The sequence below is a fragment of the Orbicella franksi genome, chromosome 6 (genome assembly GCF_964199315.1).
Source record: "Orbicella franksi chromosome 6, jaOrbFran1.1, whole genome shotgun sequence".
Taxonomy (NCBI): Eukaryota; Metazoa; Cnidaria; class Anthozoa; order Scleractinia; family Merulinidae; genus Orbicella; species Orbicella franksi.
The window spans coordinates 19,847,833-19,915,352 of record NC_138150.1 but is presented as its reverse complement, the minus strand read 5'-3'; the positions used below and the strand labels follow the sequence as shown (position 1 = coordinate 19,915,352).

Here is a 67,520-nt window from a genome sequence, read left to right as displayed (position 1 = left end):
AATGGTCCTGTCACTACCAGTGACGGATTTAACATCTTTGCTTGTTTACTGCAAACGTCACCTCAATACTCTTAAAACGAATATAGGTCAAATTAACCTGAATATTCTTTACATTCTCCATAATCTAAACTACTTTCGAAGTGCGCCGCACAAACATGTCTAGATAATTGCAACGGTCTGACACATCAAAACAACTCAGCATTGTTCAAACAAATTTCCAAATACTGCATGTGTTCAGTTGTGCACGTTACTATCGAAAAACTCGAAAAAAAGCTTAGAACTGGATGTTGGTGTGTTTTAATTTGCAACGGACGCTCTTCTCAATGCAACTACAGAAAAGAGTCGACCCAATTCAATATGAGAGTCAAAGAAAGTTATCAAATTTTTGTGTAATTTTCTGAATTCTCGTAATTGACGGTCTTCTGCCACTTTCTTGACTTTCCTTAGCTTACTACAAAGTGCATAAGGTCTCTCTTGGAGAATGTGAAAAATCATCACGAGAAATAGATATGACATTCATTACTGAACATGGTTAAATGAGCATGCATTTCTTGGGCATTACAAATTTATACACATTTTCCAACGGGCTATATCAGTGTTACAAAAGTCCGAAATAATAGATCTCTGCTAAAGACTTGCATGTGAGCGTTTTAACCAGCCAGGCTCGATATAAGAACACAAGAACACAAGATCCACAGAATGCTTCTTTTAACAATGTATTATAATTATGAGAAAATCAAAAGTGAAAGTGCTTCGGTTGACGTTAAACCTTACAACCCATGCTATCCGCCTGATAAAGTAAATTGAGAACCTTCCAAATTTTCCAGTTTTCTAGCTTTGTGAATTCGAATTTTGCTTCTCCTCGAATTCATGACGACTTTTGAACAACTGGCAAAGTCTCTATAATATCAGTAATAGCAATCATTCCACAATAGACGCATTCCACAATAAGTGTTGGTCTATTAATTATGAGAAGTCACAAGTCTTTTTCAAGTTCATTGTCACTCAACTTGATCAAAGTATTAAACTGCATATGATAACCACAGAGAATTCGACAACATACATTTACAGCAAGATGATAAAGAACGCAAGCATTGAAAACAGACCGTAAACATTAGATTGTTCAATGATCAGTTGATTAACTCCTCATCTCTTAAACAAGGTGTAAACATAAAGAAACCCTGCAAAAGTACAATTGCCTGTTGATTTACCTCAAAGAGACATCAACTGAGCGACATGCAGTACCTTGATCGACTTGATCGGCTCCTGGCGAAAACTCTGCCGCTAGATTTTAATTCGGAATCTCCTTCTCTTCAAGGCACTGCCAAAACTGGAGACGTTTGAATGGAATTCATTGGCCGTGGAAAGCATTCCTAAACCTGCATTACGCAGTATTAGTTGATTATGAAGTTCCATTCTTTTTCATGTTGTCTCTAAATTTGATCAAATTGTTAAACAAGATACGATAACTACAAAGGAGTCAGTACGTGTATCTACGGATTGGAAGAACGCCAACAAGTGTAAAGAGTAGTTGTTTATTGATCACTTGATTAACTCCGAACCTCTTAACCATGGTGTAAATTAACGTCAAGAAAGTCGGGAAAAAGAGCAATTTACCGCTAATTTGTCTTTATGAGACATCAAATGAGAGATATACGGTACCTTAATCCACTCCAGGTCAAACCTGCGCACCCAATTCACGATAAAACTACATGACTTGACGGAATCTATGGAAAGCAGATTGTACGTCGTGCATAACGAATGGAACAAACCCGGGGGGGGGGGGGCACTGCCATATACGGGCTATATAGGTATGTGCCGCTGTGAAGGGAATGGTTTTCAAGCAGTTTACTCCAGGATAGGGTATATAAATCAGGGCGTTTGGGTCTAGAATAGGGTATCATTTTTCACAAAACTGACTAGTTGGTTGAAGATTTTATCTAGACTAAGGAAACCAGGAATTGCCACTCAAAAATATAAAAAAAAAAAATCAAATCAGCAAGTTTAAATTTACGCAAATCAGCCTCAACAGTGTCGATAGATGGGGGATTTGGGGAATTTACTCTAGTATAGTGTAGCAAAATTCAGCTGAACTAGCTCTGGTATAGGTTAAGGGTTCCATGGTCCCAGCGGCACATCCCCACCCAGAAATTCCCAAAGTACCTCCCCCGGGGGAACAAACTGATTACGAGTAACGCCTTCAGGCATCCTGCATAAAACCTAAAACTAAAGTCGCACTCGGACCAGGCTGGTCCACATTGCCAGTACTAATCGCAGTTTCCGTATCATTCAGAGACTGAAAGCATTGCTACTCACTCTCGAAGGGATGTTTGTTCGGCACGTCGGGATACCTTGCAACACTTATGTCCATCGAAACAATGCACCTCCATAAGCTACATGCATGGCTAGATAATTACATTGGTCTGTCACCAGACAGCTCATTGTTGCTTAAGTGAAACGACTCGAAATCGAAATTGTTGAGTCGATTTTCAATCGTGACTATAATTCCAAAAATCTGAACTTGGCGGTCTTCTAAATGTACCCAGTGAAAAAAAGTCGATCCAACTCAATATGTGAGTCAGAGAAGTTGTCAAATTCTCGAGTAATTTTCTGATGTCTGGCTGCCTAACACGTTTTGCATCAGCGAGGCTCGATACAAGAACGCAAGAACACAAGACCCACAGAACGCTTTTGTTAACAATGTATTATGACTATGTAAGATCAAAAGTGAAAGTACTTCGGTAGGCGGAACTTACTATCTGCTCGATAAAACTGATAGAACGTGAGACTTTCATATAAATTCATCCTTTTGAACTAAACATTTGCCCAGTTTTCCCATTCTTTTTCGCTTCAGCACAAATGCAAAACTGGCTAAGTCTTTTGCTAGAAGTGGAAAGCATTTTTGAACCCGCGTTTCGCAGCCTTTTTTGATTATGAAGTTACTAGTCTTTTTCAAGTTGCCACTTACCTTGACATAAGAATTGAACTACATACAATAACTTCAGAGAATTCGTAACATACATTGACAATAACGTTGATAAATTATACTGCCTGGCAAGAACGCCAACATCAGAATGTAAGCAGTCACAGTTTAAAATTTATCAGTTGATTAACTCCGAATCTCCGAAACATGCTATGAACGTCAAGAAAGTACAACTGACTGCTAGTTTAGCTTAATGAGACATCAACTGAGGGACACACAGTACCTTATAATCGGCTCCAGGTGAAATTTGCGCACTCAATGGAGGATAACACTGGATGAATTAACGGGAATCTATGCTTCAGTGTCCGTGTATTCCAAGAAGCGGTACACAAAGAATTAAACTGATCACGCGTAATGCCTTCAGGCATCCTGCGTAAAACTTAGACAGGCTCTTAGTGAGACATCGTCTCCAAATTCGTCAACACGAGAAATTGGGAATATTTTAGCCCAATTACAGGCATGCAAGAGAAGGCACGCAATGTGTGCGAAAGTCAGCGACTTTCCAGACTAAATTTCTCTTTGTAACGCTAGTAAACGCAAGTTAAAAAGAAGCAGAGGGAGTTGCGAATAAATGCTTCCAGCTTTAGTGATGAAGCTTTTAAATGAATTTGTACCAGATTAAAAGTGTAAAAAGTTAACGTTTAAAAATGGCACATCTTAAATATTTAGTAGTACTAAAGTATCATCCTTGTTCTTACGATGTGATCAGTTGTGATGTTATAGCGATGTTTCGAATGCGCGCTGCTAGTCTTCATCAGGCGATTGGGTCATTGGTGACAGCATCGTGAGACAGACGACATTTCATTGTACACTGCAGTATTTGTCACTTTAATTATGATGGTATATTTGTATGTGTGTAGGTTAGGCGGAGGCAAGGAAAAGTGATCTAAAGTCACACTACCATATAGACAAGTATGGATGTTAATCAAAGGTACACGCACAGCAGTTGGTTGAGAATTAAAGGACTGAGTAGCCTACGAAGAGGCTCGGTAAGGACGGAATATCGGATATGTAGACATGATTGATCATCGCAGTTATACACACAATTTAAGCAGTTGTGAAATTAAATAAAGCCTGATGATCAATCATGTCTTCATAACATTCTCCGCAGTCCAAATATGTGAATTTCATATATTCATTTGTATTCTTCAATATCTACGGGTATATTACAAACTCACAATGTGGCCAGTTCCCAATTGGCTTGATATATAGCTCAGTTGGTAGAGCACTGCACCGATATGGCAGAGGCCATGGATTCAAATCCCGTTCTGGTCTGAATTTTTTTCAGGCTTTAATTTCACAACTGCTTAAGTTGTGCGTATAACTGAGATGATCAATCACGTCTTCATACAAACAACGCCGTGAAAGCACTTTTAAAAACAATGAACACGCACAATTGGTTTAAAATTGCCCATGATGATTTCTTATTTGTCAGTTGCACTATCTGCCTGGAACCTTAAGCCATGTGTCTTCTTGTAAAATAAAACAACAAAATTTGCTAATTTTTTTCTGGGTCTGCGCAGCATGGCCTCAGTAGTGTGCCATCGATCGATAAACCCCAGCAGTTTTGCAGTGGACTTCCGGTGCATCCAAATTCCTGCGGACGTTTAATTTAACGTCAACTGTGGCCTTTCTGGCAAGGAAAACTTTCGTCGCTGGTGACGATTATGAAATCGTCGAAGAAGGTTACAAGACGGGACATGGCCACTATTACATGTACGTATTCAAAATGAAGAAAGTCATCGGAGTCTGTCCGTGGGGTTATCCCACGGACGAGATTTGCGTTTATTTCTCATGGAAGGAATCGTACGGCGACAAATTCCGCGTCATTACGGCGTATCCGTTCTCCAGAGCTTATCACGTCTTCTTGAAGCAGAGAAAGCAAGGTATGGCCACCTTTTAAAATCCTACAGACTTTATGTAGGTAAGAACCAAACGGCTCTTTTAGGAGCCACCACATTAATAAAAGTCAATGGTCCAACATGCTTTCCCCAGTTCTTTTAATTTTGTGCTCGAGCACGTGGAGACGTGCACTTATTATTCACAAAATCGATTATCGATTATCAAAACTGCAGCGTCATAAAATTCAGTTTGACAGCGTCCTCAAAATCAACAATGAATTTGATTGATGAACCACTCTTGGCGGCTGTTCGTTCTATTGAGAACGCGGACCAAGACAACGATTCTCAAGAGGTGATAAATATAACTTGAAATTGGAGTACATGTCGGGCGAATACAAATCCGTACCGTTATTTTGAAATGGGTCGTTGAAATTGAATGGAAAAGATAACTTCATACTTTAACTTACATGATTTAATCAGACCTAAAATTTGAAGACGGCTAAGGACTTTGAAAAGAAATTATTTTGATTTTGAATTAGGTCACTGAAATTGAATGGAAAGGATAAGCCTTTGTGCTTTTCAATACCACTACATGTTTTAATCACAACCTGGAATTTCAAGGAGGGTATGAGCATTCAATAGAAGTTCTTTTGATTTTGAATAGTCACTGATAATGAATGGAAACGATAATGAACCTTTGTGTTTTTTATATCAATACGTGATTCAATCAGACCTGGAGGTTGTAGGCGGTTACGGTTTTTGAAAAGAAGTTCTTTTGATTTTGAATAGCTCGCTGTAATCCTTTATATCGGGCCTGGAATTTGAAGGCGGTTACGGTTTTTGAAAAGATGTTCTTTTGATTTTGAATACCTCGGTGTAATCCTTTATATCAGGTCTGGAATTTGAAGGCGGTTACGGTTTTTGAAAAGATGTTCTTTTGATTTTGAATAGCTCGCTGTAATCCTTTATATCAGGTCTGGAATTCGAAGGCGGTTACGGTTTTTGAAATGAAGTTCTTTTGATTTTGAATACCTCGGTGTAATCCTTTATATCAGGTCTGGAATTTGAAGGCGGTTACGGTTTTTGAAAAGATGTTCTTTTGATTTTGAATAGCTCGCTGTAATCCTTTATATCAGGTCTGGAATTCGAAGGCGGTTACGGTTTTTGAAATGAAGTTCTTTTGATTTTGAATACCTCGGTGTAATCCTTTATATCAGGTCTGGAATTTGAAGGCGGTTACGGTTTTTGAAAAGATGTTCTTTTGATTTTGAATAGCTCGCTGTAATCCTTTATATCAGGTCTGGAATTCGAAGGCGGTTACGGTTTTTGAAATGAAGTTCTTTTGATTTTGAATACCTCGGTGTAATCCTTTATATCAGGTCTGGAATTTGAAGGCGGTTACGGTTTTTGAAAAGATGTTCTTTTGATTTTGAATAGCTCGCTGTAATCCTTTATATCAGGTCTGGAATTTGGAGGCGGTTACGGTTTTTGAAAAGATGTTCTTTTGATTTGGAATAGCTCGCTGTAATCCTTTATATCAGGTCTGGAATTTGAAGGCGGTTACGGTTTTTGAAATGAAGTTCTTTTGATTTTGAATAGCTCGCTGACGGACTTGGAAACGTTCTACCAGTATAACACAAGTAACACTGGACGGATTTAGGATAAGCAAAGCTATAGCGTTCGTCCGATCGTATTTTATAAACCTTAAAGTTACAATGGAACCGTTACTGCTAAATTTAAGTTTAGCCCGCGATGCAAATAATTTGTCCCATTGGCCGCGGGGATAACGAAATTTGCATACGAGTTGAAAACTTAACGCAAGAATGTGACAATGGACTATTATCTTAAACGTTGAATGATTAGACTCTGTTAGCTTAACTGAATAGGCTATTATCTTTTAAGGCGAATTGAACGGACGCTAAAAGACTAATGAAGGCATTTGTTTTCATGCGAGTTGTGTAATTGTTATTCATTTACAGGAAAATTAAATTAACAAACTAAGTAAACTTTTCGGGTGGTCTGCGTGTGTGAATGTAATTATGATAGATCAATAACGTCATATGTTACTTGATTGGTGGTTGAAAATATGATGTCGTTTCTGTGCAATATGATTGGATGTTGGAAATGTGCTGACATTTCCTGTAATATGATTAGTTAACGACACCAATAAAGTTGGGCCTCGCTAGATAGAAATCATTTGCAAATGGTGGACTGTTGACTAAACTTTTGTTTCTCTGGATAAGATTTTCGCCCCATGTCAAGCCACTTTGAGGATATAAGCGATGAAGAATTGTTGGAGGCCATTATTGCTATTGAGAATGGACCAGAAAACAGTTATTTCCAACAGGTAAATTAAATATGTTGTAACAAAAATACATTTCGTGTACTTAATGTGTGATGAACCGGTTTATTTATTTTATTTTATATTTTCTCTTAGATTCTTGAGGACTCTATCGATGATACGATTTTGTCAAATGTCGCCGAGGCTACAGAACGTCAACTGACTAATCAAGAACAAATGGGGGGAAGTCTTGCTATCACAGAACCTGGACGCTTCGAATTTGTACTCAACCCGTACATAGATAGTCACAGCAAAAAAAATGGGCGTTAGAGAGCGTCACTACACCTCCAACATTCGTCAGGTGGGACAATTTATACCTCAACATAACTTGGCAGCAGCAATTGCTGATGGATTACATAGAACAATCCAAAGTTTGATTCTCCGAGACAGGATACCAGCCGCTGATCGTGTCTACTTCAATTTAGCCAGCAATCGCTTAGTCAACAGCTATGCTTATCGAGCGTTACTGGCGGGGGAATGGTTAAATGGTAGCGATCGTGTCGACAGTCTGCTGCAGCAAATGTCACAGGTGTTAAACTCAAACGAGAACTTTGAAATGAATGATTCGTTTCAATTATCTTTTACACACGTTCGTACATCTCCTCGCGGTAGCGGTCAGAAACGAAAATTGAAACCTGGACATTCTAATCCAGAAACTTTCAAACGTTTGAAAGGTTCTGTCATCAGTATCGATAACAAAGATGAACTATGCTACGCCCGCGCCATTGTGACAGCTAAAGCTAGAGTGGATGATCACCCTAAATGGAACAGCTTCAGTAGAGGTTTCTCTATCCAGAGAGATGAAGCAATCAAGCTGCATATAGAAGCTAATGTAGAAATGGGAAAATGCGGTTACGAGGAACTCACTAGATTTGCATTGACGCCGTCCTTGAACAATTATCAGCTCTTACTTGTGGACGCTACCCGAGGTTATAGCGTGACTTCTTTTGGAAAGCCTCAGGAAAAACAATTGGTACTGTGGTATGATAATGAACACTACAATGTGATCACTACGTTACCTGGGTTCTTTGGTAACAGTTATTTCTGCGCAAGGTGTCTCAAACCCTACAATAACGAAGGTCAACACGCCTGTGAAAACAACCCTGATCATTGCTCTTCCTGCTTACAAACGGGATGTGAGGACTTTACAGAGGCCAGGTGTCGTAATCAACCACCAGCTACACCCTGCGGATCCTGTAAGCGGATGTTTTATGGTGATGTTTGTTTTCGAAATCATCTGACGAAATCCTACAAGGGAAAAACCGCTGACTCCAAAAACATCAGTGTTTGCAGTCAACGCCGCAAATGTCGTAGCTGTAAAAAGTTGTTGGTGGGTCTCAAGAAGCAACAAGAACATGAATGCGGTTACATAGACTGTCCCTCTTGCCACGAGTACATAGAGGCCGCAAGCCACCGATGCTTTATTCAGATACCTAAAACACCGGAAGAGCTAACCGAAGAGAAAAAAGAAAAAAAGAAGAAGAGAAAGAAAAAGAAAAAACGCAAGCGACTAACCGAAGCCGAAGCAGAGGATAATGGTAATGATGATGATGATGATGATGATGATGATGATGATGATGAAAAGCCTCCCATTCTCGTTTTCTTCGATATTGAGGCGATGCAAGACACTGGTAAACACATCCCTAATCTTTTAATAGCGGAAACTGAGGATGATAATTGTCCACTCCACTTCAAAGGTGAAGATTGCATTCGCGATTTCTTGGAATGGCTGGATACGTTAACTGAAGAAGACACGCGCAATGTAACTGTTTTGGCCCATAACTTTTCTGGCTACGACTCCTATTTCGTCACGGAGGAATATCATCGCCAACACAGGGTCCTCAATCAAATAGAGAAATGGAGCTAAACTTCTCCAATTAACCTTTGACAATATTAACTTTATTGACTCTCTGTCATTTTTTCAAATGCCGCTTTCTGCATTTCCAAAGACATTCGGATTGACAGAGTTAAAGAAGGGCTATTTTCCTCACCTGTTTAACACGCCTGAAAATCAAGACTACGTGGAACCGATTCCCGAGAAAGAATTTTACATGCCTGAATCAATGTCTGTCAACGGCCGTAAAGACTTCGAGAAATGGCATGATAAAGAAAGAGCTGAAAATGTAGTGTTCGATTTCCAGAAAGAATTGCTGGAATATTACGAGTCGGACGTGAAATTACTGAAGGAGGGATGCCTTACTTTCAAACGGCTCTTTGAAAAAGAGACAAGGTTTGACCCCTTCAGTCATATTACTATAGCTTCGGCATGCAATCGAGACTTGCAACAAAACCGAATGGAGGCCAACACAATTGCTTCCGAGCCTCTCCACGGTTGGCGACTAAAAACAAATCAGTCGAAAGTTGCCATGGAATATCTACTGTGGCAACAAAGTCAGATCAGTGGGAGAATTCAACATGTTGGAAATGATGGGGAATACCGTATCCCCAACAGTCGCTACACCGTGGACGGCTACGATGCAACAACGAACACCGTCTACGAATTTCAAGGTTGCTTTTGGCATGGCTGTCGTAAATGCTATCCCAACAGATCCGAAACACACCTTAGATTAGAGCACCGCTGCACTGCCGATGTGTATCTCTGCACCCAGGAGAAACTACAATTCTTGCGTGACAAAGGTTACAACGTCATCGAAATGTGGGAGTGTGATTGGCAGAAAATGAAAGAAGAAAGGCAGGACGTCAGGAACTTTGTAGCCAGCCTCGATTTGGTGGAGCCACTAAATCCCCGTGATGCCTTCTGCGGCGGACGAACAAACGCTGTCAAACTCTATCATCTGGCTGACATCGCCTCAGAGAGAAGATTCATTACTATGATTTTACATCTCTCTATCCGTTCATTAATAAGAATGCTGAGTATCCTGTCGACCACCCTGAAATTATATTTCAGCCGGAAGACACAGACATCCAAAATTACTTCGGGATTGCCAAGGTCACAATCTTACCTCCAGAAAAACTGTTTCATCCAGTACTTCCGCTGCGTGAAAATGGTAAACTAACATTCCCGCTATGTAGAGCCTGTGTACAAGAAGAGATGGAAAAACCAATGCTACAACGGTCCTGGGTTTGCAGTCACAGCGACAGTGAAAGACAAATTACAGGTACATGGTGTACCCCCGAACTGAACAAAGCCGTTGAGAAGGGCTACAAAATAACTTACATTCACGAAGTGTGGCATTTTTCTGAAACGAGGAAAGGTCTCTTTAAAGACTATGTGAATACATGGTTAAAGATTAAAGAGGAGGCAAGCGGCTGGCCAGCTCATGTAGACGATGATCCCGTCAAACAGCAAGAACATTTGAGATCCTACAAAGCGAAAGAGGGCATCGAACTCGATCGCAACAACATTGAAAAGAATCCCGGCAAACGTAACCTTGCAAAAATGATGTTAAATTCCATGTGGGGGAAGTTTGGCCAGCGCACCAACAAAACTCCAATCAAAGAGTTCGGAGATCCTATGAGGTTCAGTGCATTCCATGAAAGTGATGCAAATGACGTTTGCTACGTGAGTGTATTGTCTGAAGACATCGTTAAAATTCACTATAAACTGAAATCGAATGACGAACCTGTCTCACCAAACCTCAACATTTTCATCGCTTGTTTCACGACATGTTGGGCTCGACTTCGTTTGTATGCAGCTCTGGACATGCTACAAGAACGAGTACAGTACACAGACACCGACAGCGTTATTTTTTCCAGTTTACCTCATGAAAACAATCCTCCCCTTGACGACTTTCTCGGTGATTTCAAGGACGAGTTGGGAGAAGACGACTTCATCACTGAATTTGCGTCCGCGGGACCGAAAAATTATGGCTACCTCACGAAGAAAGAAAAAGAAGAATGCAAAGTGAGGGGAATCTCTTTAAACAGTGAAGGTAGCAAGCAGTTAAATTATCAAGTGTGCGGCAAAATGTTTTAGACGAAATTCAACGCCCTCTCGAGAAAATGCGACAAACTGATATTTACAAGCCTTATCACATCGTCCGAAACTCCAAAGAGTACTCACTGACCACAGTCTCTCAGACGAAAAAGTACCAGCTTGTGTACGAAAAACGAGTGATAGATCCCTACACCTTCAAAACATATCCCTATGGCTATGAAAGAATAACAAATGAGGACGTGGACATGATTGAACTGTTGTGCCATTTGTAAACACTTTTGTAAATAGTTTCATTCATAAGTTGAGCGCAATCCACTAGGGAGTTGCACACGGCTCTGTCCTGTAATTTTAGGGAAACATTTGATATTAAAGTTAATGGTTAACTTTAAAATTGCGTGATTACTTTGTTTATGTTAGAAACCAGGCTTTTTACTCGGTCAACACGGAAACGAGATTAATGACGTCAAAGGGGGCGGGGCTTCTGGTTACCATGGATACGTCAAACTCGAGAAAACAATAGAACTCCTTTCCATAACAATACTTTTTCATTTGCATGACACTACCTGTCAAATTCGTACTGGACTAGCCCATACCACTACTATTTTTAATTGTCCATAAGTTTTTTATTCCGCTAACTGAGGGGACATTTCTCTCATACATTACAGTTACGAGTTAATAACCAGTAATCATTTAACTAAGGTTCGATCGATATATCATCATGATTTTATTACTTTGTTACAGATTATTTTACAAAATAAAAACAGGCTTTTTTAGCTTGGGTGCTTTGGTTTCCCAGTACAGACGGCGTGATATTCTCTAGAGAACTGTTTTATCCATTTAAATGTCATTCATTTATATACACGCGACTATTTGAAAATCTGAGAGCAAAAATTCTCAAGAGTATCAACACAGATCCGATACAGGAGAAACTCGCCCGGCTCGAGGAATTTTGTTCCAGTGTATACGATGTTCCATATGTATAGATTATTTCATAGAAAGTGCAACGTACGGAATTTTATTCACGAGGTGCAAAACTTTGGAATTCTACTATAGACGGTGATTGGTTGTATCGCTTTTTTTACATGTGAAAATATTGCACATATAGAATTCTATTTTCTAGGTTTATTGCCCAAAATTCTCGCTACATGTTCAATAAAAGCTAATTCAAAATAAGAGACTTATTTCTCCTTGTAAATTAACAGTTTACGGCCACAAAGAATCGAATTCTTGGTTACATCAGGGTTTGGTCCTAAGGTGTCCAAATTGTATTAGGTTGAAGGAAACCTGAAAATTCTAACTTACTAACATAGAAAAACACCAACGGAGATAATAATAAACCATAAAGGAACAAGGATGGTTAAGGATGGAGAAGAATAACCCGGATAACGAACGACGAACTTGAAACTTTGGGCTAAACTGTTGAAGATGCGGAAACCGTGTCGTAGCTCTTTTAAACTTTACACCTCAACACTTCAACGTCAGGGCACACAAACGAGGTACAACACTCTACCCCCTCCTTTTACGCAAATATTCAATTTCAGCAAAAGCCGGCGAAAGCGCTGGAGGTCTCGCCGGAGAGTTTTAGTCTACTCACATACATCTAACTCTCCCGTAATGGAGCCTGTGATGAATAAATTATCATTCTGGTTTTTAGTTCGTTATCAGCCATCTAGGTAATGAGGGATCTTGCCAAATTTGATCAGTTAAAGATTTCAAGTCGATTTTGTGAATCTAGCATTATAAAATATTTGACCTTCTCTTTTACAAAACAAACGGTTAATTTCCTGTCTAAAAGCCCTGTTGTTATACGCATAAATCAGTGGATTTGCCAGTGAGCTTGTGTATGTGGCAAAGTCGACCATCCAGCTCACCAGTAATAGGCAGTCGAAGGATTTACTGTTTAGAGTGCCATAAGATCTCAACATGGCGAGAACGACAGCGGGGCCTAGGGAGAGGGCATATCCAAATACGGTGATAGTGAGCATGCGTACTGCGTTAGATTTCGATTTTGCCACCACTTGGCTCATCATTCCACTCTTGCCTCTCTGATGCAAGAAGATGGCGACTTTAACGTACAACGCAAAAATGATGGTCAACGGAACAAGAAATGCAAGGACAAAATATAACGTGGTCGAAGACTGCCCCAGTAGATTTTGTGGAATACCACAAAGTTTCTTGTCAGCACAATTTTCGCAGACCATACCTCGAGCTTCGGGGATTTTTAGAACAGAAATGCTATCCATGCTAATAACAAAAGGGCACGACACGATGGTAGCATACAGCTGACAGAGAAAAACGAGGGTGAAAGGATTTTCCTTTGACTTCAAACTCTTTAAAGGGTGGACAAACTTTTGATGCCTATCGATGGCTATGACAACCAGGCTGACAAATATGGCCGAGGCGGAGGTCTTAGAGAAAAATGATATAGCTTTGCACTGGAACGTTTTGATTCCCGTCGCTGGAACTGCAAAGTACACCATTAAAGGGAAGACAAGTAGGCGATGTACCAGCTCCACCACGGACAAATGCGTAATGAAGAAATTTGAACTGTTTCTTTTAAAGCGTTTTTTTCGCAGCATCACATAACAAATGGTCGCATTGACGATTATTCCCAACACGATAACGAGCAGATTAATCGACAAAATCACGGCGAAGGTGATTCGTGCTTCCTCGTACGAACGAATGAGCAAAACTGTCGAGCCACGGATGTCAGTTGAGTTCACACTGTTTACGAAAGCTTCCTGGAGCATTGTGAATTACAATTCCAACAAACTTGAATAAAGCGAAAATCACTTTTGTGGGAAGTTTGACGGGGGTACCTTCTCAATGAGCCTGGTGACAACTGTGATCTCTTGTTCAAACTCTGTGAAATACTTCACTATTTTGCCCCTGATTTGCGCCAATCTTTTTCCAAGTTTGCGTCGATTAATGACTGAAGTTATCCTGGTGAAGGTCTTGCCAATGATATTTCGCGAAAGTGTAGCTTCTGCTCAAGTCAGGTAAACTGATTTTTCGCCTGTACTCTGCGTCCTCGTGAGTCTTGATATCACTTGACAAGATGGGCAAGCTTTACCTAAAACATCACTCGGCCTGAAGACATAAAATATTAACAGCATATAAGCTTCTTAAGAAAGCAACGTAGATTTTACGCCCTTGGTCTGCACCTTGTTCGTCATAATATATTTTGAAAAGACGGATGAGTTTAAATTAAACATTACTCAGCCCTAGGTAACTGAATAATATCTGCATATAAACTACTCACTCTTACACGTAGTAATGGATTTGTCTCAAAATATTACTGTACTGTCCATCAAAGAACATGTAATGTTTGTTCTGTGCTCAACTTGTGCTTAACAACAGCTGTTCATGATACTTGCATGTTCAAACAACATAAGAAATATCCAGCCGACAGATTGAATCGAGATGAGATGTTAATAAATAAAAACTCCTTTTGGGCTGGAAATGCCAAATTTCTTGAAAAATCAATAAAAAATCCTCGTTTCTAAGATGCACGATAGAGAAACTTTTTTCGTTTACACGGACGGTTTGCAATGCAAACGAAATTTTAACTTGTTTATACAGCTAAATGTAATGCCCCCTTGTTTTCTCCTAGCTACTAAAACCCAGCCAACTACTTTTTGGTCGTTGATACGCGAAGCGTAGAAACGACTATTGCTGATGGGGCAAAATATGCAAATGTGTCACTCACTCAGATGTAAACTTTTGGCCGATAACATGGAGAGCCTGGGTACGAATTGCTAAAGTTAAGAGTGGCCATTTTGACGGTTCATGTGTTTCGCTTTTGTAAATATGTGGTATTTGGTTAGGTCCCTTCTCGCTCCTTCTGGGCACGGTTACGTGGAGAAAACTTATATAATTGTAAATAAAAACATCCCCTTCACTTTGGGTTCAAAATCGAAACAAAATTGAACTTTTTTGGTTCAAAATGTAGCAGGGGATTTCATGGCAGAGTATCATTTTCAGCCAAACTTTTCAAGTAGCCTGTTGGCGCCGCATTTAAATTTTTGTTATTTTTTTCCGCCTGTACGTGCATTCTTTTAGTGATCATCGCATTCTTTTCGTTTATCTCGCTTTCACGTTATCAATATTCTGTTAGGTTTTTCGGCATAATTTTGTTTTGTTAAGTTCCCTTTTACATGCGTTTTTCTAGATTATTTGTGCATATTCATTGCGGTGCTACAGTTATCTTGTTTATTTACAGCCTTCCGCTTTCCTCTTTCGTGTTCCTAACCGTCCTAGTCATATAACGTTTGTGAGTATCGTCTACCTTTGGCTGGTTATTTCTGTTTCTTTTATTGTATTCGTTTATAACTTGTAATTTATTTTGTTTGTAGCAACCGCTCGCTTTTCCTCGCTTTCTTCGCTTTCATCGTTTATGACCGCACTCTATCGTTTGAATTGTACATTTTCGTGGCATCGATTAAAGCACATGTAGTGTGTTGAACGTTTGACTACAATATAGCCCTTTCTGGAAGGGATGCTGAAAACTGTTTGAAATGATTCTTATAGTATTTGCAGAAATACTTTTTTTCTCTATTCCCATTTACCAGCTAGCTAAAATCAAATTGTTTATGTTTGCCAAAGTATAAAATAAACAAATTTTTGCAACATCTTTTATTTATTTATTCAACTTCGCCTAACTAATTAAAACACTTATATACATAAAATTTTTATTATTAGGCAGGAGACCGCTACAGCTTAGCCAATTACAGTGGATCCCTTGTAATATCCGTGTCCCACTAAAGTAAAATTGCGCAAAATATTCTTGGCACTCTCAAGCTGATTGTCTTAAAAGTATGAATGTCAAAACCACGTGACATATATATTTTCATGTGACACACAGGCTTTTGATAATGCAACACTCGAATGTTAACTGAAGAAGGACCACAACCAAATTACCTTGACCCAAAATGCACTGCTGACTCACTAATATTACACATGTTATAACCAACTCCTCTGACTGGATGTCAATTTGGGACTGGTGATTATGGTGAACTCTCATTTAATGGCTTCATTGTGCAACAGACTGTATGAGTTAATTAACACTACCTGTACAAGTCGATATAAAAACAATAATTATTTTCCAATGCCAATCAAAATAAATTAATATATTCTGTTCAAAATTTATAAGCAGTCTGTATAAACAGCCTGTAATTTGATTTTTTGTTTACTTGCCTAGTTACGCTGTACATGTACTACTTGAGCTTTCAAAGAGGCTTTCAAAAAGTTATTTCAAAAATTATCAACTACAGTGGGGTAAACGTTTAAATCGCAACAAACAAAATCTTGTATATATTGTGCTTCAAGAGCAGAGTTATTTTGACTTTTATCGTGACCCTGTTATCTTCAAAACCCGGTCAAGCACAAAGTAGCCGATCCAAGAAGACCTCTTCATCTTGTAGGCAATGTATCCACGACTTCTTCGTAGCTCCCTTTGATTTCAGTTATTTACTATCGGCTATCTCGAACTCGGTTATTTCGAACTTCCCGCTATTTTGAACTATTTTTTTTATTTCTGTCAGAGTTCGAAATAGCGTAGTTTGAGTAATATATCAAACACGAGAGACAGTGTTTCATCGGGATATCCAAACACTGAGAAAGGAGTTGAAAATACGACGCGCAGCGGAGTATTTTTGACGAAATTCGAGGTGTTTGGATAGCTGATGAAACACTGTCTCGAGTGTTTGATATATCTTCTCAATCGAAACAAAAACTAAGGAGTAAACGGAGAAGTAAAATCGTCAAAATCTATGCTAATTAAGACCGGGTATCCAAACCTCCTTCACGGTCGTGGTTTCTTTGTTTTAACGTGATGAATTATTAATGCATTTGAGAACTGTAGATAATTTACCACTAATGCCGATTCCAGAGAAGACTAAAGTTGTAACGAAACAGGGATTGAAGTTTTTTATCGGTAAGAACAGTCGTTCAATGTCCACGCTGATGTAACAAATTGTCTCTACAAGATGGATTCTTGTGTTTGCTATGTTGAACAAAATCCTAAGCATTTAAGTTCGTCAATTCCATTAGATTTTCTGTTTCGATAGCTTTTCTCGTGACGAAGCTAAAATTATGCTAAAGCATAAAGACAGTCCTGTAATCTGCATTGCAAACCGCCTAAAACGTCTTGTGACACATATTTTAGACTATTACCAATACTGATAATTTCCATTAGATTTCCTTTATTATTAATTTGCCACACAATAAATATATGTACAAATATCAAATCTATAAGGCAAGGAAGCTTAGAGAAGCCAACAAAGCTTATGCAAAGGACTGCTTTTGGAGATATCTGAGACTAAACAACTGTCTTTGGCAAGACAGTTTATCTAAATATATAGATACATATATCTTTTGATAAAAATAGATAAAGAGGGCTAAAAGGCGCCAAAAGGCGAAAGCGACGAAAAAATACGGAAAAAGTACACACACAAGGACAATTAGAGAAAGTAAAACATGCTTAAAACAAGAAAATTGACTTAGTTTAGAGATCACTACAGGCAGAAAAAAGTGAAAAGTTGTCAATACAAGGTGGTGCTTGTGGGATTTTGACTGGATTTGTTGTTTTTTGTTTATCCTAAACATTTCAAAAGAATTTTAAAATTGAAAATATTGAAGCACAAAACTGCAAAGGAATTCAAATACTTACAAAATGATCTGCACAGAAGGACTCTGCTCCCTCGATGGTTGAACTGATGTCTAAAGTTTTGATCGTATCACGAGTTATATATATTCGTAATAGAGTTGCATCACAGCCTGGCAATCAAAGACAGGTGACGATGGGTCTGTGGACCGCACGTACACATACAGGAAGACGGAACTAACACTAAAATTTCCGTTTTCGATCTCGTGGATCCGAAAACCAACTAAACTTTTTTCAACACCTGTAATTTTGGCTTGACAAATCTAAGATTAGGTTTAGCAGCTCGATAAAATTTTAGAAACCATCTTTGTGTGGTAATAATGTGTTGATGAATTTCAACAGACAGGTAAAATTTTAAGGGAGTAGACCCAATATTCATCTAGGGACGTTCTCTGAAAAAGAAAAAAATTCAACCAATATTACAAGGAATTTAAAAGAATCAGTAGCGAGCTCGAGAGTTGATATTTTAAGAATGTCAAAAAACGCAGTTAATTGAATGCTGTAAAATTGCATCAATGTAACACGGTAACTGAAGCATATGGCTATGCACGAGATTTTTGAGTCAATAATCTTTGGAAATTCCATGTGCATGTAGACTTTCAAAATTACAACTGAAAATTCGCGTTTTTTCAAGAGTGAGATTACCATTTTACGATAACATTTACAATGACTGGTTTAAAAATGTGTTCATAGCAGTGGACTTTATTAAGGTTCTCACATAATTAACCAATAAACATTGGTTTGATGGTGGCTGGACGTATTTTATTATTCAGTAAAAATGATTTTCGTCCGTGTAGACGACCCTGCTCTCAAGCGCTCACCAGCTTTCACAGGTAGTGAGTGCATCATGTTGACGAGCAAAAGCCTCTACTCCTTCTGATAGATGAAATTTTTGCACCGCAGTGTGTTTGTTAGCTTAAGATATATATTCTGTAATTCGTAAGTTCAACAGAATTTGAATATCTCTCATTTCTTTTTACATACCTCACAATATCAAATCTCCTGACTCTCCTGTGACGCACAATTAGAGAGCAGCACTAATTAGATAAAATGAGGAAGTTCAATATTTCTTTTCCTGATAGACGAAATATCAACCCATTTTTCAGATAAAAATATCGTCACTACAGGACAAATTGTAAAAGGATGTTTCTAAAAGGATGTTTCTAATTGAATTTGTTTGTTATTTTGGACAAAATCCTGAACAAAACAAAGGTTCGTGAGCTTGTTATTCCTGTTTCTCGTATAGCCTGTTGTAACGTTTATAAATTTTTATTTTCTTATTTTTAGCAGGGCCTCTTTTGATAGCAATTTTATTTATAGAGCTGAACGAGTTACATTGAAGACGTCATTAAAAAAATAAAGGTTTACTTACTTACTAGAAAAGAATTTAAGATAAGTTTAACACTTACCTTTTTTTTCAATTCTTTTTTTTCCCTATTTGCTCGATCCTACTCTGTCGCTGGCTGAGTTTTCTCTTGAATCTCCGATTGCATCATGAATTGCGTGTAATATAACGTATTCAGCTGCCATCAAAGACAGGAGAAAGCGATTGCCTCCCTGGAGTACATTTCTTTGTGAAAATGGGCAAGTTTAATTTGGGTTCCGATATTCTGATGAGTTTGCAACAGATTGTTGCTAAATACCGTGCGAGAGGCTTTGTCTTCAACCAACCTGAAACACATACCAACTAATTCTTCCGGTGACAGAATAGTTATTCTAATGTTACTTAGCAAAATTGAAGGATGGAAAGCTGTTCTCTACGCGTGAGAATACTTTCTTTTCGCATATATTTTTCATCTCGCGTTTTTACGTTTTAGTTTTTAAAGGCTTTACACTGAAAGCTAGAAGGTGTAACTTTTTTAAGTTCTTAACCAGTGATCTCTTTTACACAAGATTTTTTTGTGATCCTGCCTTCTTCTCCACTTTTCACTGTCGTTAATATATTACTTTACACTGTGCTGACTCCACATTATTGTGAAAAACAAGTCCTTAAGTATCCTTTCACCATAAAATATTCCATTAGTTCCTGTTGTGAAATGGTTATGTTACGAAAAACAGGACGTTTGAGATATTGTACTGTGCGTACCACAGTTGTAGTTCTTTTGTATTCCGGTCACTATACAAAGTACAGCACTGAAGATTCGTTCCCAGCTACAATCCGGGTACCGAGCGTATCAGAACTAGGGATACATTAAACAATTAGATTATGAGCTCGAGATTTCTGTCGCGTGATAGTTGACGAGAACGCAGCCCGAGTCAACCATCACGTATAGAAATCGAGAGCGAATGATCTAATTGTTTTAATATAAATCTACTAGTCGTTCAAATGTTTCATCTAAATCCTCTTCACAGACACTTCGAAAACGCCAAGAAGCAACTGTCATTTTGTTAACAAGCGCACACTAGTACTGCTACGCCACTCACTATCTATCAGAGAATAGATAGTGAGTAGCGTAACCAATCAGAGAACGGCATTCGTGATCGAACGCTAGTAGCTTTATACTAATATTATATAGACACGGATGTTTTACTCGAAAAATTGATACAAAGCTACTTTCGGGATTCGAGGGCATACTTTAAATTCACGCGTATCTTCGCGCCGTCATGCAATATCCTCCATTTAAACAATATGAATGGAGTTTGTAATTTAAGTGTAGCCAAAGCGTTGAACTTTATTTAATAGTAGACTGCAGGCTCAAGATTTCTATTGGCTAGTCATACTTACAAGGAAAGCGGCAGCCTTACAAGGAAAGCCTTATGCCGACTAAACACGGCTTCTCGAAAGAGCGCAATGATATATTTGGTGTGGCATGGATTGTTTCGTGCCTCTAAGGAGTTTATTATTAACTAGACTCATTGAAGAGGAGAGGAAACCCTAGTTTTCTGTGCACTTAGTTGCGGAAGTGAGTTTTAGAAGAGGTTCTGATTTCTTTTGTCCAATCAGAAGCATCACGAGCACACGGATACGTCATATTGCTAAGCAACTGATCTTTGCCGGAAACCGGGCAAACTGAATAATTAATTCTGGAAGAGTTTTCGATTCTTTTAGCCCAATAAGAAGTATCCCGAACACAACGATCCCTGTCCGGCGAAAACCGAGCCAAACTAGCGTGCATTTATTTGCACTGAGTGCAAATTGAAAAGTAACGATAAATTTGCATGCTCCTCGTCAATCACAATGAAGCCATTTTCTCAGTCACATAATAAAAGTGATTTTAACCACATCCAGTGAGCTTCAAGATAATTGACAAGGATGCCACTCCAACAGGGAAAACAAATATTTCAAACATCAACTGGCAAGGGAGAATGACTGTGAAGATCATCTCAAGTCTGCCGAGAACAGCATCAGCTTAAAAGTGTGATAGACGACTTACACCTGATTGCAAGACCAGCGCCTCAGTTGATCACTCGGATTCGTTTCCTATACGAGTACACTGTTCAGCAGAGAATAGGACAGTAGCCGCATGGATATGTTTCGTACCTATTTTTACACCCCCTCATCTCAACATCTAGTACCTCAGACGATTAAGAATTGTAACAAAAAAACCTGAAAAATCAAAAACCGGCAAGAAAAGAGTGCTAGAGAGGTCTGTAACTGTCCATTATTTTAAGCCATTATTTAGCTTCTTTATTTGGTAAGTAAAGGAAAAGTCTGTTACGGCTCGTCGCATGTCATAAGAACGTCCGTGTAGGAAGCTAATTTCCTGCTGGATTTTAATACAGCTTTTCTCAGCTTTTTTTCATACTGCTCCTTTCTACCAAGTAGAAATCCCTTTTAATGATATAATTAGCTGAATATAAACTCTAAGATGAACAAAGAATCAAACCAAAACGTTCTCGCTGGATTTCAATTTCCCTCGTGTTCTCAAATGCCCGTCGTGCGTTATCACAGTGTAAACACGTCTTAGGCCTCTTTATTTGCAAAGTAAAGGAAAAGCCTGTTATGGCTCGTCACATGCCATAAGAACGTCCATGTAGGAAGCTAATTTCCTGTTGGATTTTAATACAGCTTTTTTCAGTCATTTTAACTCAAACAAATACGGATTTCCTTTGGCTGAAATTTACCCTGATGACTCGAATTCTGAGCTCAAAACTTTTATCAAGTTTCGGTTGGAAAACAGTAACATAACTTGTAAGTGTCAAAATTTTAACTTTTTATCAATAGCCTCTGGAATTGTGATTCAGGCCCATGAAAAGCTAACAATGATTCGTGAGTGTGAATGGGGGGCAAAAAAGCCAAAGCTAAAGTCAGACTGGAAAAAGCTGTCCAATGATCGCGATTTACATAACTTTTGCACTACTTAATTTTTTTAATTTAATTTTTCTTAAATTACTATATATTTGGAATCATCAAAAGTTCTCCAACGAAAAAATAGCTTATATTGATAAAAAGTGAAAATCGCTGGTGATTAATTACTAAAGGAGCATTTTTAAAATTTAAATTCACCTTCCTAGGGAGGGTGTTATTTTAAAAAGTTTGATGTTCATACCACCTGTCTTCACAATCGATAGCTAGAAATGTTCATATGCTTATATTCACGACAACGAGTGTAAAATTGAAGCAATCTAATGGTTGGATGTTGAACAAGCATAGCGTTTCAAAATAGAGGGATAGAAAACAAAACCTTTCGTAAGTATTTTTGATTTTTTAAAATTATCCTACCCAATTTCTCAGGGGTTAAAAAGCATATACTCATTCGACCGGATTTGCAAATCGATGCAAACATCCACGTATAACCCGTGTTCTAGTGACAAGCATTTCGAATAGAAAATTTTAGTTATTTGCATCCACAAGGGTGTTGTTTTCTGATCTGTATTAGAAGGAACAGTTTTGGTTTTTGCTTGAATATTTTGGAACGGGTATCATATTAAATCTGTGCTATTTGTAAAAATTTGGCGCAATGCTCAATTAGTGGTACAGATCTAAATGTAGTTTCAGTCTGCTATAATTCTGTGGTTTAATTAAGTGACAAAATGGCTTTTGCAGGGTACATTAGGTCTAACATTCATCCAAATTTTTCTCAAATTTCAGATCTTCTCGACCAAACATCTAACAACTGAATTGTGCGTAGGCCCTTTCTCGTATACGGGAAAGCATTGTAACGCGCTGTAATGTTGTCGTTGTATTCGATGCACATCAATCTTTCTCACATTTGTTTGCACCAAAGTTTCCCTTAATCAATCTCTAAAGGAGTGTTAATTTATTTATTTTGTTAGACGAACAACTTATTTTCTAATCTATACAATCCAGAGAACTTTGCAAATAACTGTTGCGCCGATTATGCAATCAGTAAGACTATATTATATTTCTCAATTCTCCATACAGATAACACCAACTTTCAGAAAAGATTTCAAATCAGGAATGGCAATTTCGACCAGCTCTTTGGTGTATTCTCTATTTCTGGCCGTGATGATTAGTATTAACATCGCTGGTAATTCCCTGGTTTGCTTTTTAATATTGAAGAAAAAAGCAATGAAAACCTCCATCAACTGGCTTCTTTTGCACCTGGCCATCGCTGATTTACTGGTCGCGGTATTCTTCATTCCACCTTGCATTCTGAGCCACTTTATCGAGCAGCCGAGCGGTGTAACTGGAGACCTGCTGTGCAAGTTCATTACCAGTGGGGTTTTGGGTTGGGCGGCGGCTTCAGCCTCGAGCTTTCTCCTGGTGGCAATAGTGAGCGTTATTCTGCTACAGTACGTCCGCTGCTATCACTCAATCGTAGTCGGTCGTCTTGGTTAGTACCAATTGTATGGATACTGTCGATCCTACTGGACATGCCAAGTCTCGTAGTATCTGCCTTCGATGCAGAAATTCAAATGTGCGTGGAGATCTTTCCAGATTACACAATGATGCGAGCGTATTACCTCGCTTGGTCGTTTGCTAGTTCAGTGCTGCCGATATGCATTATAGGATACCTGTACGCACGGATCATTTTATGTCTGCGCAACCGTATTCTCATGCCAGGCTCTTGTCCAAGAGTCGTGTCACATTCCAAAAATAAGGTAACTAAGATGCTCATCTCAGTCTCTGTTATCTTCATCACGTGCTGGACCCCTCCCGCAGTGCTTTGCGTGTTGAGTCCCGTGATTCCTGGCGGATACGCCACAGTGCATCCCGTGACAACAGCAAGCGCGTTGTTGAATTCCTGCCTCAATCCACTGGTCTACACGCTTCATAGTCAACAGTTCAGGAAGAATATTGCCTCAATGGTTTCTTGTTCCAAAAATAAGCAGCCAGCAAAATACAAGACAAAGAACACAAACGGTTCTGGAATAAAGTCATCACGGCAGCTGGAACTTCATGGATAACATTATTTGAAGACTCATCAAAATATTGGTCTCAATTCTCTATGACTTTTAGCCACAGTCCTCTGAGGTTATTTGGCCGCAATCAGTTGTCAATGACCTCTACGTAAATATACATACCGATTCTAGGTTTAGATTTGGAAATATATAGAAAGTTAGCGTTATAGAATGAAAGATATACCAAACACTCAAGACAGTATTCAACCACAAATTTTTGTAATGGTTCTATAACTTTTTTTTTGCGACATTTCTCAAAAAAACATATTACAATTCGATGTCTATATCCGACCACATTTCCAAACACCTCGATTTTTGTTAAAAATACTCCGCTGCACGTCGAACGTTTGTTCAACTCTCCTCCCGGCGTTTGAAAATGTGGTGAATGACGGTATTTCGGGATTGATTCATTAGTTGAAACTCTCACCTTATTTCACACCACAGTATATTATTTTCCATTTCCCATTTCACACCATGACTTAACCTTTTCTTTTCTACTGTCCTTTCCTTTTATTTATTTATTAAGCTTTGGCCTACTATTACACATAAAGAAAAAGAAAAAGAAGAGGAAGCAAAAAAAACAAAAAAACAAAAAAAACAGACAGCAAAACAAAACAAAATGGCCAGGGGAGCCGCTACAGCTTAGCCAATTACAGCGGCCCCCTTAGATATAATTAAGAGACAAAATTATACAATATATATAAATCTAAATCTAGTATAGGGAGCTTAAAAGCAGCAATGCGGTGGACGCGTTAAGGTCTTAGCGGTATTGCACTTTGGGCAAATTGTCCGCCACGTCCTTATATCTTCTTGATCAAAAATATCTACAGCATTTGTATAATATTTTAGTAAGGATCTCTTAAAAGCAAGGGGTGTTTGATTGTGTTCCTTAAGACTTTCAGGCAAAACGTTCCAGATTCTAGCACATCGGACAAAAAACGAGCGTTGATAGGAAAGAGTACGGCATTTCTTAGGTATATAAGTGACAGAGCTATTGCTAGAATATCTTGTTATTCTGACCGGTTTCGTACGTTTGACGCCGATTAATTTCAGATAAAAAATCGGGATGGTTGTTTCTTTTAAAGCTAATACGCTATTAATGACGTAGTATATCAAGCTGTATAACGTTACTTCAGACTTCAACATCTTCAAGTTCCACCTTCCCCCGCCCCGACCTCCCTCTCCGCTCCCCATCCCTCCACTCTCTGGGAGAATTCCTCGGTCGATACGAAGTAATATAATTTCGAGATACGAATCGAGATTGTAGATATTCAGGGGTCAATCCATGTAAAGTTTTGAACATCATAACAGAGGTGGCTACTAGCCTTTGATGACTTATTTTCCGTCAGCCGAGTGCCTGGAACAGCTTATCAATATCGTCTTCATTGCTTGCATACAATAAAATACGGACTGCGCGGTTTTGGAGCTGCTGTAGTTTTTCAGAAAGGCCGGCCGACACCACAGTTGCCCCAAACAACACGAAAGCACGTGATAAAATGTTCGGTACAAGACTGGAAGTTCAAAAACCACCACGGGCTTGATTGAAGGATTGGGGCCTGGCACTGGATTTCATTCGCACTTCTTGACATTCTGAGTCTGCTGTCCTCTCTTGTGGGGATGCTTGTGCTCCCAACTTTATGGCCTGTTTCTTTAAGAGGCATAAAAAAAAACAGTAACTCGAATCCATACCAACCCTTTTGACACACTACAAGCCTGATGCAAACTTACTCCCACGAAGAGTTGACTGACGAAATAAACTTCCATTATACACATTTCGACGATGTCAACTTCTGCAAACAGCCACGCTACATTCAAAGATATATTTAACTGATAATTTGCTATATCGTTGCCATCTGTCTGTTCTCAGTAAATTTATACAAACCAAGGTTGTTGCCTGTCATGATATTATGCTATTACATAAAGTCGTAGATTTTTCATGGAGAAAAAAGTGCTTGTAAGTTATTAAATTCAACTGATTTTCTTTGAAAACTTGAAAAGCGGAGATTTTGTTATTAGTTCCATGGTCCTGTGAGTGTACGTGCGTTGCATATTAATTCCACAGACACGTCACCTATCTTTTGATTACTTTGTATTGTAACATGACCATGTAAATATGTTACAAATAACTCATAATACGATCTGAAATTCAAACAACGCCCTAACCGGCTAGGGATCAGGGTCATAATAACACGAAAAAACATTTTGTACATGTAAGTATGTCAATTTTTAAGACCTTCTTATGGTTAAACTCAAAATACCAAAAAAAAGAGACAATGTATTGAGTTTTTTACAGGCGTTGCCTTACTCCTTATCAGTGGAATGAAAATATCTATACATGTAGAACTGTATCCCGGTGGCTTAAAAATTCTCAGTTTACCATTCGCATTGTTAATGCGCTAATAAAACGGTATCAAAATAGAACTATGCAGAATTATAAAATCTAGCAAAATTGTTAATGCATCCCTGAAAAAAAATAAGAGTTTTTAGTTTTTATTTGAAATTTGTTCATTGTCTCGGCGTCCATGAACTTTGGCAGCAACAGAAAAATGACCGTCCACCGCATTTTGAAAACAGTAGTGCGTTGCACAATTGAGAACCCAAGGAGTTCTAACATAACAAGACCGAGTTATATGATTAAATATTTGTAGCCTGCGTTAAAGAGAGATTCAAATGTAAGCTTTGGCAAGAAATTTTCGGATTTTGGAGATATTCTGTACCCTACTTTTCTTCTCGAAGCGATATGCTATATCCCTATGATACAAAATTTACAGTAGTAGAAAAAGGCTAATTTGTTATACTGATTTGTTATGCAACCGTCTAAGATTTCAACAGCAAAGAAATCTCTCATGCGAACGCAGGTCAAAGCCACCTTACACTAACATAATTAGCGGTAAAATTACAAAAAATGGACATGATTTTATGTTGTCTTTCGCTTCAAGGAACACATTTAAACTTACAATCCTTCTTACCAATTTCTGTAAAGGTTCTGTAATGCTAGATGCGAGAATTTTGAGTTACAGCAGGACAATTTCCTTGTTTGATTATTTATTCTCAAACTCATTAATAACTCATCAAAGTTAAATAAAGTACATAATCGTAACTTTGTTTGGATTTATGATCGTAATTAGCATAGATTTTCACGATTTTGTTTCTCGGTTTTCTCCTTAGTTTTAGTCTCAGGTGATTATATACATCTAACACTCAACCTCAACCTTAACCCCATATTGTCTTCGAAAAGCCCCCATGGGGAAAGATAATAAAGGATGTATGTATATATGTAAGACAGAGTTTTCATTTTTCGAAGCACGTCGAAGCTGGACAAACATGCTCCACTGCGTGTCGTATTTCAACTCTCCTCTCAGTGTTTAGAAATTTGGTACAACACGGTTTCTCGTGTTTGATACATTGTCCCTTTTTCTTCTTCTTCTTTTTTATCCTTTTTCTCTTTCTCAGTGAAAATTTGCTTGACTTTTCCACTGATGGAAGGCAAAACCCGAAACGTTTGGAACTATTTAAACAATGTGACACTTAAGACTCGGATGCGAGAACTTAAATGTACTGTTCTCGCCCACTGTCTGTCTTATGTGTCAAACAGTGTAAACAGTGTGGCAAACACAGTGGGCAGCAATTTCGTATCTGACTCAATGTGCATTTCTTTAAGAGGACCCTAGACTGGATTTTTACAAGAGCTATTACAGGAGTCGCAAGATGCATAGAATGCCACTTCTGTTAGCTGGAGGCTGATCAAGGCGAACTACAATTGTGACAGTTCTAGAAGATATGTAACTTATCGTATTGTTTGTGTTTACATATGGTGTACTTTAATTTCCACATAGGGCACGCTTAGCATGTATTTGTTTGGAATGAAGAGATGGTACTTGGATTCATAATTCATTTCGGGATTTTAAAAAAGATACAAAAAACTATTTTTTCAATTCAAAATCCGGTTGTGAATTTCCCCCAACAAAAGCACCTTAAAATCTGCGGCCGTAGGAAAAACATCGCTAAAATCGACCATTTATGCATTGCAACTGGATTTCCCACTTAATTTCCCAAAGCTAAATAATTTCTTTTTATTCAGATTACCTGTGAGTATTCTGATGAACTCTTAATTCCACATTTGCATCACCGGTTGTGTTTTTTTAAAGAACAAATTGCTAGATGCCCAATCTATATTACATTTAACCATCCGATACAACCTCAAAAGTGTAAACAATATTTTGAGCAACAACTAAGCAGGGTCTCCAAACTGGTTATGATTCGATGGTTCGCTGGCTCTTGGTTGATTTTTTTGTTTGTTTCTCACCAAATACAAAGCAATGCATCGTATACTTAAGGATATAAAAATAACAGTTATGCTGGTTTTCAGTGTAAATAGTTTATTTACAGTCCAAGATTGACACATAACGTCTACTTTCAGAAAACTGAAAACATCAAGAAATGGCAATTTCTGCAACGTCTCTTGTGTACGTACTGTTTCTCTCCGCCATGATAATTTTCAACATGGCAGGTAACTCCCTCGTTCGCACTTTAATGTTAAAGACGAAAGGCCTTAAAACCTCCATTAACTGGCTTCTTTTCCACCTGGCCATCGCTGATTTACTGGTCGCTGTCTTCTTCATTCCACCTTGCATTCTGAGCCACTTTATCGTTCAACCAAGTGGTCTCACTGGAGACCTGCTGTGCAAGTTCATTACCGGTGGGAGCTTTGGTTGGGTGGCTGTTACGGCCTCGAGCTTTTGCCTAGTCGCGATAGCTTTCGAGCGCTATAATGCCACTCTACTTCCATTACTAATACTCCGTCATGGTCGGTCATTGTGGTTGGTGCCAGTTCTTTGGATGCTAGGATTCCTGCTGAGCATACCAGCTATTTTTGTAACAGCTTATGACGTAGAAGGTCAGATGTGCGTGGAAAACTTTCGAGACTACACGACGCTTCGAGCCTATTACCTTAGTTGGTCCTTTGCCAATTCCGTGCTACCGATATGCATTATGGGATACCTGTACGCACGGATTATTTTGTGTCTGCGCAAGCCTGGACTCGTGCAATGCTCTTCTCCGACGGCTGCGTCACAATCCAGGAATAAGGTAACTAAGATGCTCGTCTCAGTCTCTGTTATCTTCATCACGTGCTGGACCCCTCCCGCAGTGCTTTGCGTGTCGAGTCCCGTCATTCCAGGCGGGTACGCCACAGTGTATCCCATCACCACAGCAAGTGCGCTGTTGAATTCCTGTCTCAATCCACTGGTTTACACGCTTCACAGTCAACAGTTCAGGAAGAGTCTAGTTTCATTGGTGTTTTGCCGCGAAAACAAGAAATTAGCCATTCACAAAACAAGGCAAACAAACTCGTCACGAATCAAAATCTCTTCTAATTATCTGTAATGAATTTGCATTTCGCAAGCATATAGACTTGCCACAAGGCGACCTTTGCTTAATCCATAGCCTATTTATCTCCCTTGAGCGAATACAGATGGCGGTCTTCGAGCGACGCGAGCGAAACCTACAAGCCAAGGAAGAATTATTGGAAAGAACTTTTAGAAAGTCCAGCAAGTATGGTAACCGAGAAGTTATGGCTCACTGATTTGTTGAACTGTGCTTTGCAGAAGGTTGACTCACTTAGCTGGCTTTTGTTCCTAATCAATTGTAGCTCCTAGCTAGCTCAGGATCTTCCTAGCTAGTTCAATGGTAAATGAATTTTTGTGGCCTGGATAACTTTGATAAAAATGAGGTTCGTTTAGTCCCAGATATGAGTTAAACAAACTTATGCAGTGATGGCGCTTCTAATTATAAGTGAGGAATAATTTTACCTAGTCGTACCTCTTTGGTACGTTTCGGCGACGTATCAAATATAGAAACTGGTGCTATGGCCCCTAAACTGAGGTTTCGATTCGTATGACAAACGGCAATCTTTACCTAACCATGGTCGATCTTACTGTGTACACACGTTTGAAGGATCTGAGGCAGACCTAGTTTTTTTCTGAATATACAAATTTATACCGTTGCTCAAGGCCTATATCGTTTACAAAGTAGGGAGCTACTCCTGTTAGGACTAATGCGTTCTTTGCAATGTGGGGCCATTTCAAGGAATAATTTAGTAATCTTTAAAGCTGTATTTTAGCTCACTTAGAAGATGTCATTCTACCATATGACTAACAGCGTCGAATCCTCCGTAGGAAAAATAATGGCAGCTGGTATATATTTATCCATTGTTCTTACTGCATGAAAACCTTAACCATTAACAAGGCTCATAAAAACGTCGAGAAAAGTTCTAAAATTTTGAAATCTAGTATGCACAGTTCCGTTAGTACAGGGAAAATAGTGCAAAATATGGCTTTCCTTGTGCCTAATGGGCTGTGTTAGATTCGCATGGTATTGAGGTAAAATTTACAGCCGCCATCTATGTATGGATCAGTGTTTCATCGGCTATCTAAACAACTCGAATTTCGTCAAAAATACTCCGCTGCGCGTCGTATTTTCAACTCTCTTCTCGGTGTTTGGATATCCCAATGAAACACTGTCTCTCGTGTTTGATATATTACTTCTCAATCGGAACTGGAACTAAGGAGAAAATTAAGCTGAGAATCGTAATGGTAATCCTAGGCTTATTATAGGATTAGATATCAAATTCTTGGTCACCGTTGATTTTCCCATTGTTAAACTTGATGTCATTTATGAGGTTCAGAATATGTATTGGTGCACTCCTATCTCGATTTTTAATCACGAATAGCTAATTTCCGTTCTTAAACTTCTAATTTCCCCGAAACGAGTAATCCTTCAAGGAGACTAACGGATCCCTTTCTTTCTACCCGACGGCTGGACAGGCTTATCATTAGATTAATACCAACCAAAAATCATTCTATTTACTATGTTTCAAAAAAGAATCCTATATTTGTCTCGGTTAAAAATGTTTAAGCGAAAAATTTAATGATCTTGACAAAAACGAAATTAGTCCATGAAATCGTGCAAGGCAGAAGTTGGGTGTTAAATGTTCCTGTACTTAGACGATGTCACATTTTTCAGATTTTTCCATCAAACAAAACAATAAGCCTCACCGCGCGATTTATCATGCCAAATTTAGTTGATATGGAGAGTTTCATAAGAAGTCGTTGCACACTCATTGGAATATGGGGCCCCAAACTTGCCGCTTTATACCAAGAAATGTATGCCAACGGGTAAACGAGTTTCCAAATAATTCTCCTGAAACGTCGAATGTTTACTAACTTCGGAATGATATATTGATCTATGGAGGTGGGTTTTTATTTATATAAAAAAAAAAATACCAAAAATTGCTGATATTGCACGACATCCTGGAAGTGGTTCATTCAACAGACGCCTTGCCTGTCTTTGATTGACAGCTGAATACGTTATATTTCGCATAATATAGAAACAGCTCAACGAACGAGAGAGAAGGATCGACCAAATAAGGGGAAAAAAGCATGTTTTAAGAGTCAATTTATTTTTCATTTCTTTTCTACCAAACAGTTCTGGATTTTGTCCAAAACAACTAACAAATTCAATTTAGAAACATCCTTTTGCAATCTGTCCTGTATTGACAGTAGTTTTATCTGCAAAATGGGTTGATATTTCAGCTATCGGAAAAAGAAATATTGAACGTCCTCTTTTTATCTAATTAGCACTGGTTTCCAAATATGCATCACAGGAGAGACTGGTGGCGAGAGAGAAAGGTATCGGCTGATATCTTAAGGTCGTAAAGTGAAATAAGAGATATTTAAATTCTGCATGTTGTATTTACAAAACCTGTTTGGTAAGCAGTTCAATGTTAAGAAATGTAGTTTAAGCAATTAATATATTACATTGATGTAATGGAAAAAATGAAAGAAAAGCACTGTGGTAAATTTCGCAGGGTATACCATAACCTAATAAATACACTGCATTTACAAAACTTTACAGATCAGGAGTCTCGTTCACATCATAGTTTGTAAATTTTATTGGTTATGAAGCTCGGCAGAACTCGTTGTTCTTTGTTTTCTGGTCTTAACCGTACTCAAAACAGCACAGGTTTTGACGATAACCAACCAATACAAAGGTTATCTTTACCTAATTCAAACGAAGTGTGAGAGCACAAAACAGAAGACTATGCTTGACCGTGGACCTCCCAAAGTAAATCTTGCTATCTGTGTTTGCTCCTTTGAAGTTTGCCAAGCTTCATATTTATTTTCCTCTATTTACTGTTCACACCTAATAGGCACTTTGCACTGTCACTGTCAAGACTGTCACGTGACCTTATCAGTCATTACGAAGTTGCTATTATTTAATGGGTTCCACAAAAAGAAATAGCATCATGATTTTATCAACGTTATCACATTTACCGTCACCGTTAATGTGAGAGAGTTAGCACTTGAAACTTTGAATAATCAAGCTAATTTTGAAACATTCTGTATGTCAAAAGTTGTAATCTAGCAAGAAACTGTTAGCTTCACACTAACATCTTTGAGATCTCCATATTCCATGATTAATTGATAACTTATTCACCAATTAAACTAAATTAATTTCCTAAACCCTTTGCTGGCTTACATTAGTTCAACATGGGAAGTATGTTCTATTTTTAAAAAGGCAATCTAAAGCCCACGTAGACAACTAATGGAAAATAACTTAAATTTTACATCATTCAATAACCTGTCTTGCTTTTACACTCTTAAAATGTCAGGTTTCGCTACTTATAATTCTGGTCATGAAAAAAATTATGGTGTTTCGAGAATATCCCTAAATGAATTCTAGGTTTATTCTCTTATAATTGTACCTGTCTGTTAAAATTAATCAATAAATTAATACCACACAAAGATGGCTTTCAACATTTTATCGAGCTATTACATCTAATCTAATTTGTTAAGGTAAAAGGTGTTGAAAAACGTTTAGTCAGTTTTCGGCTTCACGAAATCTAAAGCGGAAATTCCTGAGTTCGTTCATGTTCCTGTGAGTGTACGTGCGTTGCATTTTAATTCCACAGACACATTGATATCACCTGTCTTTGATTGCCAGGTAACTATGCAAGTAAATTACATATAACTCATGATACAACCGAGAATTTAAACAACAGTTTAACAAGCGAGGGAGCAGGGTCGTCCAAAAATGAGAGAGACCATTTAGTAAGTATTTTGAATTTTCTTCCAGTTTTCAATTTTCAAGTATTTCTGAATTTTTTCAACTTTAAAATTTTTTTGATATTTTTAGGACAAATACAAATAACAAATTTAATTTTAAAAATATACTCAAAAATTCATCTACAAGGTTTGCCCACGATTAAAAAGAACATTTAACCTTCCTTTTTTCGTTTTCGGAAATCGTCTAACAAGTATTGCAAAACTTCCACATGTTTCCAATGCAGATTACGGGAATGTTTTTAGCGGTAGCATAATTTTAGCTTAGCTTTGTCATGAGAAAGTCTGCCGAAAGGGAAAATCCACTGGAATCGAAGAAATTAAATGTTTAGTTTTCAGTTAAACAAAGCAGACACGAACTGTTCACAAGAAAGGGCAGAGTCCGTCTTGTACTCACAATTTGTTACGAAATCCATCCAATCGTCGGCTAATTGATTTCACCGATGAAAAACTAAAAGTGAGTTGTAGGTTCTGGCCAAAGTAACTTATGTGATATATTTCCGGCGACATATTCGCCAAGAAATCTACCAAATTGAGAATGCAGTTAGATCTTAACGACCCCGACATCTTGAAGGAATTTTTAGCAAACTTATAGGTAGTAAACAGACATATCGCGTGCCATTTGGCAGAGAAGAACCAATATTTATGGTAATTCCAGCGATTTAAAGGGAGTAACTGCGTCTTATTTCAAACAAAATTTTATAGGGTCAAAAGTTTCTTTTTTTTTTCCTAAGGATGGTCTTTTGATTATTTAGCTCTCTTTGTAATCATTCCAAACGTATACAAGGTTGGTGATTGAAAACACTATCATCAACGCTAACACAATTAAGATGCACCTGCAATTAAGCAGTTTACGAGATTTTAAGGAAATGGTCACGTGCCGCGCCACGTGACAAGGTGCATCCAAAAAATACGTGAGAGAAAGAAAGGATAACTAGCCATTTAGTAGCATTTTAGGTTGAAAGAGCAAATTTCTGGAGATCCAGTAAATATAACGACATAGGTTAATTACGATGCATCGCAATATGTATTTTCAAATTTCTTTGTTTTCACATGATGTCATCAAATTCTAAAATCAGATTTCTTAGGTTCTCCTAAGTTTTTACATTTACTGACTATAACCACAGAAGCGAAATTTGCTTTTGATTCCGAGTTGATCAATTACTTTAGGTATTAGCTTTTTCCCTTCAGTGCAAAGAAAAATGAAACGATGTACTAAATAAAAATAACGAGAGAGCAAGACTAGTCCGAAACAGAGAGTCTTTCAATTCTTAAAATCTACACAGCTCGTCGCAACTGAGTCTTCACAGAAAACACGATCTGTTTACAAACTCGTCATAGAATCGGTCTTGTACTGATGATTCGAAAATGAAGAACTCTTTATTTTTGGTGGTTACAAATGTGTTGATTTCTAATATTTCACATAAGGAAAGATCAAGCGTCTATCTCTCTAGCCTGTTTCCGAATGTTACGTTATCGCGTACTATTTGTCTTTCAAAACTTCCATATGGCATCCAAATGTGCATTGCAGATATTTAACATCAAACCTTGACATTTATATTCCTAACCCAGAGCTTAACATCTTTTGCTTAAGATTATATAGCACATGCAATCTGTAAAGATTATCAGTGACCGGTTGTCTATCTTTATTATTCAACTTTAAATCTTCCATCCACATAAAGCTAGCTTATAATTTAGTTTCTGCCATCGATTGCTTTCACCATATACTGAATGACCACAAAGAGACTAGTAAAGTTGACAAGTCAGTAGAAACCTTTTTTCATTAGTAAAAGGACATTTACAAAGCATTTGCTTGTCGCTCCGCTATAGGCAGGTTGATACATCACCACATCACCCGGATACGGATATTTCATGAGTCTTACTAACAAATAACCCATCAAAGATATCAGATATCGGACTTTCTATTTGTCCATGGCAAAAATATTGATTACCTCAGCTCAAAGTAGGCAGCATTTTCACTTAGTTTTTAATTATTTCAACCTGCATTTGATTACCACGTTCAATAAAATAATTACAGGTGAATTTACACAAATTTGACAGGTCTGACATGGTTTTCTTAGCTGCAAGAATCGCTGCCAGTTAATACTTTGTATTGAAGACTACGTTCAAAAAATTAATTCCTCCAAGTTGTTCCCATGCAGTTCTTGCAGTGCTATTTGTGAGAATTTGGTGGGTCATCAACACCTTATCCATATTTGACTATTTACTCTTTTTATCGTGACCTGTCTGTTACAGTAAATACTGAGTCACCAAACCTGACAAATCGATATCAAACAAACTAGGCAAGAATTAACTATTTAAGTCTTACATTTCTGTTCGAAAGAGAAGTTAACTCTGCTAGTTTACTCATGTAATCTTCGAAGGCCGAAAGAGTAAGTTTTAATTCAATTTACCTGTGAGTACGTATCGCATGTTCAACACCATAGTACGCCTTATCCGTTTGTTTTAAAAGCCAGTCGCTAGATCCCTCATTGGCAACAAAACGGGATCAGACATAGAAACGTTGACTTTGCCAACGACAGAGCAGGGTTGACGAAAACAGAGAAAAGAAGTTTCGTAAGTATATTTATCCCAATTTCATTAACGATCCTCCTCGCAATTTAGCTTGATATGGCCAATGTATCATATTCAATTGAAAAAAATCCTCAAAGAATTCGTCTTCTATTGACAATTCGAAGGCAGGGGTTTACACTTTTGCATCAACACTGTTTGGTTTCTGATTCAGGATAAAAAGTAATATCAAACATTCTCTTTTTCCAATGAAAAATGTTTGAAACATTCATACAGTGACCTAATATACACATTGTAACGTTTTATAACTTATTTGGAGGAAGAAATCGACGTCTTTTGTATAAAAGCGATAATTCAGCTCTTTCAGACAATAAAAGCTTTTTTGGCTGGTGCATCTTTTGTTAAGCTTTATTCCTAAGCGTGAAGGACGCGTGTTATCAAAAATGGTTAAAGCGAACACCTCAGAGCTAAGTTTCATTTCCATTTTTCATTTAGGGCTAACACCATTTTCATTTTTCGTTTAGAGTCACGCTGCGAGTACAATGTTCAATATTAACCAAATTCCCCGTTTTTGAGGTAACCTCCAGTAGCTGGAAATGTTCCATTGGAAAAAAAAAAAATTTTTGAAGTTTTAAAGCTTGAAACTCGAGTTATTATACGGTGTCTGATGATTATGAGATTGCCGTTCTGGGAATCGCCGTTTATGAAATCTTTTTTTACGTGGCGTTTCCTCGCGTCTGAAAGCTGCTATTGATTGCTTTGGCTTGTTTTTGCCGTAAGATGACAATTTGACGGCAGATTTATTTTCTTACAGAATTAAGACATTCTCAAATTTGACAACTTTTTGACGTATTAAGGGAACAAACGCATAAAAATTTACGTCAATTTGCTAACTCTTACGTTGTTCAGATTTATTCTTGGTTCCACGGACAGGTGAAGTTGAATAGAATTTGAGATGAATTTTACAGACTTTTCACAGATATTTTCCTCGCTCATGGCTATTAACTATGCTCTACAAAGTTGGTAAGCGAACGCGTAATTATTTCGGGCGTTTTTATTCTTATTTTATTTTAACTTTCTACATTTTGGGGCGTTTTTAATAAAACAATTATTCTACTCGTGCTTGTTAGATATGAGATGATTACAGTCAACTCGGTGCTACACACCTCGTTCGCTTTCTGCCATCTTATATCCAACGCGCGCTCGTGAAATAATTGTTAACTAGTTTACCTAAACGGTACACAAGACTGCCGAAGGGAATGAGGATGTAAGGAGTGTCAATGCAGAGCAGGGTTGTTCCCATACAGAACTCCTGATCGTCGGTGACAGTAACAAACTGATTTATTTAACTTCTCGGATTACAGCACTCAGCAGCACTAAGCTTCATTACATTTTTCATTGCTCTCAGTCTTACGGACAAAACTCACGCTCTTATGCAAGCACACCCGGAATTTCCAGAAGCTTCTCTAAAGAATTAAGTAGCATTGTTGCAAGGTTTCTAAATTCGAATATTACTTGAGAAATAGAACATTCCAGAAGGTTTAGGTCACGGATGATCACGATTAACAACAAGCCGTAATTTTTGCGAAGGACTGGAATGAAGTATGTTCTTCCCCCGCGTGATTTCCGTGTGACTACAGTTGTGCAGATAAAAGATATAAACGGTGCTGCTTAAATCTGTGATTTTTTAAATGATATTAACTTCAACAAATCGCAAATAACATTTGATGAGAGGGAACTCTGCTTCAAACTATAAAATGGATGCCTGGTTAAAAATCAAAATTTTGCTGTTGTGGCAATAACGAAGCGCGCGAAGTCTAAAAATAGAATGCAAATTATTGGAACCCTGCGAGAGTCAGACAACATACGCGTTTTCTGAGAGAAATAGGAGGAAAATGAACGCCAAATTTTCGTTTTAAAATTTTTTTTAGGAGCACTTACTTACGCGCTTGAAAAAAGCTTCAAATCTTCCACCATTCCGTTTTGTTTGTCTGAGTTTGTCTGAGTTATTACGTCACTCGCGCGCTTCTCTGTTGACACAGTTAAATATCATCAATAGTACAATATAACGTTAAACCTTTTTCACGAGCGATTACAACTGGCTTACTTCTACACCGCTGGCTTTGAGAGCTTTAACATTTACGGTAAGCTAACGATAAAATTTTGAACTGACTTGGTTCTCTATCACGGCGGGCGCCTTTGACCTACACTAACTTCTTCGTTTCTGTAGTTTTCCAAATGACTTCTGTTAGTATTAGACGAGACTCCACAAGAGTGATTTGTTGGATATCCTGGACTGATGTTCCTGTTGTTCCCGATAGCTTTCATCCTTATTTTCATCGAAGAGAACACATGGAAAACAGCGCATCTTAATAGAGAGCTGCCTAATACAGAAAAGACTAAGTTCACAAAGAAAAGTTTATAAAGGAATACAGGAATGATAAAAGAAGCGTCAAAAATAGCAATATACACAGCAGAAAACTGTCACTCATCTTCGTATACTGCGCACAAGATCAGACTGCGCATTTTTAATTCTGCCATTTACGCATAACCACAATTTTTTCCCCCTTTGATCTTAACGCTACCACAATTCCTTGCGTTTCGCAAAAACTTGTTCAAGGTCCCCACAGTGTGACCTTTTTCCGATTAGAGAGCTGTCTCGTTCGTTCGCTTCAGGCTCACTCACTGCTGCAGCAATTATTTTTGCGATTACAACTTGCTTCTGCTTATTTACAGTTGTTTATTTACTATCTTAATTTCACGCATAACTTTTCCTTCTTTCAGAAGATATTTTGATTCAAGAAATGGCAACTTTCACGTTATCTCTTGTGTACGCACTGTTTCTCTCCGCCATGATAGTTTTCAACATAGTAGGAAATTCCCTGGTTTGCTTTTTAATATTGAAGAAGAAAGCGATGAAAACCTCCATCAACTGGCTTCTTTTCCACCTGGCCATCGCTGATTTACTGGTCGCTGTCTTTTTCATTCCACCATGCATTCTGAGCCATTTCATCGAGGAGCCAAGTGGAATTACTGGTGACCTGCTGTGCAAGTTCATTTTGAATGGCGTTCTGGGTTGGGTGGCGGCTGCAGCTTCGAGTTATCTACTCGTGGTGATTGCATTCGAACGCTACCATGCGACTGTATATCCATTTGAAAAGCTTAGAGGTGGTCGTTCCTCGTGGTTCGTTACTCTCGTATGGATTATAGCAATCTTACTGTTATTACCCAGTCTTGTAGTCACAGGCTACGATGAAGAAAGCCGACAGTGCGTACAAAACTTCCCAGATTACTCTACGGCTCGAGCGTACAAACTTACTTGGTCAACTTGCAATTCAGTGCTGCCGATATGCATTATGGGATATCTGTACATCAAGATTATTTTGTGTCTCCGTAATCACGTTCTCGTTCCAGGCTGTTCTCTGAATTCCGTGTCACAGTCCAGGAATAAGGTTACTAAGATGCTCATTTCTGTCTCTGCCATCTTCATCACGTGCTGGACCCCTCCCGCAATGCTTTGCGTGTTGAGTCCCGTGATTCCCGGCGGTTACGGCACGGTGTATTACGTGTCCACAGCAAGCGCGCTGTTGAATTCCTGTCTCAATCCGCTGGTCTACACGCTTCACAGTCAACAGTTCAGGAAGGGTCTTACTTCACTAGAGTGTTTCTCCAAACCAAGTAGACGGCATTAGCAAAACCGAGAAAAAAGAAACGGGTTCTAAACTTATTAATAAATCGTTAACAAGTTTCCCATCAGGATTCCAATGGATTTCCATGGAGATAACTTTCAATACTTTTCTAGAGAACGTTCTAGGATCAAAATTGCTTATTCGTATGATTTACAGAACATTCTGTGACGTTTTAGGTTAACTAATTTGGCTCAACCAGAGACTCAAATTCAAAAGGTCACCATTTTGTGTTGTTACTGAAAACAGGCTCTTACGTTATATTATACCATCAAGGATGGGTAAAGTTGCGTTAAATATCAGTGGCCCATCCGAGGATTTCGCTTATCTCCAGTATACGTAAGATGAAGCGACTAGGAGTATTTTTTGCTCCAAGGGAAATTGCAAAAGGTTCGACTAAGTTATCGGGAGTTAAGAACAAATGACCAGAAAAAGGAAAAACAAAACGGTGCTTACTCTAGTTCTGAGAAAGTCGAGTGAGAATGGAATAATACATGTCTAGATTATTGTATAAACCAGAACGTATAGTCCTAATGGGAACAAAAGAAAGCGAAACAAAACCCCAGGAGAAGTGTAGGTACCGCGAACTTTGCAGGCTTTAAAGAGAAAAACGTCGGACTACTGCTTCAGAGTTCATACGATTTTTACTTTTTCGAGAAATAGTTTCAATGCTTTGGACTACAGTACTGTTTGCTTTGAGCTGTCACGTATTGAAAAACAAGGTTTGAGTTATCGAGGGTAAAATTATAGAGAAAATGACCGAAAGGAATCAAAATTTTCTTCGACTTGGCGGGAGGTTCGAGTTATCAAGAGTTTCAGTTATCGAGGGTAACATTACAGTAAATGTATGACAGAAATCACAAGGAAATCGATTTTGGTTCGAGTAAGCAAGGGTTCGAGTTGTCGGGAACCGACTGTATAGTCAGGCTGAAATAAGGCTGTTAGCTGAATAGATTTGTAAATATAATGTAAAGAGTTAAGCAACCCTCTGGGTGGTCATGTGATCAGCCGCAACCAGGGTCTCTCTCCTTGTCGACAAGGGAGGCAATGGAGAGAGAGCCTGGGTTGAGGTTGTCGGGTCTGCCTTGTGAACTACTTGCTGCTCTTTAAAAGCAAAATATGACATGATAAATAATAATAAAAAAAACTGCGTAAAGATGACTCAATAAACAGTTTATGTTTGATGCTAATAGGTTAGTTATTTTCAAGATCTTTTAATTGTGGAAGGCGCCTTACTACTGAGAAGTTTATACTAGATTAGCGAAAGGGACATATTGAAGTCGAAAATCAACTAGCAAATACATAAAATTAGGTGAAGGTGCCTGTTCTGTCCTTATTTCTGCTTGTTACAATCCTTATGAGGTGACTAATAAGGTGGCAACGTATAACGGTCTGGCAACCTATGCGACTAATGTGTAAGAAGGTCTCACTGAGTAGCTGTCGCAAAACTAAAACCAACGGAATTAACTGAAAAAATTAAAGTACCCGATGAGAACTTGGAAAAAACCAGGTTATCCCAGCCAAACGAAATGTTAAATAAATCACTAGAACCACTCTACAAAACACTTTGGAGATGGGCGTCCATTCGATGTGCGATACGACCCGATACGTGACTCACCCCAAGAACCTTCAACTGTGGGCGTCTCACACTCAATTTCTTCTAAATTGCTTGTTTTGAGCGTAAAATAAAGAGACCATTCCGTAGTGTAGCCTAAAGACTGACATCTGAGAAATGGACAAATCACTATCCAGTTGATTGCGTGGTTTGTTCTGTTAACACTTATCCACTGCATAGTGATTTATCCAGTGGATAGGGTCATTCACCTTTCGATCAACAGGGTCCACAATGACCTTATCTTTTCGTTATCTTTTCTTCTTCTCTCTTCTTTTCACTGGAGGTATATAAAAGAGTAGGGATTTCATGAGTTGAATGAACTCGTGAAAAAGCCTACTATTTTATATCCCTCCTGCATAAAAAGGGTTAATTCCCCCTTCGAGCCTCCCAGTAAAGTCCACTCAAGAAGCATCCCTCGCACGTGCAGATCTAAATTTGTATCAGTGGCTTTCTGCAAACAGTAACAAATAATACCCAAATATTTGTGCACACTCAGGATAAGCGATGGACTTTATAGACTAAACCTTAAAAACAAGGCTGATGAAACAAAGGGTTAGAAACATGTCGTAGTTGTCTTATTATTTCGGCTAGAAGAAAACTAGCCATTCCTAACATGTTTCCTGACCAGTCCAAAGCTGTATTTCTATGATCAATAGCGTTTAACCTGAAAAACAATAACAGTGAAGTTCAAAACAACAGCAAAATACAACAGTTTTTTTTTTATTATCTACTCCGCCGTAGACTACGAGTAACCCCTCTTTCAGTTCGCTTAGTCCGTCGTGAGTGACGCGAAAGGAAAGTGAGAGAAAAAAGTGGCCGCGCGAAATCTGTTTTTTCTCGCGGGTTTCTTTCGCGTCACGCACGACGGACTAAGCGAAAGAGGGACTACTCGTAGTCTAACTTAACCGTTAAACGGAAATCAACACCCGATGTTTCGGTTGTTTACCATTAACAAACGATCTTAACAATGACCAAAGACGAAGACATGAATTTCCACCTTTTCTGTCAGAGGAACCACGGTTCCCACAGACAATTTCCAACGGACTGAGGGAAAAAGCCATTTTTAATTTATATCGCAAATGGAATTTCTATAATTTTTGTGTAAATGGTGAAAGATCAAATTTTGTTTTCCAGAGGGAAATACGGAGAGCAAAGGTCAACAAAATTTTCAGTTCCCCATTGCTCATGAGTTAACTGTCTTGGAAATCGAAACGTTTGCTTCCTAAGAGGATTGCTTTGCCATCTTCATGGATCATTCAGCTGTTAAAAATCGGAAATCTTCCTCTGATTTCTGTTTTCCGAAGCGAGGATATAGGGAAAATGAAATTATTTCCGTTGTCCGTCGGCTATTTCCTGTTGTTGTTTGCCAAGGCCCGCCAAAGGGACTAAGTCGAATTTGCCGCTGACCAGTCGCGGAATACGTGAAATGTGAACTGCAAACTAAAAGTTGGCAGAGTTGGCAGTGAGTCATGTGGGCGATTACCGTCGTGTAAAACGAAAAAATCCTTGCACTATAATCCATCAGTAACTGCAGAAACCCAAGGCCTTGTTTTATCAGTACGGTAAGTTGAATAGAGCTCCACTGCGCGTTGCTATTGGACAGGAATTGTTACCCTTTTATCAGTGTTTGAGAGTGGAAAATATAGGAGCAACCGACATTTAGCCTATGATTATACTGTAGACAGCGGAATTATTAATTTGACCTTTCATGACCACAGGTTCTGCTGCGTCAAAATTGTTAATCAATTTCAGTGCTTGCAGTTTTCTGTGATCCTGGGCGCGTGTAAAGATTGCCTCTCAGTGGAAACCAGAGAGACCCGGCACGTCGTGGGCCGTCGCGCGAGTGAATGCGCTACGCGATTTTTTTACAGGCGACGTATTAAATTTGCATTTTTTGGCTGCGGATTCTTTCAGGTATGGAAGGCAACGGGGACTTAATGAAAATGCTAATGCATGCTGACCATCCAGACGAAAATATTCAAGGACCCATGGAGGACACCGCGATGGTACAAACGGGGGTATGAGTAGAACATTTATTGTTGATTTTTGGATGACCAGTCTTGTCTCGCATGCTGGCAACGCGCGCATGTGCGTCGACCGGAACAATACGATCTTTGATGGGTTTAAAGCAGATGTATCCATCACAGATCTTTGTTTGTGCGCGGAAGCTAGAGAAATGTTATTTCCTTGAATAATACAGGCTGTGCTTCGTGTTTTTGAAGGCGGTGGGTCGTCGTTTATAACAACATGGCGTCTGTATTTTCGCGTAGATCCGTATTCGTGATACGATGTCGAAATGAATAACGATTCGTACACTGTTGAAGGAAACTCAACAGGTTGTAACTAACTCGCGAGTGTTATTTACTGAAAAATGTTAGTTCTTACCCAGCGATCGGGCGAGCTGTGCTAACGAACCTCAAATCTCTCACTTTCACTTTGTAACCCTTGCTTCCTGTACAAATTATTTCAGATTATAATCTCCCTACCGATTGCCAATCGTTTGTTTCGATTTAGTAGTGAGAATTTGGTGTCACATCAAGAGCGTGTCCTTTAGTTGGTTATTTTGTGTTTTTCTCATTGCCTGCTTGCTGAATAGTGTATGTGTTTAAGTTGTAAACATAAATTAGATGTTGATAGCTCTTGGGAAGAGTGACTTTTTCATTTGTGCACAGCACAGGTTTGTTTGCAATCAAACATTCAAGCTCTACTATATAATTAGCTATTGAAGTCATTAATGAGATGAGGGGAGTGCTGCCAAGGGTTTGAGCAGGGATCTGATTAATGTAACATGTAACCTGCTCCACTCGGTAATATCTAAAATTTTATCATAACATACACTGTATTTCTATTATTTTTACTTGACTAGACACTTCCTCTAAATTGATTACATTGATAACAACACCCAAATTGGCCAACTGCAAGTGGATGAGAAACATTCAGCCTGTTATTGACTATTTTAGACATCCACAGCTGAACAGAAAACATTCATTCACTTAACACTGCTGACAAACCCATAACAGCACACTGTACATGTTTGGAACGTCATTAAACATTTGTAACCTCAACAAATACTTCCGCAAATGTGTAAACACAGTAATTGGAGCAGAATTCAAATACAGTGGAACCTCTGTTAAGTGCTACCACTTTCTATGAGCAATCACCTTTCATGAGTCACCATTTTGCCAAAATACATATTTTCTCCCTGTTAAATCTTTGTATAAGTATATTTCACTTCTCTTAGTGTGTCCGTGTGTGCTTTTTTATGTCTTCCTTTGCTTTTGTACATTAATTTTATTTTTGCTTAACTATTTTGTATCCTTAACTATGATTACTTTGTGTGTCGATGACAGAATTTTTATCTTTTTTCAAGTCTTAGGTTTCTTGTAGGTAAATCCTTTACATCAGTCTTATTGACTTTCCTGGGCTTCCTTGCCTTATACATTGATATTTTAAAAATATTTTTATAGATGGCAAAAAATAAAAACAAAAAATAGAGTCACACTTGACTTTTAACCAGAAACCTTGGGGGATAATGGGCTGGCAAATACAGTCAGAACCTTAAGTAAACAAAAACCTATTTTATGTGGCCTTGATCACTTTTGGGGCAAACAGTTTGAAATTTGTATTGTTTGCAATCTGCGGTAAGCAGGATATTGAGGTGCTTGGCCTAGCGGTTAGGGCACTGGATTTGTAATTCCGAGGTGCGGGTTTCAAATCCTCCTCCCTGCTACCATATGGATTTTTGTTTGGTGGTCCTGAATTCAACCCCTCTACAGTGGTGTATATCTTGAAAATAGATCGTTTTCACTTTCATGCAATAAAAAAAAATAAATTGAAAACCATCCAGTGGATAAAGTCAAGAAGCTGTGATGTTACAGGAAATAAATAAAGAAGACATTTTCCCAAGTTTTAGGTCTGTGCTTTTTTCCATCCTTCAGATATTCGTCGAAACGCTTGGCAGAAATTTACAGAGCCCAGCATGGAAATGCCATGTTGGTGTACCTCCATGGTACACCAATATGGCAGCTGGAAAATAGTGTAAACACCTGGTACTTACTTAAGATCTCTAGGCAAATGATTACCTGTACTGAACAAACAAGCATTTAGTACATGAACTCTTTTCCTAATGCTCAAACTTCTAAAAAGCTTAAAAATCATGAGATAAGTATATATTTTTCGACAAATGCGATTGTACAGTAGCTTTCTGTCATGCACTGCCATAACACTGAAATTCAAAATACGCTGGTTTCCAAATAAAGCACGCTATTGAACTCTAAAACTGTAAACAGATATAAATTTACCGCCTCTTATGCCCAATGAGGAGAAAACCTTTGGTGGCTCTTTAATTTTGGATTTTAGAAAATGATGACATCATGTGAAAATGATTTATAGCCACCTGGTCAGCCTCTAACCAGTTACATGTAGTTTTCAGTTCTATTTATAATATTTAGTTCTTGATTTATAGTCTTCCCAATTAGTACATCAATGTTAAATAAGAGTGGTAAATAAAGTGATTTATTTATTTAAGCAATGTGGCACATGATAGGGTCACCATACAGGATAAATTGGGAAACAAGATGTGATTCAACTCTCACTGTAATAATGAGTGGTTACACAGTGGACATGTGACTCCTATGTTAGGACATTTATTTGTGGTATCCAATTGCTGAGCCTTTCAGTAACATGCTAATAGACCTTATCGCGGTTTTCGATACCATCTTGACGGGTAGGATAGGTCAGAAATTATGGCTAGAAGGTGCTCAGTTAATTGTTCTAATTTTCCATACATTTGTCTGTAAGTTTTTTCCCATGAAGCGTGTCTAGACGTCTGTCTACCCAGCCAAATTTTACACTCAGACAAATGCATGGAAAATTAGAAAAATTGACTGAGCGTCTTCTAGCCAAGCTTCATCCTCCAAACTTGGTGAATACAATCTTTTACCTAGTATTTTAGAGTTGCAATTCACAAATTGTGAAAAATTCAATTTTGGAAAGAGTTATTTGCCATCGGATTCCCATACAAACACTGTAAATTCTGATTGCTTTCCCCACCCATCAAGATGGTGTCAAAAACCGTGATAACGTCTATTCGTCTCAAACAATGGTCAGAGAACTGCTTTTTTAATGAGGTCTGGTCATGAATAATTTGGTTGAAATAGGATCTAATGACTCTATGTACAGTGTGGGGGTTTTATTTTAACGTTTTCTGCCAGAGGGCAACTGGTTTTCACAGGTGGATAAGGAAAACATTCCTCTAGATGGTCAAACCATGTGGGCAAAATCATCCACACAGCCAGTCCATTTGGCCAGAGCCTGGCCATTAATGAAACTCCCAACAGTGTATGAATTTAGATTTAGCAAAGTTATGGATTAACCTTTTGAAAAAAATTACTAGCAATTCAGATCCCAGTGGTGTGACATACTGGAAGCCAAGGTTTTAGAATTTAGATGATCACTTATAGGTAGGATGATTGACTGGGAAACTTCTTGTTTTCCACTGCCATTTTGGTCTCTAATCAGTTGACATGTTTAAATACTTCATTCAGTCTGAAAGGTGACCACAGGACAAAGTGAAACATAAGCCATGCGCAAAAACACTGCCCTTAAGGAAAATTATGATTTATAGAGGGAATAGATAATAAAATGAAAGATGACACCATTTAAATGGAAGTTGATAAAGATTTGAAAAGGAGATAAATAAACATTTTTCAGGATTTCTTGGGAATTTCTTGAAAATTCCCATTAATAGTAGAAGTATCGTTTGTTCCCTCAAGTTAATTCTAATATATATATTTTTTGTTCTCTTGAAAATATGAGAGACAGATGCTCTCCTCCAAGAACTGTTGAAAATTCCAGTAACTGGAAATACTTTTTCTCTTCTTCTCTGGGCCGAATATACTTATATCAACATGCTTTTAAACTGCACACATGACAATTTTTAATTTTTTTTTCCTTATTGTACAAACCATGCTTTGGTTTATCAACAGATACAGCTGTAGCTAGATTCCTGATGAACATTTCAGTTTACATGTAGTTGCAACATTTGTTCATAATACCTACAACATGTGTTCAACGGAGAGTACTGACATACTAATAAGTAGTCTTCATAACCACCTGTGGGCTTGTTTTTGTTTAAAACCAATTGGCTTGGTAGCCTATTTATATCTATAGAAACATATTGATCAGAAATATTCTATACTACATGTAACATGTATTTTAAACTTTGCTGAGCCTTATATTCATCTGAAAAATTGTGCACGTACATAAGAATATATGTACACACCCTTTTTGATAGTTTTACAGATAATACAGTATGTGCAGACACTTTATGTGTTTTGTAGTAGGGCATGAATGCAGTTTTGGAAATGTAATTTTTATTGCAATTGCTTTTTCGGGAAATGACTCTTTACAGTGGAGACTCCTAGATGTACTTTGCATGTTTTGGTAGAAGCTACACAAGAGAACAGTACTATTACCATGAATTTGTTTCTAACAGAAGAGTAAACAATCAGAATTTGGTTGTCTTAGTAGATATAATATGTTAGAGATTTTCCTGCTTAAGTGGAAAATGAACAGTAATGAAATTTGGGTACATACCTAGTAAAGAGTGCTTAAATAGTGATTGTCAAAATGGATGTCTGAATGATCAATGATTTGAATCCAAACAGGATACAATCACCTGAAACTCACATGGGCAAGTGGTTGAGTATTTCCCATTAGATTTGAGACACTTAAGTGCAAATCTGATGTTTTTGAGGTTGAATCGTTGTTAAACTCATCACAAATAGATGAGCTTGAAAAATGGTGCCTAAAAGGTTAGCAGGGTGCCAAATGCAATATGCAGTAGGGTGGTATCCATGACAACCCTGGAAGTGCAATTCGCTAAATAAGAGCCATTCGTTAACTGGCACTGTCACACTAAAAGATATCAGTGGAAACAACTTACTTGACCGAATACTTTCCTAGAAACCATCATACCAAGAGGGAGGGAGGAGATGGACCAAGAATCGGCACAGATTTGCTAGCATTAGCTGTGAAGTGATGTGCAACGATCAGCTCTCTGAACTGCACATGTATACATGTTTATTCAGTGTCATGAAATGTAAGGGCTCTGCAAATCCCCTGAGGACCACCCCACAGGTCATGCACCGCCGAGGGGCAGACTGCTGACTACATTGGCTTGAGTAAGATAAGATGAGATTAAGCCTGAATAATATTTAGCCAAATGAACCTTTTTTTTTTACGTTTTTTGGGTGTTGTGAAGGCAGGCAGAATTGGCAATCTCCTGGATGTAGGTTAGCATCTCTGTACATGTCAGTGAAATGACAGTATGAAACACAAAACAACAGAACTTACAGGAAGGCTTATTACATGTAGATGAATTTTGTATTCATTATTAGGTTTTGGTACATAACTCTGAAATTTTTGAAACTTTATTGGATTGAAATTAAGTAATTGTTAATTACAGCACTTCAAAATATAGAAAAAAATGAAGAAGAAATGAATCATCATTTTCACTAAGAAGACAGACACTTGAACACTGTAAGTAGTAGTGTCAGTTACAAAATACTATTTGATTTGAACTATTCAGTATTCAGTATGTTTAAGAGGAATCAGGGTTGTTGCTAAGCATGGGCAACTGGCAAAATTTGTCAGCTGAGAAATAGGTGGGTGCTGGATGGGTTTTGGCTTTCAGTTACCTGGTAAAGGGTAACTGTTTTAGCACTTGTTTAGCTTGTTCTCTTTCCATGTCCTTTGTCCGCCATCTTGTACACGCGAAGTCTGGTAGCCTTGAATTCAAGACATTGAATGGAATGAAATTTTGTTACCAGGCCCCAGTTGTTCAAAGGGTGGATAATGCTATCCACTTGATAACTGTTGTTATATAACAAACTACGCTATCCACTGGGTAGTAATTTATTCATTGGATAGCATTATTACATATTAGAAAACAGCCCTACAAAAATATGTGCGCTGATTGGTTAAAAATTGTGTTTCTATAACTCGATGGAAACACAGAACTAGCAATAGCTGTTGACGTAATGATGGGGCGTGCAAAGAGAATTTACATTTTGATGATCAAAGTAAACAAGTTGTTTTCCTTTTTTTCGTTGTGGTGTTTTCTAAAAGAAATAGGAAACATGTTCTCCGTGTTTCTATCAAGTTATAGAAACACTCGTGAAAGTTTGGGAGAACTCGAAAAAGCTGTGGAAACACTCGCCTGTGGCTCGTGTTCCCACAGCATTTCTCATTCTCCCAAACTTCCACTTGTGTTTCTATAACTCAATAGAAACACGGTACATGTTTTCTGTTTCCTAAAGGGTGCACAGTGCAATACAACGTAATCACCTGATGATGATTTCTGCTCAGACACTTACAGTCTTTTTCCTATCTCCCTTTGACCAAACACAAACACTGTTCAACTATTGAATAGAGACTCCAAAGTTCAAATCATTCACCACAAATGATGATCTGCTCATACTCATTATGTCATATCATGTTTTGGTTGTGGGCTTTACACACTTCATAATATTCTGTTGGTGCACATTTTCATTCAACTTTGTTACCGGTGACAGGCAGACCTGTAGACACCCTTTGGGCTGGTTATGCAATCCTTCCTCCCTCTCCAGTGATCAGTTCCACGTGTGTCTTTGTAACTTCTCTTTACCTTTTTTCGAACAACTTTAAGCAGGCAGATAATGAGAATCAAGGGCCTGATTTTATCCAGAATAATGTGTTGGCCACAAAGTAAATTCTGCCAAGAAGGATTAAAGGAAGTGCAAGAAACGCATTGGGAGAATTTACATGCTGGGTTTAGGACGTCAAGTCTTCAAAGAAAAATGTTTGCTGACTATTGCTGCTTCTTGTTAACAATTTGCTCACTAACTTTAACTACAAACATTTTTATTGTTGTGAACTATCTACAGAGTTAATATAAGATAAATGTAAAAAGAGAAATATTTGTTACATATGGCTATGGAAAAAATAAAAAAAATTGGGTGCTGGTTTACCAGAGTAGCCATTGGCCTTTGAGCTGGTTACCACCATGTTAAGGTAAATGCGGTAGAACAAAAGTACATTACAGAAGAATACATTATTGAAAATACAATACTGAAATACAAGTGACTATCATTAAGCATTTGTCTAAAATTGTGTCTGTTTTTGATCATAGGCATACCCCCAGACAGGCATGGCATTTGGTGCAGGCCACTATGCAAGCATGCAGCAACAGTTACCCACAATGAGTCCCCAGCGACAACAACAACAACAGCGGAGTTCTGGTTATCCTACCATTACTCCAGGCCAGATGAGAAGTCCAAACAATGGAATGATGCAGCCCGACATGGATTTAGTGCTGCACCAGCAGCAGTATCAGCAGCAGCCCCAACAGTACGGCAATGGTAACTACCAAGGCTACAATGGTGGCTACCAGGGACCTAGACCCGTGTCCTCCCAAACGCATTCCCAAACCATGAGTCCATACCAGACAGGTTTTCCATCAGAGACTGTGTACCCTCCAGGAGCCAGTGGTAGCCAGACTATGGGAGAGTTTGGTCCTCAGGCAGGTCCTAATCAATCCCTGGGAATGGCTGGTCCAGCTTCGTTAAGTCTGGCCGCCATGAGTAACAGGCAGCAGTACTATTCTGATGGCTATGGAATGAATCAGCCAGTGTCTCCAGTGCACAAGCAGATGCCACAGGGAGGGGGATTTCTACAGCCATCTGGATTGCCCTACTCTCAACAGGTCCCAACGTATCACTCCGGCTCATACCCTAAAAGGCCGCCGTCCTCACCAGTGCAAACTCAGATGCAGGGGTTTAGTTCTGGCGGATCATCTTATGCACCCAGATCAAATGCAGGAATGCAAATGCCTAACATGCCATATCAGTCCTCCACCAACCCATACCAGCCTCCGCATTCTCCAAGTAGAAGGTCCTCCTCCACATCTCCAGTGCCACAACAAGACCCAGGACTGTACAGCAGACCTCATGAACCCTTTCCACAGCCGAGGTCTCCATTTGGTCCAAGTCAGGCACATTTCCCGCAACAACAGCCACAGCAGCAAAGTTCCTGCATGTTTGTTCAGCCCAGTACGACTTTGCCACAGTCACACTATCAGTCACAGCAACTGATGGGTGGCACCAAGACTGGAGGCCTAACCCAGCGCCGAGCATCGTACCCCGGACAACAGAACACACTAAAGATGCCTTCCCCTCCTCTCAAGAGATCTCCTCCATCTAAGGCACCTTCACCAAACCCCAAAAGCCCAGATGCCACAAGGGCAGGCCAGCTTGGATTCGAAGAGAGAGGTTCTATCAAGAAACCTGTGGCAAAGAAAGAGAAGGCTTCTTCTCCGCGAAGCAGTGATCCCAGTGAGGGAATTTTGGAAACAACAGGAACCGTGTCAAATGCTGTACAGTGTTCGTTTAAACAGAAACCAACTGCTTCAAAGAAAGTGGGTGAAGGCCAGAAAGGTGTACCTCGCCAGAGAAGAAGCGCCTCCGATGCTGACCGCCCATCTGTGTCACCTCCGACCATTAAAAAGGACTGCATAGATGGAAATAAAAGTAAGACAGAAGAAAAAACGAGAGACAGAAGAGACTTCTTCAAAAACGTCGAAGGGCTGGATAAGGCCGAAACTGCGGAAAGGAAATCTAACGAGCAAAATGTGTCAAATAGAATCACGAAGACAGAGGCTTTAAGGCGGCAAGGTGGTCAGGAAGAGATAAGTTTGCAGAATTCATCGGTCAGTAAGGAGGATGAATCTTGTGGCAATGTTGGGGAGGATCAAAACCTAAGTGAAGTGAACAGGACAAAGCCAGATAAAGGAGTAGGAGAAGACACAACCTCAAAGGCTTCACTGCTGATTGCAAATATCAGTGAAGAGCGTAAAGAAAGTGAAACTGTCACGGCGGAAACTGGCGAATCAGACAGTAATGTTAAAGATACAATCCGAGAGTCTGACAAAAGTAACGCTTCTCCGACTAAGAAAGTGGAATCCAACGTAAAAGACGAGGTTTTGGCTAGCGAAGCCACTGAAAAAGTTAAAGAAACGTTATGTGAAGGCAGCGACATTTCTAGTGGTAAAAATGTTTATTGTAAAGAAGGCGAATCGAGCAGTAAAGTGGAACACCAAAGAGTTAATAAGGAAAGTGAAGCTGCCAATCCAGAAAAGAATGTCAAAGCTGATGATAAAAGCCAAAGAACTGGTGCAGAGACAACTAGAACCTCTAGTGTAACTGATAAAGCTGAGGACAAAACAAATAAAGCTGATAGTAAAACTGGCGAAACTATTGACACCTTTGGCGAATTAGATAGCAAATCTGCGAAAAACGTCTCGGAACTAGGAACCACCAGTCAACTAAGCGATGAAGCCGTTGATTCGTCAATTAATGCCGGTAGAGAGACTGGAAAATTAGACAAAACGGGAGAGGAAACGAATCGTGATACCCCTGCTGCGGATGTTGATAACACGAATACTGTCGGTGAAGATAAGGAAAGGGACCTTGACGATAAGACAAATAAAACTACAACCAAAGATACTGAGGAACCTGAAAAGCTTAAAGAATTGGTCAGCAAAGAGAAGGTATTAGCAGAGAAAGATGAAGCAAGCAGCAAAGCAGATGCTTGCGAAGGAAGTGGTAAGGCTAAGGAGGAACTACCCTCTAAGAGTAGTGATGCTGAACAAGCTGTGAAAGTCCAGAAGAAGGAAGGCAAACCGGCTGTGCCTTCTTTGAGATGTGATGAACGCTTGTCGTCAGATGATGATGACCGCCTGCTACATAAGACTCGAGAGAAATCAGAAAGCGGCAGCGCTCCTGTGGTCGAGAATAGAACGCTGGGAATTCAGACAGTACAGCAGCCCACAGCCACAGCTCGCACCACCCAACAACAGGCGGCTCCCATCAAGGCCACCATCATCGCCAAGGGCAAGTCTTCTCAGAACAATCAGCAGGTCATGGTGGCCAAGACCACGTCTGGACAGATGTACCTCATCCAAGGCAACATCTTGGTGCCGGTGCAGACGGTCAGCTCCAAAGATGACGCATCCAAGCAGAATCCCCAGTTGATTATTGTGAACCCGGTGAAAACAGGTTCGGGTCAGCAAGGGGCGAACAAACAACTAGCAGCTGCAACTAAGGGAGATGATGGAAACGAGGCATCTAAAGAAAGGAAAGACGAACGAGCTCAGACTGGAAATTCCCAAGGCAGTCGAGACGACAAGGCATCAAAATCAATAGTTTCAGTCAAGGAAAAGGCCGACACTGAAAGCCCTTCTGGTAATAAGAAGAGCCACGAAACTGTTCAAAAGCCGGAACGTCCGCCCAATAGCAAAATGACTGTTAAGATTGAGAAATTACCGACTTCGAAAGTTTCTAAAATGTCACCGACACAGGCTGAAAAAAGCGACATCACAGCTGCAAAAGAAAAACAAAATAACAACTCCGAATCTCCTCGAGGAAAACACGATCCAGACTCGAAAACTCCCAATAAACACGAAGAAAAGTCTTCTCCATCAGAACAGACAAATCAAGGGTCAACACCAAAGTTGCCACGCGGCCGGCCCGTAGGAAGCAAAGACAAACAAAAGCGAAAATCATACGTTCATAAAGTGAAGCGAAAGCAAGATGAAATGGAAATTGAAGAATTGAACGCGCAGGAACTCGCGGCGAAACGTAAATTTTCGAAAACTGCCGTCGCTGTTCAAGAAATGTCCTCGTCTGGCGCATCTTCGGCTGCGTCCAAACGACCTCTGGAAGTTCCAACGGTGAGTGCGAGTAAATCTCCGAAGAAACGTAAAGTGTCCACATCGAGTTCACCGGTGAAACACATCTCAACCAGACCTCGTGGCGGCATCGATGGCGACTCTTGGGTGTGTTCCCTCTGCGGTAAGGGAAGCGGTTATAACTTGTTAGGCGATCTCTACGGACCTTACAAAACAAAATTCTCTAAAGAGAAAACCGACAGTACTTCGAAGGAAGGCAAACAGTCGCAGAAATTGTCCTCACCTGGTCGGAAGTCGAGCTCGAGCTCAGACGTGCAATTGGATGGTGAAACCTGCGACGTAGACTTGTGGATTCATCGAGATTGCGGAGTTTGGTCGCCGGGTGTCTTCATGCTTGGAAGAACCATCCATGGTTTGGAGCAAGCTGTGGAAAGTGCGGCACAACACGTAAGTCAACTCAATTTTCTGCCTTATGCAAGATCTTCGGTCTCTTATTGTCTCATTGCTTTACAGATGCGTTCCCTAACGTTAAACTTGTAGTATAGTGACGTTTCGGATTCGTTTATGTTGCTGAATTTATCCTAGACTGTTTGCGGTCGGCTTTTTCTCTCAGAGTCCACAGAGCGTTTATCTTTGAGAAGCGTAGTCTTCTTCGCAGCCGTTATTAGGGTCGTGTTGCTTGACGACCCTAATAACGCCTGCGAAGGAGACGGCATGTGCGAGACCGCAGCCCTGTCTCTTCCCAATCCCTTTCTCGTCTCCGTACTGCTACCCCTACCCCCCCCCCCCCCGCCTCGCCCCGTACTGTTTCAGCATAGATGGTATGCCCACCTATTTTTCCTCTCGCGCTTTCTTTTGCCTCGTCCTCGACAGACTAAAAGATGGCTAATTGTATCCTCTAATATGCCCGATTCAAATTTCTCCTGACTCGTTTCAAGAGCGGAACGTTTTTAATTTAGAATGATTTTTGCTTTAACACTGCAAAGAGCATCTGTAATTGAATAGTTTGGAACTTTGTTTTGCTCTAATGTAAATGTTGCCAAATTAGAACCTCACAATATGTTATTGAGGAGCTCTGACAAGCCAATGTGGGTTGGGGGAAAGATGGAGGTGGGGTGTGGGTGTGGGGTGATTTGGGATGTGAGTTGCCATTTTCTTGGTTGACATTCAATAGTGTCACGTGAAGATTGTATTGAAGATTGTATTGCGAGTAAACAGAATCAGTGGCTAGAACTGAGGGCTACTAGTCACCTTATGGTCTGAGGAAGATCCACTGAATGATAAGGTGCACTGAACCCGCGGAAGGTTCCATTCAGCCAACCCTTGAATCAATGCTATGGTATGATGATGCCAACGTGGAAGGGCCTGGCAATGGTGTTCACGTTTGTATTAATCCTGTTTTCTCTTGAACAGAAATGCACCAAGTGTTCTGAACTCGGGGCTACCCTGGCCTGCTTCAAACGAGGTTGTAATAAAATGTTCCACTACGCTTGCGCCAGAGATTCAGGTACCCTACAGTTTAGTTGATGATTTTCCTTCTTCTCATTACCGGACTGCTGCTCGACAATACAATGTTATTTTGAAGTGGCTGTTGATAGGAATCGATGCAGTAAAAACCTGCCTGTAAGAACCCAGTGGTTTAAGAACCTGAAAACAGAAATTTTAAATCCCAAAAATTTAAGAATCTGTTCAGCCAAGCAGGATCAATCAGATTCTTATTTGTGGGTTAAAGTTAAATTACAGTGGAACCTCGATTTAACGAACCTCTATTTAACGAAGTCCTGGATATAACGAACGATATGCTATGTTCCGGCCAAAGTTACAGTAAAATGTATGGAATAGAACCTCGATATAATGAACCTCGATATAACGAATTCTTCGATATAACGAACATAATCCGGAAGCCCAAACGTAAAATCTACCTCGATATAACGAATTACTGTGTTTCCTTGTTTACATAGACAATTTTCTGTATAACCTCTATGTTGCAACATTTTTAAATCGCTACTCTGGAAGTGTCGCTCTTTTGTAAACAAAAGCTGCGTGTCTGCTCAAAAGTGAAAATAATTGATACTGAAAGCCACCATGCTTAATGAATTGCATCTCAAAACGCGGCACTTCTGGGTGACGAAAATTGCATTGAATTGCGTGTTTACAAATCAATTATTAACTATGACCTCGATATAACGAACCCTCGATTTAACGAACAAATTTGGCCGGTCCCTAGCGACTTGGTCAAATCGAGGTTCCACTGTACGAACTATTGTTATAGAGTCAACACTGTATGTGCAGTCTGTAATCAATTGTGTTAGGCTTATCTTAATACATTTGTGAATATATACTGTATATTTAAGGACCAAACCCAAGTATGTTTATTTTTCTGGTAATCAACAACTGTTTTTCCTTCAAAGCAATTAAGAATCTGCTTAGCCTAAATTGCCAATAACAACCCCAAAATACAAGGATCTTTTTTGCCAGACTTCTAAAAATCTAGGTTTTTACACGTTGGTTTTTATTATACTAATAATATACATGAAAAAATTACTCGATTCTGATTGGCTGAGAGCAGTGCAGTTTAAGTGTAACACCAGTGCAAATTACACATCATAATCTGGATTATGATTGGCTGAAAGACAATAGGAAATTTTCTAAGCCAATAATATCACGTAAAATGATGACCAAAATTTTGTGCAGGAACTTTGAAAAAGTTTTCTCCAATGAGAAAACATGGCTTCAAGAAAGATCTTCCGGCAGTTCCTCCATGCGAATTTTCATGTTTGCATTATTAATAAAAAAAAAATCACTCGTGCAAATTAATTCCAAATTAAACTCGAAACTGTATGATTACCTATGCTTTTAATTATTACTTGTTAGCTCCAGGAAATGCTAAGTAGCACACGAATTAGGCTCTATTTCCGTCGCTCTTTAAGTCCGGCCTCTTTGTTGAGAGTGGAAAAAACATACTGCGCAGCTTTCCGCGCATCTGCGATTGAGGGGCACATCAATCTTGACCTTACAAGAATTTCATGTCATTAATTTTATAGCATTGATGGTTTTTCTTGGAACTTGATAAAAAAAGCATTGATTCCGTCATGTTGGTGGTCTGTCTAAACTGAGTTTTTCCTTATTTCCAGGTTGTTCATTCATCGAGGACAATTTTACGATATTCTGCTCAACGCATAAGGTATGCATGAAATGTTGCCAAGTTCAATTTACTTTCAAAGAAAAGACAGTACAACTAAATCTTCTTTGTTTTTTTCCTTCAGTAACGACGCCAAGTCCAGATCTTGCAGTGCTCTTCTGTTGCGCTCTTCTGCTGTCATTTCCTGCAATTTGTCTTAAACTATTGAGCTCTAAATTTGAAGTCTGCCATCAAGCTGTACTTCTTGTTGTAAAGGAAGCGAGCTGCTTTCTCAGCTGTAATCCCTATTCCCCGTTGTGTTTAGCGCAGTGAGGCATAAGTTGTTGTTAGGTCTGCAATGTTTAGTTTCGTTTCCGTTTCGCGAAATTTAGACTTTTCATTTGTTGGGCTTTTTTCTTTATTTCAGTGGTCGATTTTCTCACAAAGCCTCGTTATAATCCCTTGAGTGAGCAGCATCCGGTATCTGAATATTTAACCCTTTGATAGAGTTGAAAAACGTAGCAATATGTTGTCTTTACACCCGCTTTTAGTGTCACGTGCATAGGCGACATCCTTCGACCATCTCTGGACATGCCATCTTTCGACATGCTATGTAAACGACTGAAAGACCGTTTAACTGTGAAACTGGCACTTTTTTCGGTTATTAGCGGTACAAATGACAAATAAATGATAATTACCAACCTCAAATGAAGGAAGAAGATTGTCGACTTTGCATGTTTCCCGATTTACGGGATAATTCAAACGATTTTAGTGTGGTCGATTTTAGTGTAGATTGGTTCTCAGTGGCGACTTCTGATAGAATTGGGCCGCTACCGCTCAGTTCGAAAGATATAAACATTCAAAACAGTCGATTTATCCCTCACAGAATGTTTTCTTGATACTCCTAGCGTTAGTTTGATGTCAAGTAAATCCATCTTTCATGACTAAAAGTCGAGTTCGACCGTAAAGAAGCCAGTTGTGCTTACATTTTTGACGTGAGCCAGGTTACATAGCATGTCGAAAGATGGCATGTCGAAAGATAGTCGCTATGCATGTAACGCTGAAAGCGGGTGTAAAGAACAATCACAGACCTAAAGAGTTAGAACCACCTTATGGAGCATAGTACAACTTAACGTACTGGGTCGGGTTTTTCGAAGGCCGGATATGCCACTATCCAGTGGATAAGTGTTAAGGTCATTCCACTGAAATAGAACCTGCACTGAGATTCTCGTCAAACTTTGCGTATTGATTTTTATATCATAGGAACTTAAATTTTGAGATAAAAATGAGGGGTCCCCATGTTCGATAATAGCACCATGATTATAGCCACGATTGCGTGCTAAATTCACGTTTCCGACGATTGTTTCTTGTTCTACACTGAGAATTGATCCATATTTATTTTACATGGAGAAATTTATTACTGAATTCAAAGCAACAAAAAAAAATGATAGGTCACCATACTCGTTTTCGAGAAAATGACGATTTACCATTATGGCGAGGTCAAGCCGTAAAGAAATAGCCGCCATTTTTTAATGCACGCGCGCCAATCACGCGTGAAATTATGCGCAGTAGGGATGCGCAATGCATCACTGGGGAATGACCTTGACAAAACAAACCACGCTATGCACAGGCACTGGATAGTGGTTTATCCGATGGATAGCGTTATCCAGCTTTCGAAAAAACCGCGCCTGATAAATAGGTTTCATTTGAGACGTCTCGCCACTGGGTCTAAAGTCATAACCATGTTGCTCAATTCACGTTTTGACTCATGGACAATAAAAGGTCAGTTCAGCCCGCGGTTTTAGTGACAGAGGTTGGAAGGCAACGTCATGTATCTGGGTCAGGTCATGTTGCTTTCCGATTGGAGCTCTTCGAGTAATGTGAGAATATTGTCAAAAGGCGATGCTTCCGTAAAAGTAATTGCTGCATTATGCACTGGAATTTGGTGGTACGCTTCGTTTTTCCACCTATGGTCACATGTAACGAGGTCTCAAAATACGAGAATGTGACCGACGTGGAGTGAAAAACAGTGCGCATGCGCTTCGGACGTGGGGAAAATTTGATTGTACGTAATAAATATGGTTTTGAGAAGTTATGTTTGACGAAATTTCGGGATAGCAATGGAATGCTGGTTCAGTGCGTTTGGTTTTGCATGTAAAGTCAAACAAATTCTAATATAAAACTGTAACCAAAACGCTACTTTTAAAAAATGACGGAGAATGATCCCGTTTTCAACAAATCAACTCGAATTGATTATTTTTCTTTTTGACGGCTGGGTTGATTGAGTCTTCCCATTAAGGTAATTCCCTATCTTTAATTACGTAACCAAGACGATAAAACTGTTTACACTGGCAAGTTGAGTTTACTTTGAAGAAAGAGGTTTTATAAAATAAACATTTGATTACACTGCTTGCTCTCTGCGCTAGCAATGGGCTAGGTCAGGCACTTCTCTAAACCATGCATACAAAGCTCTCTTAAATCAGAGCTTTCCCAAAGTGCAATACATCTTTGTGTTTGAACCAAGAACACTGACATTTGGTAAAAGTACTAACTAGGTACCAAAGTCGGTTTTTCAAATCGATTTTTGATATACCCCGTCCCTTGCTCGTTTGGAACATGGGCAATGGACACTTAATAGTAATAGTTACACAAATGGTGTATCTGAACTCTTCGATCAGCGCGGAATCCGTTTAAGGGAGGGGAGGGTCAACCTTAACTACCACAATGTCACCAAGGAAGGTTTTTGGTATCGTCAAGAATGAAGGGTGAGAGGTTTGAAGCCCATAAGGCCTTGCTCCTGAGGTAATCCCTCTAAAGCTATTTTTAGAGATGGTACCCAGTTCTTTGGCCAATAACGTTACCACGCGCGTTGCGTGGATGTTTTTGTGCGGGATGAAAATGCGTGCAATGCGGCTTGGGCCGTCCACGTGATCGTAAGTCAACCTCCCTGGCGGCAATGACATGTTCCATTTTAGTGTTTTCTAACTCGCACAGTGGATGGGGAAGAAAAGTACAGCATTTAGCCTGAGAAATCAAACATGTCACTTACTGCCTCGTATTCTGAGTACCAAACTGATGATTTTCTACAAGAGACATCCAATTCAACCTAGCGTGTCGTTGGTTTGAAATGTCTGTCACGCATGCAATAACCAATCAGATTGAGGTACGCCGAACGGTTTTCTGTAATCCTGAAAACGGAGGGCATCTTTTTCACGTGGGATGGATCAAAATCCAGTAATCTTCTAGTAACCGGCATCGAGGGCGGATCGAATCGAGGTCGAGTAAATGAAAAGACATTTTATGGCTCCGTCACTTTCAAACCTGTTCACCCCCCTCCTCCGCGCATTTGTCGGCCGTTAGACAACTTTTCTTAAACTTTACAATAGGTTAGCCTGCGGAGGGGCATTATCAAAGGCAATGTTATGGTGCTCTTCGTTTGAATCCTGCACTTTTAAAGCGGACGCAACCCCACTAACGTGCATCGCAGACGTTCCACATACCGCCGGTAGGGTTAGATTTTCCTCTGCAACGCAGGCTAAACCCCACTGGCCACACCCCCAGATGTGCTTCCTCGTGCGAACCAAGGATGGCGGTAAGAGGCCTTGTTAGCTTTGTGGGGCAATACGTCCAATAGACGGATTCCGCCAATGCATTTACATCCTTGCTGCCATCCAATTCAGACCATGTGATGACTCGTTTGGGAGGTTACAACTGTGCAATTTGCCTCACGCAACTGATTGCATGAGAGTATGTACAAACAGAACAATTGTAACCTCCCAAATGAATCATCACATGGTCTGAATTGGATGGCAGCAAGGATGTAAATGCAATTGCGGAATCCGTCTATAGTTGTCGCATTACTTCAGAAGTTTTGTTACTTTCGGATATGCACTGTTTCCCAAAACCACGACAATGGTTACAGGTACGTGTTAATTAAGGGTGCTTCTTTGGAAAATCCGAGATTAGATCTTTAAATCCAAACACGGATTTTACGTTTTACTGAACAGATTAATCAACATACTCGGATCATGGTGCATCAACCACTCTGGGCAAGGATTCCTCGACAAACATCGATCGGTATTCGGTTTTTTTGGGTGGGGTTGGGGGGGGGGGGGGCGGGATTAGCGGACTGGAATTGACGGAGCCATAACTGTAAAGCATAGTATACCAAGCGCTTTTATTACGAATCAATACATCCTACACAAAGCTGCCAAGTGATGCTGAATAAATTACAATACGTATAATAATAAATTATGCATCTTTAATCCAAAACACGAATATGAACGACTGAGGATGTTACAGACAAGCGAAAAGCGCATACATTGTGTAGAACTACCTCAGCTGTACAGAACCCTTTTAAAATGTGCTGTAAACTGGCTTTAAAATGTACACTCTTAGAGATACACTCAGTATAAAAAATACGTTGCTTGCGAAGACTTGGGTAATAAAAATACTATATTTTCGTAGAAATTTGGTAAAATTCGACTAGAAAACATGAAAAAACCACAAGCACGGTGTAAAAAGATTCACACAGAGGACCAAGGCTCGATAAATACACTGGAAAATTTGTTTCCATCATTTTTCACTTCAAATATCACACGGGCTCCTCGACATTTTTTGGAATATTACGCGGTCAACAGCAGAGGACTTGGAAACGAGTGACCTTCAATATCTTCATCATCACGTTATAATAGGGGTTGCTATGGTTACCAGAGAGTATTAGCAGCTGGAAGCAGTGATCTTCATAGCTACATGAATATCAGACTTCGCCACCAGGAAAGATAATTGTTGTCCTGATTGTCGGATCTGTTGCATGGCACTGAAAACAGAAGAAAATTGACTTCTTGACATTCACAATAAGAGACATTTTACTTTTAGACACACATATATTCGGGCAGAATGGACAATAAGAGCACAGGGAACCCACAAAAATACACGCATGGGCCTTTTGTTGGCAGGACAAGAAAAGAGTCCTGGGATTACTCGCGCTTTTTTCATACTTTCTCAAAATCCTTTGCAGTTGTGTTGTCCCGGCGCGAAGTCCTTAGACTAGGTCTTTGCGTCGCACTTTTGGAACTCGGGTTTGGACCGTGAAGGAGATTTTTCTCACTCCAAGTTCAGCTGCATGCCGTTGTTTGACTGCATGTTTAGCTTGTCCATCACAGTGAGACAAGACAACTTATGTGGATCATTTACCTCTGATAATCTGCCCCAACAAGACTTGTTCCATTCACCGCGAGGATACGATCACCGAGACGGAGGCGACCATCCTACAAACAAGAAACCAGTGATGAATTCACTACTTCTCCTTATCTTTTCGAGACAAATTCAACGGGACAGTAAACGAGAATCTAAGCCTGATCATCCCTTGAAATGATTAACATTTCACTTGACTATTTATACACGGTAACACAATTTAATAAGGCGCAGCAGTTATGCATATTGCACAGATTGGCGTTAACAAACGCCCCGACCACAATTTGGAATTTGAAAGCGGAGCTTTATTTCTCTTATTCGTCACCAAAATGGAGCTTTTCAAAAACGCTTTTCAAACCGGAGGAAATTGAAAACGCCGGCTTTGCGTTTTCGTGTGGACAGAAACCAAATTTGAAAACGAAGCTTTCCGAAAATGATGCGGTCACTATAAACATGATATTTTCCTGCTTGAGTTTTACTCAAACGCAAATCCAAAATGGCCACGGATTGTTTAGCCTGGGAGCGCAGTCGTATTTCCGGCTGTCGCTTGAAATACGTCTGCGTTCGTAGGCTACTGATTGTTGCGTTCTAAAATTTCTCCGGCGTAGCGTAGACGCGGCCTAAATAGGCTACAGTGTTGCGGAGGCAATGCTAATCAAATGAAGGCATCAAGAAACGATGATATAGAACATCGTCTCTTGTCGTATGCAACATCAATAGATCACTCTATGCCCTGTATGTTAAATTAAACGAGAGTGTTATGGGAGTATCCTCTCAAATAGAGCAGGGAGACTAGCCGAGGGAATTTGTCTCAAATCTCTACTTACCTTCATGGCTGGACCTCCTGCCACAAGTGTCCGTACATAAATCCCTGGCGATCGTAATGGTGTGTACTATAAATGAAAACCACTGGTTTATGTCTAACGTATAAAAGGCAACCACAATATTACAATCGCACAACATCCTTGTGCCTTTAAATTCGTTTTTTTTTTCCTTTAGCGAACTCCAAGGTGCAAGTCTGATGGACCTGTATTGCTTTGTTTTAATTTGTGCTTGTCAAGCACAGCAGTTGACCCTGAAGACTCGTGCTCTGATCAATCGGTCCGAAATAAATTGTATACTTTGTCCGCAATCAGAACACCCCACAAAATGGTAATTTGAATACATTTTAGAGCATGGTTGGCACGCAAATGCTAAGAAACTAGAAAAAAATCAGTTTAAAATCAAACTAAATTATAGAGCCAATCACTATCAGAGAACAAAAGCTAACGAGGAAATCAAGAAAAATATCTAACTGAGGCAAGCGCGCGAAAAGACGTAACTGATCGAATATGCGAGAAAATTGCGCGATTGGGGCTAATTGCGGTAATACAATGGATCACACCCCTTCCACAAACAAGTCCTTTCACTTTGAGTTATTGAGAAGTAGCGACCTTACCAGTCCATCAATCAGTCCCAGGCCTATCCCGTCATCTCCCTTCTCCAGCTCGACAACAAACACATCATCCTGTCGGTCATCAGTCTCCCTCATGCCTTCCATCTTGGCTGGGAAGCCATTCGCACTTGCAGGTATATCTGCAATGTCAATATCGGACTCATTTCTCAAGCGACTCAAGAGTTTGGCTTTCTGTAGCGCCCTTCTCTCGTCGAACTCCTTTGAAGTCTCAATTGTCGGATCCATGGCTATCTGAAGAGCCAGCTCTTCATTCGTTTCCACGTCCTCTACAGGAAGCACGGACAAGCCGTCCACGTTGTTTACGGCGTCACGAGTCACGGCGCCTGTCACTTCAACCCACTTGGAGTTGTCGCTCGTGTAAGGCGAAGCTGCTCTCCCATTCGTCACGTTTTGGTTTTCATCTTTAGCATCGCTAGTTGATGGATCTAAGGAGCGGAAACAACAAAAGTCACCTTTACATCGTTCTTCTCTTAATGTAACGTAAGAAAAACGTAACGCAATGTTTAATCAATCCAAACAACAAATATCATAATCTCTCTGTCGTATAAAAAATCGCGTCTGAAGGACTAGGCCGAGACTTTCGCAAACGAAGCAACATGATTCCTTATGGCGTCATGTGACTTCACAACCTCCCATAGACTCGCGACATTTTGATTGGGTGATAAGAAATGGAGCTATTGAAAGAGTCCAGGAATATTTGCTTAAAACAGCACTTGGACACATTACTTGAGCTAACAAATTAAGCAGAAAGTGTTCTACCAACCTGAGGTTCTAGGCTCTTTTTTCTTCAGTGCTCTAGCAGAAACCATAGAAGAGTCCTCAGTAGACGACTTCACGGAATCACGACCCTCCGAACGATTGAACGGATAGCCGGTGGTGGCAGCAGGCTTTTGCCCGGACACCAGTCTTCCAAGGGGCCGCTTTCCGCCTTGGACAACTTCCTCGTTCGCTGACAGTTCTGAGAATTTCGGTTTGCCAGGTGGTGTTTCTTGTTTTCTTGGGGGAGTTTCTCTTCTCTCAAGTGGGATGGGTTGCCTTGTGTCATTAGATCCAATGATCCCGTTTTCTGCAAACACAAACAGCCACGCTCAACTTTAAAACCTGGAGAAACAATTTAACTAAATGTACACTGTGACACCATTTGCTTCTCGCATACTTGGCGCTAACGATTACCGACCTGCTCAGAGTCCGACAAGTCTGGACGGTATCCGGTCGTTCAGTTTAGCTCCCAAGTCGATTAGCCCCTACCCGTTTGGCCTCAATCAGAAATCGATTACCCCCAACCAGAAGTCGAAAACGTTGTCTATATCTCGTTCTTTAAGCGTGAATGGGGGCCAATCGACTTCTGGTTGGGGGCTAATCGACTTGGGGGCTAAACGACTTAAACGGAAATGCTATGTTAAGGCGATAAAACCTCGCTGGCCATTTTGTGATCCCAGGAACACCTCAAAAGAAAACGCTACGATTTTTCGATTTACCAGCCTGTCACTATATCAGGTACTTGAGTGGAACAACACTGAGAAATCACGCCTGACCCGCAAAATGTGAAGTTTACATCATATAATGCCATGTTTTACCTCTTCTTGACGGAGGAGAATTGGACACGACAGTCTCGAATGTGAACTCGTTTTTGTCCTTTGTACTAGGAGTGTTGAAGTTAGGGGGGGCTGGGGAGACTACCAGATCAGGCACGTGATCTTGACTCTGTGATAATGACGACGCACGAATCACATCCGAATGGCTCACTTCCGGTTCCGGTTGCTGAACTCTGTAATAAAATAATCACGTGGTTTCTGAAGTTACGTTTTACTTGTGATAATAATTACAATATTAAAACTTTTAATACGTGACGTAGCTTTTCGAAGACGATGACGTCACGATAATCACGTGATTTTCCTGCCCGAGTCTTCCTCAAACACAAATCCAAAATGACCGGTGATTCTTGCGTTTTCAAATTTCTCCGGCGGGTGTGGACGGAGCCCCACTGATCGATTATTGGAAGGTAATTTGTTAAAAAAAAAAGAGACTTCAGAATTCGTGACATACCAGTTTAAGGCCTAGTGGAAAGAGACACGAACTTCGAAACAGTAAAAAGCAAGCAAAACGTATTCCAACAACTACAACGCGGAGTGCAAACTACCTCACTCATTTACTCACTCACTCACTCACTCACTCACTCACTAACCTGTTTATTCCATTGACTCTTGTCATGTCTGATCCTGTAGTACTTTGACCTGCCAAAGAAACAAAACCTTGATTAGCTACGAAAAACGCGACGGATTTCGCTCTCTTGACAACAGGTTAGTCTTTAAAAAAAGTCGATGTTACTCAGCAGTGTTTAGTGCCAGTTGATTACCTGCATTCATCGCCCGTTTAACCTCATCCAGATAGTGGTAGAAAGACGGATCCGACGGTCCCGTCTCGAAGTCCAGTACAAATCCTTCAGTCGGTAGTTTTAACGGAGGATGTTCAGAGAAGTTTAGTAAGATGTCCGCTGCGAAAAAAAACGAAAAATATGCTGAAGATATTCATTTCTTGAGTTTCAGGCCATTATAGAACTTTAGGACCATTTCTTCCTACTCTGCATGTATCGAGTCGGGTCGACAATCTGTAGAACGTTTGAGGCATAACGGCAACAGGCATAATCATCACTCAATGGGAAGATTTTTCATGGCTCTGTTCTCACGTTTAACCATGATTCCCATCTTATGACATGCAAAACTGAAAACAGGCGTGGGGTGGGGGGGAGGAGGGGGGACATTAATTCTTGTTTGATGTAACGCACACTTGGAAACTCTACCCTACCAACCAAGCGCAAAAGCAAATCTGGGACACTTGATGCGAGCTGGAATGAAGCGTTTCCCAAACCCACGGATACGAATGTCGTGCGCTAAAATAAAATTACCGGTAACTCTTTCCGCCTGGCGCGCAGGAAATCTAACCTAGCTGTAATCATAACGAAATCCCTGGTCTCACGGGCAGATCATGTTGAAGAAGACATTTCTTCCACAAAGTCAATGAAGAACACTAGATTGAACCACGCAGAATATGAAATAAAGCATCAGGGCCTAAAGTTTTGCGAGCAAAACACGGACCCTCAAAAAAGTGCTGGAATAAACGCGAAAACATCAGGAGGGACTCCGAATATCGGCGGGGTAGAAAAAAAGAGACTGTTTTTCCATCCTAATAATATACCAATTTTCGGCAAACATATGGTCTTTCATACATTCATTGTTGCTAAAGATATTAGAAGAAAAGGTCCGCGTAGAATACTGATGCTCTATTGATACAACGAAACGTCGCAAGACGGATGGTAGGGCAACACAGGAAAGAACTGAACACCGTGAGAGACTCCGGTCGGCGAGAAAAGAGAGGCAACAGGTTGCCAGCACAGCTCCAGTCTCTGCAGAGTTCAGATGCCCCATCTGTCTGCGAATCTGCCGTTTAAGAATCGGACTGCTCAATCATTAACGAACTCATAAACTGAACACTACCAAGTTGACATTCTACTCGATATCGAGGGATTGCTTACTACTATATAAGCCATTGAACATCAACTACACCTAATCTGTTATCTGTTGTTTTATCTCTTAGAGACTATGACAACAAAACCTGTCTAGGACAAGGAAAGCGATAGGGTGCGTTTTTAAATGAATCATAACTTACCTGTACGAAGCGCGGGTTCCACTTCCTCAGGAGGAGGAAACCAGCCTCTTGGTCGAGACCTGCCAGGGCCGAGCTGGTATTCACCCAGAATTTGCTGCACTTGAGCCGGGTTAAGTACCGGGAAGTCTCTTCTGATTGTCATCCAGTCAGCCTACGTAAACATTGGTAGAAATGAGCAAAAATGATTACGAATCAAAACCTCGCCTAACTGCTTCTTAGCGGCCTGAAACGCTTTGAATCCCAGAAAGGGACAAACCTGCAAAAGCTGCACTTTGGGCGTGGCCAACAAATCAGTCGCGGTGGACAGTCTGTTCAAATAGTCATTAGCCTCGTCCTGAAGTTGAACCTGCGCAGCCCAGCTCTCCA

At 39.6% G+C, this 67,520-nt stretch overlaps 6 protein-coding genes and 1 pseudogene across 6 annotated transcripts in view; 5 read left to right on the top strand and 2 right to left on the bottom strand.

The window, feature by feature from the left end:
* Positions 1-7,036: 7,036 nt before the first annotated feature.
* Positions 7,037-9,032, top strand: LOC145490778 (uncharacterized). Its single transcript, XM_081469873.1, has 2 exons — positions 7,037-7,171; positions 7,262-9,032. Exon 2 carries the CDS (start codon positions 7,425-7,427, stop codon positions 9,030-9,032), a length of 1,608 nt encoding a protein of 535 aa, XP_081325999.1. The 5' UTR covers positions 7,037-7,171; positions 7,262-7,424.
* Positions 9,033-11,817: 2,785 nt separating this feature from the next.
* LOC145490931 (pyroglutamylated RF-amide peptide receptor-like) lies at positions 11,818-14,219 on the bottom strand. Its single transcript, XM_081470046.1, has one exon. The coding sequence runs from the start codon at positions 13,811-13,813 to the stop codon at positions 12,776-12,778; it is 1,038 nt and encodes a 345-aa protein (XP_081326172.1). The 5' UTR covers positions 13,814-14,219; the 3' UTR covers positions 11,818-12,775.
* Positions 14,220-23,040: 8,821 nt separating this feature from the next.
* Positions 23,041-24,206, top strand: LOC145490919 (neuropeptide FF receptor 2-like; annotated as a pseudogene).
* Positions 24,207-28,274: 4,068 nt separating this feature from the next.
* LOC145490154 (RYamide receptor-like) lies at positions 28,275-30,446 on the top strand. Its single transcript, XM_081469264.1, has one exon. The coding sequence runs from the start codon at positions 28,474-28,476 to the stop codon at positions 29,416-29,418; it is 945 nt and encodes a 314-aa protein (XP_081325390.1). The 5' UTR covers positions 28,275-28,473; the 3' UTR covers positions 29,419-30,446.
* A 7,040-nt stretch (positions 30,447-37,486) lies between these two features.
* On the top strand, positions 37,487-39,397 carry LOC145490022 (neuropeptide FF receptor 2-like). The gene has a single exon (XM_081469111.1). The coding sequence runs from the start codon at positions 38,492-38,494 to the stop codon at positions 39,377-39,379; it is 888 nt and encodes a 295-aa protein (XP_081325237.1). The 5' UTR covers positions 37,487-38,491; the 3' UTR covers positions 39,380-39,397.
* Positions 39,398-42,375: 2,978 nt separating this feature from the next.
* On the top strand, positions 42,376-59,245 carry LOC145489022 (uncharacterized). Its single transcript, XM_081467910.1, has 6 exons — positions 42,376-42,550; positions 42,903-43,006; positions 50,161-54,162; positions 55,129-55,222; positions 56,850-56,899; positions 56,982-59,245. The coding sequence occupies exons 2-6, from the start codon at positions 42,905-42,907 to the stop codon at positions 56,982-56,984; spliced, it is 4,251 nt and encodes a 1,416-aa protein (XP_081324036.1). The 5' UTR covers positions 42,376-42,550; positions 42,903-42,904; the 3' UTR covers positions 56,985-59,245.
* A 1,739-nt stretch (positions 59,246-60,984) lies between these two features.
* The window catches only part of LOC145490860 (ras-associating and dilute domain-containing protein-like), a 13,203-nt gene continuing 6,667 nt past the window's right edge, over positions 60,985-67,520 (bottom strand). The window contains exons 6-15 of the mRNA XM_081469974.1: positions 67,411-67,520; positions 67,155-67,305; positions 65,845-65,982; positions 65,674-65,722; positions 65,066-65,256; positions 64,252-64,554; positions 63,471-63,913; positions 62,860-62,925; positions 62,033-62,106; positions 60,985-61,655 (exon numbers count right to left, since the gene is read on the bottom strand). The exon at positions 67,411-67,520 is cut by the window's right edge and continues 289 nt beyond it. Coding sequence (XP_081326100.1) covers positions 61,556-61,655; positions 62,033-62,106; positions 62,860-62,925; positions 63,471-63,913; positions 64,252-64,554; positions 65,066-65,256; positions 65,674-65,722; positions 65,845-65,982; positions 67,155-67,305; positions 67,411-67,520 — 1,625 coding nt within the window. The 3' untranslated portion in view covers positions 60,985-61,555. The remainder of the gene's footprint in view (positions 61,656-62,032; positions 62,107-62,859; positions 62,926-63,470; positions 63,914-64,251; positions 64,555-65,065; positions 65,257-65,673; positions 65,723-65,844; positions 65,983-67,154; positions 67,306-67,410) is intronic.

Excerpts from the sequence above, each read along its gene's own strand:
- LOC145490778 (XM_081469873.1), top strand. The coding sequence starts at position 7,425 with ATGGGCGTTAGAGAGCGTCACTACACCTCCAACATTCGTCAGGTGGGA.
- LOC145490931 (XM_081470046.1), bottom strand. The coding sequence starts at position 13,813 with ATGCTCCAGGAAGCTTTCGTAAACAGTGTGAACTCAACTGACATCCGT.
- LOC145490154 (XM_081469264.1), top strand. The coding sequence starts at position 28,474 with ATGGCAATTTCTGCAACGTCTCTTGTGTACGTACTGTTTCTCTCCGCC.
- LOC145490022 (XM_081469111.1), top strand. The coding sequence starts at position 38,492 with ATGGCAACTTTCACGTTATCTCTTGTGTACGCACTGTTTCTCTCCGCC.
- LOC145489022 (XM_081467910.1), top strand. The coding sequence starts at position 42,905 with ATGGAAGGCAACGGGGACTTAATGAAAATGCTAATGCATGCTGACCAT. Across the intron at positions 43,007-50,160 it reads CCGCGATGGTACAAACGGGG|GCATACCCCCAGACAGGCAT; the intron begins GTATGAGTAGAA and ends TTTTGATCATAG. Across the intron at positions 55,223-56,849 it reads CGCTTGCGCCAGAGATTCAG|GTTGTTCATTCATCGAGGAC; the intron begins GTACCCTACAGT and ends CCTTATTTCCAG.